General features: G+C 39.7%; 4 protein-coding genes across 8 annotated transcripts; 3 read left to right on the top strand and 1 right to left on the bottom strand.

Moving 5' to 3' along the window:
* Nucleotides 1–6,590: 6,590 nt before the first annotated feature.
* RB195_004747 (uncharacterized protein) lies at nucleotides 6,591–15,597 on the top strand (the record flags this gene model as incomplete). 2 transcript variants are annotated; one of them, XM_064182729.1, is made up of 8 exons in its annotated part: nucleotides 6,591–6,645; nucleotides 6,948–7,017; nucleotides 13,339–13,477; nucleotides 13,540–14,562; nucleotides 14,617–14,824; nucleotides 14,886–14,950; nucleotides 15,022–15,135; nucleotides 15,430–15,597. In XM_064182729.1, the coding sequence occupies 8 exons, from the start codon at nucleotides 6,591–6,593 to the stop codon at nucleotides 15,595–15,597; spliced, it is 1,842 nt and encodes a 613-aa protein (XP_064033996.1). The 2 variants fall into 2 exon arrangements, with proteins under 2 accessions (XP_064033996.1, XP_064033997.1); XM_064182730.1 differs by lacking the exons at nucleotides 6,591–6,645; nucleotides 6,948–7,017 and adding exons at nucleotides 9,511–9,600; nucleotides 9,753–9,859.
* Nucleotides 15,598–16,192: 595 nt separating this feature from the next.
* RB195_004746 (uncharacterized protein) lies at nucleotides 16,193–19,032 on the bottom strand (the record flags this gene model as incomplete). Its single annotated transcript, XM_064182728.1, has 4 exons — nucleotides 16,193–16,288; nucleotides 16,357–16,472; nucleotides 16,534–16,607; nucleotides 18,989–19,032. 4 exons carry the CDS (start codon nucleotides 19,030–19,032, stop codon nucleotides 16,193–16,195), a joined length of 330 nt encoding a protein of 109 aa, XP_064033995.1.
* A 94-nt stretch (nucleotides 19,033–19,126) lies between these two features.
* On the top strand, nucleotides 19,127–23,626 carry RB195_004745 (uncharacterized protein; the record flags this gene model as incomplete). 3 transcript variants are annotated; one of them, XM_013448785.2, is made up of 11 exons in its annotated part: nucleotides 19,127–19,196; nucleotides 19,385–19,485; nucleotides 19,551–19,720; nucleotides 20,165–20,294; nucleotides 21,255–21,368; nucleotides 21,426–21,558; nucleotides 21,623–21,783; nucleotides 22,380–22,427; nucleotides 22,482–22,598; nucleotides 23,140–23,238; nucleotides 23,540–23,626. In XM_013448785.2, the coding sequence occupies 11 exons, from the start codon at nucleotides 19,127–19,129 to the stop codon at nucleotides 23,624–23,626; spliced, it is 1,230 nt and encodes a 409-aa protein (XP_013304239.2). The 3 variants fall into 3 exon arrangements, with proteins under 3 accessions (XP_013304239.2, XP_064033994.1, XP_064033993.1); XM_064182726.1 differs by lacking the exons at nucleotides 19,127–19,196; nucleotides 19,385–19,485; nucleotides 19,551–19,720 and adding an exon at nucleotides 20,002–20,084; XM_064182727.1 differs by lacking the exons at nucleotides 19,127–19,196; nucleotides 20,165–20,294; nucleotides 21,255–21,368; ... (4 more) ...; nucleotides 23,140–23,238; nucleotides 23,540–23,626 and adding an exon at nucleotides 19,881–19,962 and having other exon boundaries at nucleotides 19,366–19,485.
* A 7,644-nt stretch (nucleotides 23,627–31,270) lies between these two features.
* RB195_004744 (uncharacterized protein) lies at nucleotides 31,271–49,871 on the top strand (the record flags this gene model as incomplete). Of its 2 annotated transcripts, XM_064182725.1 has the most annotated exons (54): nucleotides 31,271–31,312; nucleotides 31,396–31,427; nucleotides 32,778–32,896; nucleotides 33,130–33,319; nucleotides 33,933–34,080; nucleotides 34,137–34,220; nucleotides 34,274–34,412; nucleotides 34,823–34,991; nucleotides 35,052–35,237; nucleotides 35,310–35,414; nucleotides 35,944–36,079; nucleotides 36,151–36,282; nucleotides 36,343–36,456; nucleotides 37,003–37,143; nucleotides 37,200–37,355; nucleotides 37,500–37,601; nucleotides 38,157–38,288; nucleotides 38,354–38,492; nucleotides 39,183–39,277; nucleotides 39,513–39,656; nucleotides 39,724–39,888; nucleotides 39,958–40,040; nucleotides 40,163–40,313; nucleotides 40,372–40,512; nucleotides 40,569–40,727; nucleotides 42,290–42,421; nucleotides 42,479–42,642; nucleotides 42,740–42,878; nucleotides 42,968–43,057; nucleotides 43,193–43,381; nucleotides 43,460–43,534; nucleotides 43,630–43,737; nucleotides 43,801–43,970; nucleotides 44,088–44,180; nucleotides 44,534–44,621; nucleotides 44,817–44,948; nucleotides 45,032–45,148; nucleotides 45,213–45,377; nucleotides 45,438–45,537; nucleotides 45,603–45,664; nucleotides 45,726–45,803; nucleotides 45,877–45,961; nucleotides 46,024–46,141; nucleotides 46,202–46,277; nucleotides 46,426–46,654; nucleotides 46,734–46,924; nucleotides 47,288–47,365; nucleotides 47,453–47,594; nucleotides 48,335–48,474; nucleotides 48,538–48,666; nucleotides 49,098–49,190; nucleotides 49,305–49,391; nucleotides 49,468–49,561; nucleotides 49,705–49,871. In XM_064182725.1, the coding sequence occupies 54 exons, from the start codon at nucleotides 31,271–31,273 to the stop codon at nucleotides 49,869–49,871; spliced, it is 6,735 nt and encodes a 2,244-aa protein (XP_064033991.1). The 2 variants fall into 2 exon arrangements, with proteins under 2 accessions (XP_064033991.1, XP_064033992.1); XM_064182724.1 differs by lacking the exons at nucleotides 31,271–31,312; nucleotides 31,396–31,427 and having other exon boundaries at nucleotides 32,797–32,896.
* Between the last annotated feature and the right edge of the window lie 5,030 nt (nucleotides 49,872–54,901).

The following is a 54,901-nucleotide window of genomic DNA, read 5'->3' as shown; positions in this document are numbered from 1 at the left end:
GTGAAACACGATTCGCAGGAAAAGCAGCAGCAAAGCGAAGAATTTCAAAGCAGGAGTTTACTTTTTTTGCATTCTTTTCTTGATTTTTTTCTTCTTCTCTTCTTTCTCGTTAGAAAATTAGAATCTCTGAATTTGAAATAAAATTTTAAAAAGAATAAATTATTTTCAGGATACGTTCCGGTGAGTTTCCCTTCTTCAGATCATCCAAAAGCGAATACAATGTGACTTACACGAATATATCTGAAATGTACCTTAGAGGAACGGGTCTGAGTCCACTCCTGGAGTCACCCACCTAGCCCTGGGAACGACGATACCGTATCTCTGAGCTAGTAGGACTCGTACGACTTCTATGGACTAACTAAGCGATGAGATTGTTAACATAAGAAGAGCGAGAATCTCAAAATGGAGGAGTTCCCGAATAATCACGATTTTTGGCATAAATTCGAGCTGTTCCAAGGGTCCTAAAATGCTAGGAATTCCTGGATAATTACGATTTTTGGCGATTCAAGTTGTGCCAAAGGTCCCAGAGGTCCCACAGATCAATTTGAGTCTTATAGGCCAATTTCGCTTCGTTGACTTCAAAATTCGCATCCCATAGCGATTGAACATCTTTATTGAACCCTCTGACTTGTCAACAGCTAAAGGGAGCCATCAGGGCATGGACATGATTACCGTATTTATTACCCACTTTTTTCCTCACATATTAACTTGAATAGAGTTTTTCTTCCAGAAGATGTTACAAGGAAATGTCATAATTTCTAAAATGTAAGACCCTGCAGTGAAAGTGTGCGATATGCAGAACAACCACTGAATTCTCCAGAAATTCATCCTGGTGTCGATTCCTTAGGAGTGGAATGTGAATGTGGATAATTCCTCGAGTTGAAATTGAGGTCGCTAAGAACTTTTCTACTTTTTACTATAATTTTTTCGAACTTTTCTTTTAAAAAATAGAATATTTTAGCCGTTCATGTGCAGTTCCCTCGAAAAGACTTGCGCAGTCGGATACGAACGTTCCTTTTTAGGTGACCCTTGCTTTATGTTGCGGATATGTGACAATTCGTCCGATCCCAGGTGTTCGAGAGTAATTCCTAGGTTCTCAGGGAAAAATCGTCGAATGACTCGGTAATGATATGCTCTCAACGTTTCGCTCGGGAAAGAAAATCGCGCAGAAATCCGTTCCGACCGATTTCACTCAACAAAACTACAAACTAAGAATTTATGGTATAATGGGCTAGTAATTTGTTATCTATCTTATTATTTTTCCCTTTCATAAATTATTTTACAACTTTTCACTATTGTATACAGGTTTGGAGGAAGATATTTTCAAATTTTCTCTGTAGTGAAAGAGGATGCAGATATTGGATCTATACCCTAACGGATGTATGCGCGTAGGCAATTACAAACTTTCTGGAAGACACAGACTGGAATGGAAATGCGGTTCAACTCCTCTAAGTCCTAGAGGAATGGTCGTAGAGAACTGAAATCATTCAGATCTGGCCATAACCCTAGAGGTTTAACGAAGTCTTTATCGAATTGGAATTTCTATCATGTAAACTTTCTACAGGTCGCACGGTCACATCGATCGATAGTTAGGAAAAATCGACGGGAGCAGATAGTGAAAGAACGTATACGATAACCAAAAACGAACGAAGATAAAAAAAATTGCCGTCGCTCAACTCAAAAGAAGGTCAGCTGATCTTAGCCGCTAGACCCTGCCCAGCAGCTAGCATTGTGAAAAATTCGAAAATAGGAAAAAAAACTAAAAAAAAAAAACTCAAAAAGATAACTTAGGTGCTCTTTGTAGAAAAGTCATTCGAAAAACGTGTTTTGAAATCGAATTTAGCAAGATTTATATCGCCTTCAGACCTATAAGAGGAAAAAAAGCTCAATAAAATTTCGGGGGAAAAAATGAACAGCGAAGATTTTGAAAAAAGCGGTAGTCATCCGCTAGAAGTTGGAAGTTGATCGAGTTGAGATGTCGAATAATATTTAATTTAGAACTAATTTTTTCAAAAAGTTGAATTTTTGAAGGGGATTTTCGAAAGTTTGCTCTTTACGATTTAGTTTAAAAATGCAAACTAGATGAAATTTACAAAACAAAAGCAAATTTTCTGCCACGAATGCCAGAGCAATGAATCCTCTACGCTGTTTGTTCGTAAACAACGTAGCGACACAGCCTACTAGCTTCGCAGTGGCCTCCGGTTTAGGGCTTTCAAAGAAAAAAGAAGAAGAAAAAAAAAAGAAAAGAAAGGAAGGAAAAAAATAAAAGAAAACGCATCAAGAACGCTGAAATCGAAGTTCCCACCATCCGCCAAAGGAGGATAGAGGGGATTTTGTGTTGAATTTGCTAGGATGAGGGAAGATTTTAGCTGTGTCACCTGGCATCATCGTCCTAATACTCCATCACATCAGGCGGCGGGACAGTTTTTTGTTTTTCAAATTAAAAATTTTCTTAGTCGGACTGGGAGAGATAATTGAGAGAATTGGGATATTTTTGAGATAATCACAGAATTGTGAGTAGCTGTGAGTCAAATATTCAAGAAGTCAGGAAAACAAATTCTGGAAACGGTGAAAACTTAGGTTTTCCTAACGCAAGGTCGTTAGAGGTAATCAAAAACTTTGTAATGAGGTAAGATTACGCATCAATTTCAAGTTCATATCTTCTGTAGCCATGATTCTTTGATTTTTTGAATTGATTTTTTTTTAAGTTGAAAGAGAACCAATTCCATTACCGAGAAAACCCAAAAAAAAATCTGTCCCAAACACCAGCGATGGCAAAATACAGTTGAGTGATGGTCAGGAAACAGCGGCGTTGGAATGATTTGTTACAGCACCAATTTCCCGAATCCCGCGAAAAAAAAAAACTAATAGAAATCCTTCAAATCTTCACAACTCTAGAAATCTCATACCTGTGGACTTTCAGAGTTGTAAAAATTTTAAAGGGATTAGGTCAAATAATTGAAAATCGTATTAATCACCTACACAATATTTGATTGTTCGTATTTTTCTTTGAATTTTTTTCTTTGGTTCTTTTCTCTGAATTTTGCTGTCAAAGTATGTAATAAAGACAGATAAGGTGGATCAAGTCTGGTGCCAATTTATCGACCCCGGAGGGATGAAAGGCTTGGTGAGCACTAGGACGGATTCGAACTTCTGATCGATCGTGCAGGAAGCGGAACCTCTATCCCCTGCACTACACCTGCTCCAATAAGGACAGATATATAGATATTTTGTCTTGTAATTCCAAGAACTTTTCCAGAAAGCGACGATCCAAAAGTAGATAAAAAATGGATTCTTTCTCAACATGGGAGTATGTAATTTTATGTTCACTCGAGCGACCGTGACGCGCTCGAAGCAATTCGGGCATTTTCATTCCCGAGCGCTGACGACTGCATCCGTCCTCTGCGCTGCTCTAATCGAGCATGTATCATGTGCGGTCATTTTTGTAAATATAAATACAAGTAGTCGCGCAGTTTTTTTTAAAATTGCTTTTAATAACAAATAGTTAATGCATGATAGTAATTTAATTTCAATAAATTTGATTTTTTAAATTTTTTAAAATTTAATTTTCAATTTTTGTGAATATAAGTGCGAGTACAGGCGCAGTTTTTTTTCATTGCCAGTTTTTTCTTCAAAAATACATTTTCGAATGAATAAAAGAGAGATTATGGTGTGTTGATGAAGCAACTTCAATGCAGCTCCGCCAGGAAAAGAGGACAGTTTGTTGGGGGCGATTATGACGTTCGAACGATTTAATGTTGATCATTCCACTATTGTTCAATGAATCATCCAGATGGACAGCGATTAGCCGCAACGGCGCTTACGGCTAGCCAATTCTATTCTTCGAATTTCTTATCCGATATTCCAATTCTAATGGATAGAAAATAGGATTACAGGATAAAGAAATCAATTCTAGATCATGTTTCAAACTGTAAATCAACCCAATACTTCCAAATGCGAATTTTCTATAATCTTACTCAGCTTAAGGTATGGAGCTAAAAAAAGATTTACGGTATATAGAAGTGTGAACCATTTTCAGCGGTTATAAGTCTATACGGAATTGATGGTGGTTGTGTTTTTTCTGTCATATATTCTGATTTTGCCATTATCCAGACTAAATTCTATTCTATGAACATAGTCACATGTGGTTCTAGCGATCTCAGTGTTTAGCACTTGAATTCCTTCGCAGATTATCCAAGTAGCAATCCCGTCCGGCAATTCCATTAAAATAGGAACCATCTTAAAGCATGTAGCATTCTAAAAGTGCCTCTTCCTGGTAAACGAACGATCGCACGACGATGTGTTCTTCCTAGAGCTGTATGTTTTTCCTATCTATTGAATCCACTAAGAATGGCTTCCCTCATGCAAGATGCTGGCTAATCCCGTTCTAACACTAGTTGCCTTCTCTAAGGATTTGCCGGTTTATAAGCTTCAATCGAGTTTTGAAAAAAAAAGGAAGACGAAAAGCCTATACTCGGGCAAATGTGCGTGTGAAACGGCGAAAACTCGTCCAATCACGGAAACCTATAGCCAGCCATACATTTATGCGAGTACTCAAGAAAAGAGGAGAATGCGAGAGATCATATCAGAACAGGGGCGTCGGCGGTGGTGACGGTGGTGGTGGTGGTGGTAGATGTGTACAATAGATTTGACTCTAGTGGAAGTCAACCGGTGCAATGACCTCGATCAACCATCCGGAATATTATTTGACTTCGACAGGAAATCCGTAACCAATCGTGTGCACTATAGCATGAATTGCCAATGTCCTTCAACTACACCTAAAGGTGTCGTGAAGAGGGGATTTTCATGATTAGCCACTGGTCATGAACCGGTTCAGCTTGTTGTCAAATGTTAGAAAAACGGGACAAATTGCAATGTTCGATGACATTTTGGAAACTGGGCAATTTGGAAGAATTTGAATGATATCTTCTCAGCAAAGCAATGAAAAATCGACTGGAAGTCAAACATAATAGGAAAACAAACGAAAAGAATGTCGTTTCGGAATAATATTTCATTTAACTTTAAAATATGAATGTCGACAAAATTTTGTAATTGCAAATAATTAAAGGAGTGCCTCTTGGAAAAGCGTTGATAAAGCGTCAAGCGAACAAAAATGCAAAAAAAATGTGGAACTGATGTAAGAAATTTATCCAGTATTTCTCAGCTGACCCAAGTCTGCTCTAAGCCGAAAAATCGAAGGGATAAAGTTCTCATTTTTGATGGCTCCACCTTCGTGAGGTCACCGCACACATTTCAGTGAAAATTCCAGCAGCAACATTGCAAACTGTTTCTTGACGGCAAGAAGTTGTGTTCCTACACATTCTTCCAGAAACTAGTCATATAAGTAAGTGATATCGATAATTTAGAGATGATCCTGAAGAAATGTACACTGATCAGTATCGGAGACTCCTCTGAATTAAATCCGTCAAATAAATAGCATAAATGGGTAAATAAACAAATGAATCAATAGATCAATAAATCACAATTTCCAATGTCAAGTTAAAGTGATAGACTAGCAACACCTATGTCTCAGCGCAAAGCTGGTTCAGCTGATCAAAAACGTCGGGATCACTTCGATCTCCTTCCTGAATATGTATGCGGACCCGCAGGAGGCAATATTGGGATACAAATCTTTTAAAAATAAGGTATTCTGGGATTAAAGTGGTTCTGGGTGTATAGAATGGTTCGCACAGTACTGCCAAATTTCAAAAAAATCTCCCCTCCTTTTATAGCTTTCAACGCCTGTTGCTATATTAAGAAAAAACCTTCAAATCTTTAAATTTTGAAAAGGAAGAGGAGTCGCAAAAATCGATAAAAACGCATAGTTTCCAGCGAATTCTCCGGGTTTAAAATGGCAACCATGGCTTCAGAACACGGGTAACCTTAACTCGAACATCAACAACTTTAATTCTGGAAACTTTGGCAGTATGCGGAATTAAATTTACAATGCCAATGGCAACGGAATTTCTGGAGTTTTGCGTCAAAAATCTCCGGAAATTCAAATAGTTACTTGTAGATTTCGGGTACTTATAGGAAAAAATGCGCAAGAATGAATATTGAGAAAAATTAACACAAAGAACCGACCACACATTAGGAGAAACCAATATTCTGCAAGTCTTTGGTTACTCTTAGAAGTAAACAATTGACAAATCGATCCGATACGATCGCCAGGCGATTTTAAATCGTCCAAATCGGAACCGAATTTGTTAACGTTTCCCTTTCGTAAGTGGGGAACGTCGTTTTTTTTTTGAACTCATCTCTTTTCCACCACTGTAAAATACCTCCGTCTGGTATTTTAGAATACATTTCCTTAGTGATCGCCAGGGGATCAGCGGCGGGGATAAATCGTCCTTGATTTAGCTATATATGCCCCGGCTATTATTACCTGTTTGCAACGTCCGTCGACGCGTCCGCTGCAACGTCCGTCGACGCGGACGGCACCTCCACCACCCCGACCGAACCCATTCGACGCCTTCAACAGCCTCGGGTTTTCTCATACATCTCGCGCACACTCTCCAAATGGGCGGAGCTATCCGGGCGGCGCCTAGAAAAGGCTCGCTCCTGCGGCATATCGCCAACACTTCACGGTAATGCGCCTTCTTCTATCGTTACTATTCGCCGTCGGACCCGCGTACGCATGTTTCGGTGTGTGTGTAGTATATTTTTCAATGATTTTAATCATCATCATCAAATAATGTTTTTTCTTGCATTTTACCGAATCTTTTCCTACGACGATCGTAACCGTAATATTGTGGAATATTTATTTAAAAATACGCTAGTTATTCGCGCGTATTCAGTCAGGCATTAATCGATCTTTATTTGATCTTTACGAAATTCCTCAAATAAGATTTTTTTTTCGAAATTTTTATTTTTCCCCATTGAACTACTTAATGTGATGGAAATATTTCATTGTAGCAATATCGCTCCATATTTCTCTATTTTTCCAGGAGGTGGCTCCCAATGCTGTCCTCCATCCCAGCCAAGTTGTGGTGTCGGCCCTCCATGCTCTAGTTCGAGGTTAGTGTGATCTATTTAATGAATATGGTTATTGATTGATTATGATGGATTATTCCTTATCTCATAGTTTGAACGGATTTTCAATTAAATTTCTTAGCACTATGAGCTTCTATTTGAGAGAATTATATCTGGAATATTCTCGAAAACTGTATTATATAGAGGACCAGCGAACAGTTTTCAATACTGGCCAAATCAGTTACGATGAAACAAAAATGAACTAATCATTTTAAGTAGATTGGATCTGTCCTAGAAAAGGTTACCGTAACTGCCGTTTCCTCAAAGGAACCCTTGATAACGTGGGTCCTGCGGGGAATGAAGAGTAGCCGTTGAACGTGACCAGTGAATGTAAAAATAGCTCGGGTTACTGTAACACCTTTTCTTCTCGGTAACATCATGTGATAACGAGGTGATTCGGCAACGCTTCGATAAGCGAGCGCAAGTTATGAGCTGCGTAGAGAATTTCACTCGTTGCGATGGTCCAGTGCAAATCATGCGTATTGATCGCCTAGTACCTATGAAACAATACGAGCTTATGGCGCAATCGTAGTTTCAAGAATAGCAGCAGCGGATAGTGGAAATTTATAAGCGCTAATCCGTAAGCAGCCAGATAAGCGCATATAAAAATCCATAATTTGGTGGAAGGTGGGTCCTTGGGTCCTCAAATCTGGAGAACAATGCTATTGGTCCATTCTTTGGTGTATAACTTTCCGTACTGCTAGATGGGCGCTCAGTATTCCGCGAGGATTAACGTTAGTTGATTTTTGTTAATGTAGTTCTCTGAACGTTTTTCTGGTGTTCATTCCGGAACATACGTTTTCTGCTCCTTATTATATTCTGGTTTCTACGTGGTATTGAAGAAAAAAACCGAAGGCATGAACGATTCTGCACTATGATCGTGAAAATCAAGTCCATAGCAAGTTCGTCATCTATTACGTTTGTTAGTGCATCATGTTTGCGATCGAATCATTTCCGGTATAGGAACGATGCTTTTGTTCCTTGTTCAGATTGAATTTATTGGGAAATAATGGCTTTATGTGTAGCAATCAACGATTGTAAGATGCTCTTCAAAGTGCGTCCCCGACAAAAAAAAACTATGTGGATTTCAACAGTGGGAGGACATACAAACTGGATTTCTACGTCTTAGGATGTGCATTTATGGCGATTTGCTAAGGACTTATTAAGAGACAAAGAATACGTGTAATAAACCCGAGCTGGTTATGCCCGTCTTTAACCGCTATTCAATTCTACCGTAACTCTTGTGTTAGCTTGTCTTCGAATGTAGGAAAGTGCGCTTCACGGATACTATTTGACCTGCTGAGCGCGGTAATCGCTTAGAATCTCTCTGCAATTTTTCTAATATATTCCGATGGTCCACATCGGTTGGACCATCGGAATCAACATTTTATCACATCCACATTTTATTTTAAAAATAAGTACTAATAGGTCCCTATTTTGAAATCGGCTGAGGGTAGATCAAATGATTTCTTTTAGGGAATATTTTTTAGAGCAGTTCTAGATTTGCAGCTCTTGGTCTTAGGACCAAGAGAAGAACTCGAATATCTTTTTAAATTAAGCATTTTCCATGAAATTAGAGCAACTAATCAATAATGTCGACTTTTTATTTTCGTCATACCTAAGCATAAGTTCAGGCTAGACCTCGGACTGGGACAATAAAGTGAGTGAGAAGGACGTATGGCAGTTTTTTTTTTAAACTTTTTCAGACCATTCAAAACTAACCATGATTTTTTTTATATTAATGGTTACTTTTGAATGGTCTAAAAGAGCTTAAAAAATTTTAAAAAATTAAACATGAATTTGATGCTACACTAAACCTTAGGAATTTTAATGTAGCATCGAATTTTGACTCCATATTCGTAGTTGAAGCGTTTTGTACAAATAGGTATTAATTTTTTTAATTTGTGGGACATAAAATTAATTCGGTCGCCAAATTCAAAAATTCCAGCCAAAACTCCGAAAATAATTCATTTTAAGTTCAAATGACTCTAACCACTGTCAATCATCCTTGCGCGTCCATCGTAGAAACGTATAGAAACGTTCACAGACGTGATATCCTGTTTTGTCGATAATTGATTTCCAATGATTTTCTTGTGGAAAAACTTCGAAACGTAAAGGAAAGCCGACATCAAATTCACAGCCGGCGGACGTTAACGGAGTTCGGTACTCACACCGTTGAATAATGTGATTAATCGACAATAGAACAGGTTTTCGATGAGCACGTCATTAGATAGTACTTAACATTAACAAATTATACAGTAAACTGCTAAGATTAGCATATTAATTTGAATGAGACGAGTTTTCCATGGACGCGCGCTACGACGACGAGAATGTCTACTGCAGGAGAAAAGAACACTTATAGCCTTTTTTTTCAACAACAATACTCCAGTTTCGCCGATCCGACATCGTAAAAATGACCTGTGAGCGCGTCCCGGGTCCGTCCTCGGATGTGTGTTGTAACGAACGAAACCGATCACAATGATCGAACAGATTGAATTCACCTCAATTACGGCGTCAAACAATATGTTCCGCATCGTGGAATCAGAGAAACGGCCTAAATTCTTAGTGGTGAGCAGGGAAAAAAATCTCCGAAACAATCCAGCCGAATGATCACTGAAGCATGTTGATGTTACAATAATCTTACGTGTGCCCGACGAAGAAGGAAGAAAAAACCATTCGCAAATCACGTGGGGAGACATGTACTTTCTTTTCTTTCCTAGGTTCCGTCCGGACAGATAATCTTCTTCTCGCTAACCAGATATCGTCGTCGTGGTTGTCGTGGTCGTGGTCGGCTAGTCTCATCTGTCGTCGTAACGTGCGACGACTGGTGTGCGCAAAAATTCTCTGACGCATTCCCCGTGCACAATCACTCGTAATGATTACGCGTACGGCGTACGTACGTTGCAAGTGTTGCGTGAGCTTAGAACATGTTTTCGTGGACATTTGAATAAATGCGTATTGCGGCTGCGGTGGCGGCGGCAAACCTGATCGACGGCGAGTTTAATTAGAAACGCAAAGCGATCCGATACGATTCACCCGTCACCTGGACGCCGACCGTACGTGTTGCTGCTGCATTTGGTGCCGTAGAAGAGAAAAAATATTTAGCGCTCAGTAGAAATGATGATGAATACGTTTGGAAGGAAATCCCCGCACAAATCCCCGTCCAATAGACATCATCCTAATAATTTTTCAGAGGTTTCTTTTAAATCCCATACAGATCTCTCATCAATAATTAATCGATATCAATATAAGTATACTCTTCAAAACATAGTTGTTACCGGTCCCGACGAGAATAAGATAAATCTGTATCCCAATCCAAATCCTTCGTTTTTTGGATACCGTAAGAAAGAAACACTTCATTCCTGGATGTTCGTGATGGAGAGGGGGTTTTATTTTAGATTTTAGTTTGGCTACCACGTTACGTTAATATTTTGGTGGCGCACCAAGTGCGCAAGTAAGTAAACAAGTAAACAAATGTATAAATAAATATGATCGGATACGAAGTATGATTAGCCGTCTGGCTGCGTCAACTATTGACAACAGGACAGACGTATCCGGATAAAACTCCCATGATGCGCTAAGAATCCCATCAACGTCTGGTCAGAGAGACGGTAGCGCCAGGATAGGCGAACGCCAAAGTCCAAGCACCGATGTTTGCTTATCATCGCATCGACGCATTTCTGAATTTCATTTCTCGTAAGATTTAAATCGTAGGATGGGGTGATTTAAATTTTCAATGAAATGCTAATTCAATTCTACAGGATAATTATAATACTATTAACAACCTTAGCACATTGGCATAAGTGTTAACCCTAAGGTTAGCAACAATTAACTCTAAAGTTCTTAGTGTATCCATCTTTTTTTGTCTAACCATTACTTCTCGATAAAATGTACTGAATCAAACAATACATTTTTTTTCCTTCATTCAAACACTTTCTGGGTTTTACTTTTCCTACAAAATAAGTTAAAAATTAAATTAATTCAAAAGGAAATAACTCAAAATTAAATTAACAATTGAGAATTAATTTTAAAAAATCAGAGAATCAAATACTTGTCCTAAATGATGAAATTGATCAATAAGCAATTTTTTCGAGCACTCTTAATACAATGAAATTACTATATTACTAGGTATAACTAACTTCGTCTAATTCTTTAAGAAAGTACCAATGAAAAAATAATCTTCCTGATCTTTCCACGGATTATAGCATTTTGACTATTGCTCGGCCACATATCAATAGCGAATAGTTGAAAATTAATCGCCGGCTCGGGGAATGATCGCTCAGGAGTGATCAATGTATGAATTTTGTAGTAGGTGGACGAGTTTGTTGCCTTCCACAACTCGCGTGCATGTGCATCAATCAATACATGTGCACATGAGCATGTCGTGAAGCGTCCGCGTTCACAAACTCGAAGGTTAATTTGATTGGACGCGTTTCTGCGATGAAATTCAGCGCTTAAATTAAAGGACTTTTTTTAAAGTCCACTTTAAGTGGCGTCTAAGCATAAGATGACCTACTAATTCTACTAAATTCACAATCAATTTAAGAAAATTTTATTCTAAGCGCTAAATTTCGCGTTTTGATGTGGGGAACTCCTAGTAGAACTTTCTGGTAGAAATTACGGTAACGCCTAGAATTACTGTAGTAGAGCAAAAAATAACATTATGTTTCACTTAAACACCACAACGCAGCTCGTCCACTTGTCCAGATTTAAACATGCTTCGTTCGTTCGTTCGGGTTTTTTTTTCTTCCTACGACACGACATGTGAATGCGTTGAAATCCCGTCAATCATCGTGTCGATTCCACTCTTAGCTGAAGCGTTTTGTATATGCGAAAGAGGACAATCGTAAAAGCTAGACTTGCTTCTTCTACGACCTAAATCAGACATTGCGACGACCCGATCTGAATGTGCTGAGGAAAACCGCAAAAAGTTGTATACTAGGATAAATGATCGCTGATTGGAGGGTTGAGGATCGGGAACGGAATCCCCTAATTTTACGCGATGCAAGTGTTCGTAGCGTTTTTCTCCTCTGATCCTGGAAACAGATTCAGGACAGATTTTCTTAAGAAAAGACGTTTCATAACATTTCTCTGGGGAAAAATTTCATTTTCGCCATTTTTTCACTCATTCTCCCTAAAGCTGTCAAACACCTCTAAATAAAGGAAGTACCATTGAATTAGTATCGGTGGCGCGATCAGGCAATTAATCGATCCCGGTTCTGTGCGAATGTCGCCGGCTTCAACGCTTCATTTCAAAAAAGTGCTCTATCCAGCAATAGAATTAATTTTTGAAGATATTTTCCGAGAAAAACAGTGAACAGCAATCCATATTCTTCCTTAGGTGTCCACCTACTGGAATATTTTTGAATTTTCTGCTTGATTTAGTCATTGCTGAGCTCCTTCTTATAAAGAAAAATTAAATTATTTACATTTTCTACATCCCAACCCTTCTTACAGGCTTTCGTACTGTCAGTGGATATAGCAATGACAAAATTATGCCAAGTATTCAGTAGACCCTGCGATTGAGGACCATTTTTCTTTTTATGAGTTAGAAAAATTGTCTCAAACAAGAAAGAAAATCAAAGAAAGTCCTTTGCATTATTTTCTGTGAAATGTAATTTGCTTTACAAAGCTTTTCTGCTGCGAAAAAAAAGCTTTGTAAAGAAACCAAATCGAAAGAAAAGTGGTTGCCAGTTTGTGGATGACGAATAGGGATGAGCGTATAGATTTCTTACAAATTTAAAAAGAATATGTTCTCTTTCATATTAGATTTCGTATATGTTGAGAACAAACACTATTCCTGATATATCTTTGGAACCTCTACAGTAACTAGTCAGGAAAATCACTGCCCTTGCGAAGCGAATCCTCTTCCGAATTATGAAAAGGGCCATTGCTAAGCTGTGTTAGCTGCATCTGCTGATTATCTGTACATCCCAAGGTGAAGAAGTAGAAGAAACGACACAAGTGATTTATCGCTCTCTCCAGGTCTTCCTCTGCGTATAACCCAAGGGTTACTGTAACTATACTCATTACTATAGTACGTAACCCGAGCAGACAACTTTAACATGCTCTTCCGATTTATCCTTATAAACTGTGTTGTAGTGAGCGCGGGTTAACATTTAAAAACAGAATTGTAAACGTCATTCATTTATGTTTTATAATCTGGACTAGCTTTCATTAATATCGTTGCTTCATTTGCCTCATTAATAGAAGAGAAACTACTATTGGAATGAAAACAAAATGAGCAAAAATAATAATAATAATAGAATGGTAAATATGATGCCAAACGAACAGTTAATTTTTCAGTTATGCGGCACCTGCTCCTGTCCCAGCACCAGCTCCATACGCGCCTGCTCCAGCATATGCTGCACCACCACCACCACCACCGCCTCCACCTCCACCACCACCACCACCTCCACCGCCACCATCATACGGTGGTGGCCAGGTAAGTATAATTTTGTAGTTACCATGTGAAGATGCTAGATACATTTTTTACACATTTTCCAGGGTGCCGGTGGCCCATACGCTTCACCTCCCATTGTTGTACCAACAATCGTAATTCCTTCCGGAGGCGCAGGAGGTGGTGTACCAGGAGGTGGACCAGCACTAGGCGGGACATATGCGGGTGCCGGTGGTGGTATCGGAGCCGGCGATGCTGGCCTAGGAGGAGGTGTAGGCGGTGTTGGAGGAGGATCATACCAAGGACCAGCAGTTGGAGGCGGTCCAACCATTGGTGCAGGTGCTTACTCCCAAGGACCAGCAATTGGCGGTGGAGGTGTAGGAGGCGCCACCTATGCACAAGGTCCAGCCGTTGGAGGTGGAGGTATCGGAGGTGGAGGTATCGGAGGTGGAGCCTATCAGCAAGGTCCAGCCATTGGAGGTGACGTTGGAGGCATAGGAGGAGGCATCGGAGGAGGTTCCTACGCACAAGGTGGAGGAGGCGGTGGAGGCATTGGAGGAGGTGCATACGCACAAGGTGGAGGAGGCGGTGGAGGCATTGGAGGAGGTGCATACGCACAAGGTGGAGGAGGCGGTGGAGGCATTGGAGGAGGTGGATACGCACAAGGTGGAGGAGGTGGTGGAGGCATCGGAGGAGGTTCCTACGCACAAGGTGGAGGTGGTGGAGGCATTGGAGGAGGTGCATACGCACAAGGTGGAGGCGGTGGAGGCATTGGAGGAGGTGCATACACACAAGGTGGAGGAGGCGGCGGAGGCATCGGAGGTGGTTCATACACGCAAGGTGGAGGAGTCGGAATTGGAGGTGGAGTAGGGTACCAACCAGGACCATCCACCGGAGGTATCGTAGGCGGAGGTGAAAGCGCGGGACTCGGATCTTATCAAGATTCAGCCGCAGCAGGTGGAAACGGAGGTGCTTACCATGGTCCTTCTGTGGGTGTCGGAGGACAATCAGAAATCGCACCAGCCGCTCCTCTGCCCGGACCAACTTACCAGCAAGGACCTGTTGAAGGCGGCAGCGAACAGATTGAAGTGAAGCCAGAGACGGTTGTCACAGAACCCCAAGAGCCTGAGGTCAGTAAGTTTTATTATTAAAGCCACGCTTTTAAAGTACTTGATCTGTTTCAGGTCACCGTCACAGAAACACACGTTGAACCGGTTGACTCAGGTTCTGAACAAGCGCAAATTGAAACTAAACCTGGTCCTGCTCCAGTTCCGGCGCCAGTGCCAGTACCAGAGCCAGCTCCAGCACCAGCTCCAGTACCAGCTCCTAGCCCAGCTCCGGCTCCGACGATCACTGAAACCGTTCATCAAATAGTTACTGATGCTCCCAAAGGTGTGTCCTCCCACGCAAACGATATTATAGCTATTAAAAAAAAAACAACGAGAGCATTCAGAGGAATCAAGCTACGATGACATTGTTGAAGAGCAGCAAACTGCTGACAACGCTCAACACCCATCTGTGAGTATTGGTAGTAAGAGGACTTGTCTCGTTGATTACTACAAAATTGATTATTGATCAATTCTGTTAAGGGGGCCTCTCCGGCAACCAATGAGGTTGACTACGCAAATGAAGGAGGCGATGAAGGGAACTGTGATGATGCCGAATTGAAGGCTATTGTTGAAGGAGCTCTTGGATCTGAGAGGGTAAGCGAAGTCATCTTAAAGGTGTACTCATCCATTCCCTCCTACTAGATGTATCCACTTCCAAAATTTCATGCAATTTTTGACAGCGGGATGACCAAGTCTGTCGTCAAAAATCTATCAAAAAATTGAATTCTCAATTTCTACCTATCCGTTACTTTCACATTTTTTCAACTATCAGCTTTTGCCGGTTCGTCCGCCTCTTTATTTCTTAAGGACCACTTACCATAATCCATAGTTCTACCAACCATAATCTGTGGGTTTATTCTGCTGTTACAAACGTTGTATCTCTTACAGGACAACCTTGAAGCCGCTCGTAAGATTGAAAGCGACGCGGCAGCAAAGTTCGGTGGTCGATTTAACGCCATAGTTTCGGACGCGGAATTTGCGTACGTGAACTGGTACGGTAAACGAAACTGTCAACTACGTGTCGGAAATCGTCATTCGCTCACCTGGGAGGACTAAGAAGAACATAGACGCGTGCGTAATTATTTGAGAAAAAAAAACCGAAGAGAAAAAGTCCGCACAAGTGCCTAAGCTGTATCGTTTGGTGTCGCTGTCTCTCTGCAACGATCCACCGATTACGCTAGCTCACCTCAGATCTTAATATCGCTCGCTGTTCTTCGTTAAGTTGTTCTCTCTAACTATATAATATATATGTAGTTGCGTAGCGTGTATAGTTTATTTATGTGTCGTTGATATGTTTTGCCTCATACCCTACCCGCTCCGTCTTTCTTCTACCCTCGCTCGTTCCGCCATCGTCAACGCTTCATCCTACTATAGTCTCCGTGCCGGCATCAGAGACTTCCACATGTTCTATTTCGCCAGAAATACCGGTGTCTTTCATCAGATACTATATATGCCTGTACATTTTGTCGTTGAGAGAAGATAAAGATATTTAAATCTTCTAGAAGTTTCTTGTAGTCAATATACAACGATCAACATAGAATCAAAACGTTGCCATATTTTTACTCATAAGTCTATATCCTTGAATATAAAGTGACTTCTAGCACATAAGACACAATCTATAAGATAGAATCCAAGAAGTTACTTTAAGAGCTCATGTCTCGCGCATCCCGATGCACTGCTTTCGTTTGGAGAAAATAGAAGTAGGGAAGATACTCATAAAGATATTTTCATCGCTAATAACTCCCCCCTGATAACTAAAAAAAACTAAAAAAACAATAAATAACTGAAACAGTTGCCATATTCAAAGATACTCACTGTTCCTACGTTGATCGTCGGTTTGTGCAGCTCTAAATATACTACAAGGATGAGGTAGAGACGCAGAGTATGGATACACAATACGACCCAACCTTGCCTGTCTAGGCAGAAGCAATCTGAAAGTAAAAAAAAAAGTTCTCATAAAATTCCCAACTCCAAAAAACTTCACTATCTTACCTGTGCCAAGAAATTCCAACGGAAATGCGGAGTGAAGTAAAGGACGCAGAGAGGCACAGGGAACAGAGGGGTTCCTAAAACGAATGAGCGATTGCATAGTCCGGTCAGAATTTTACGCTATTCCGTTTTGCGTGTCCGTATTAGGCGAGTCTACCGTACATGTACATTCTGTGACCCCTCACTCTCCACTTCTCTGGCCTGAAGCTCACTAAAAACTGTCTAGGTCACATTACATACAACATTCCTTTGCAGAACTCTTGTCTACTGGTAACTACTGTATTCAGGGACTGTATATGATATATGGCGATCAATAATGATTTACAAAACTGGTGAGAATCCTTAAGAATCAATCCATTCAGCAACGATGTCACGATGTTTTATTTATAAATTTGAAAGGGAGTACTTTTAGCGCGAGTGCAGTGAAATTTCTTTTCCATACGGGACCACATCCTAACTATTCATATCAACATTTCTTTCACTAAATATATGCATTGATCTATGATGGTAGTTCAGCACTTCCGTTTCCTCCAACTTCTGATGTTCCGGTGTTTTTAGATTTCAAAGAACACAAAGATATTTTTTATTGGTTCTTGGTTGTCCGTCCGATGACACGGTAAAGAAAGACCAAATAGAACCAGTCTCAGCCGAATGAGTTCTCGATTGGTTATGCACTTGTAACGACTGAATTTATTTCACACATGATTTCACGCAAACAAATTACACTTTCGCGGACGTCACCCCCGGAGGTTGTAGTTCTAGTTTTCCACAAAGTACACACATATAATCGCAGAACACCACCACAAACTGCCAGCACGTCATCGTCGACGACGACGACAACAACAGCGTAACGGCGATTGCTCAGCTTTTTCGGCGGCCAGCTGTATGAGGACTTTTGTTCCGCGATTTAATGGCGACCGGCTTTCGCCATCAAGCGCTTGCCCTAACCCGCCAAGGACATGGTCAAGCATCGGACAAATGGCGCGTCCGAATCGTCACCTTCTTCATCCATTCCTAAGTGGATTTCTGGGGATTTGCGCCCAAATAAACAGAAATTCGAAGTTAAATAATTCTTCGTTGCTTACATAACTGTACATCCCATGCTTTGAGAAAGCACTTCTAACGCTAAAAAGGACAAATTATGCCGTCTTCTGAAGATTTTATGGATTGAATTTCATCTATTTAATGATGGTGAGATCAGAGAACAACGACACAAGAATATGAAAATCCAAAATACGAAATCCGAATATGAAGCATCTCCACACCAGTAGATTCCCACTATTCTGATCTCATGCATGATATTTTCCAAATGGTGATCTGGGAAAAAGTACGAGAGGAGAAAGCGTCAAAAAAATCACTCCTGAAAAACAGTCCGAAAAAAATTCCAAAGCAATTTTTTTCCGAACGTCATTCATCAAGTACACGCACTTTTCCGCTAAACTCTGTCCTTTTTCTTTGTTTGCGTCTTCTTCGATAAATTTGTATGTCTATAGTCGTTTGATACCATTTTCGCATTTACTTTGTATTTCTAATAAACTAAAGAGGGGTTCAAAAGTTTGATTTTTGACTACTATTGTGGTGGTGGTCAGCAGGTCAATGTTCGAAGCACAGAATGAGACAACAGTAGTTGTCAGAGCTTAGATGTATCTGTACAACAAAGGGAGAAGATGCGCTGAGAAGAGAAAAAAGTGAAATCTCTTGGTGGTAAAATCATCGGTAGACAACATCGTCTTCATGGATTAAGGCATCATATCCTAGAAAATGCGGTACACTGACTCGTCAAATGAAAGCAGGGCTGTTGGGCGCAGTTACGTATTTGAAAAGGATAAAGTCGTTAGCGTCGGGAATATCACCAGTGATTCGACTGCACTTTAGAATCGTAGAAGTTTAAAAAAAAACGAAATACGTGCGGCATAAAGTGACTTGCAGGAGCCAGCCGTATATCAGGTCAGTATTTTTCCCTCCCAGACAAGCCTTGTACCAATTTCTCGACCCGGAACGAATTCGAAGACCGAATGGCGGTTTTGAATCATCGACCTCGCAAAAGCTATGGAACCAATTCCCATTGTCGCGCTACACCCGTGTTAAATTTTTGATATCAATAGAAAATGGTTAGACGGTATAGTGAGCGGGTGTGGGTCAGTCGGTAAGGGTCTCCGCTGTGGTGGCACGATCGATTGGAGGTTCGAATCCGCTCTAGTGGCAATCAAGCCTTTCATCATTCCGGGATAAACTGGCATCTAGCCCGTATAGGAGGATGAAAACATTGATTTGTACTGAGCTCCACAAGTCATTGTATAAGCTTATGGGTTTGTAAGCCTCAAAAGAATTCTACATTGAAGTCGAACGCGTAGGCGTAGGTGCGTTCCCATAGGGATTGATCAATGCCGTGTATTTTATCCATTTCCTACGATATACTTTAGCCTGCCCAACGATTTCCTCACGGACTTCGGCTAACCTGCCATGGCTGTAAAATGAGAGCTGATTCGATGATAAAGCCATGCACCGAGCAGAAGAAACGATCATCAGATTGGCTTACGCTGTGTCGTTGAAGGATCCTCCAGGGTTCAATTAATGACGGTATCACCCTTTGAAGATGCGCTTCTGGGACACCATCTACAACGATGGTGTCATTCGGTGTATTGGTGGCGACCGATGTCATTTCGGTAAGTATTGATTACGGACTGGCCACAGCCACTCCAGTTATCAATAAAGATCGAAAATGAAGAAATCCATCGTATAGTGGCACTCAGACTTGCCAATACCGGTAAGATGCTACAAGTTTCATTTCAGTAAGGTTCATTTTTATCCTTAAATCGATTTACTGTGGTGAGAATGTCGATATACTGTGCAGAGTGTCGCTTGGGCATTAAATGCAGCGATGCGGTCCAACTGGTCCCCTGTCTACATGTGATTTGCATAAAATGCCAACAGAAAACGAGAAAAACCAGTAAAGTAAGTAAAATTGTAATATTATAGAAACAGAAGAGATTAGTCATAATTGAAATCGTACAGTTTAGGTTTGCCCAGCAAGACATTGTTACTCTCCATTGGTCCCTCCAATAGACATTCGATGGAATCCATGTGAATACGAACGATGCCTCCGAAAACTCGCGATTGCTGGAGATGTTTACCACACGGCCTGTCAGCACGACCTCTGTGCACAATGTTTCGATGATGCCTATAAAACGTGAGTTCTAACTTACAAACAACTCAGAAATGTAGATCAGGTAAAGGGCACAGTATAAAAGTGACAGCACTTGCTTACATCGTTCATCTTCCGTATTATTTAACTAGGTCTATGTTCAACCCAAGTCCATCATCCAGGTTGTCCACTTTTGTTGCTTCAGGATCATACATACGATAGTCGGAGCCGGTGTTTCTACCAATTTCACTTCTGGACGGTTGGGAAAGGGACCTGTTCACTTTTAGACAGTTGGCAAAGGGATCCCCATCACTTACGCTGACTATATGAGCGAACCTCCCACCCCTGAAGAGGATCCAGCTCTTCCTTATCGCACCAATATTCAAGATAGTCCGCAGACTTCAAAAAAGTACAAATTTCTAAATGCTTCTAAGCCGAGTAAATGATAATTATGAAAACAACAATGGAAATGAATCAGTTCATTTTCAGTAACAATGCTCAGTGCCCAGTTGGTGGATGTGGTGCACCGCTCAACGAAGATGATGAACTGGAACAATGTGAAGGATATTGCCATGCCAGTTATGAAATCGATAAAATGGTTGCACTTCCGTGTTGTCAGGTGAGCGCAAAATTCGTGCTTACAAGTAAATCCCACCTAAAAGGTGAGTTATAGTTGAGTCAAAACGACATGAAGCACAGACAGTTGCGTAAGCGGTTGCGCTCGATGCGGCGTGATGGAGCGTAGCGGTTGGGATCGTGTAAGGGTCCTCGCCTCCGCCATCCATCTCTGCAGTTCGCCACGGTCCCATCTCGATCCCAACCGCTGTCTCCACCGTACCGCTTCGAGCGCAGCCGCTTAAGAAACCGTCCGCTGTTCATGTAGTTTTGATCCGACCATACGATCCATCGTCTCAGTCGACTCTACAACAATTGATAGTATTTGGCAAGTATCCTTTCATGAAATGGCTCAATAAAAGAAGTAATATAAGCTGAAAAATGTTGGATGTATATATTTTATCTACAGCTTTTGATCTCAAACTCATCACTTTCAATTAATCGAAACTCGGCTCATGATGTTCAACTTTATCCGGCGCTTAATTAACTAAAAATAAAAGAAAAGGTGGGGGCACTCAACAGTGCTCTAGTTGGACTGGACTTTTGGGCGCAAAACGTCCATAGAGCACGAAAACCATTTTCAAGTGACACATGAGTTTCCTATTTGAGAAAACGATACTTATACTGCTAGAACTCTCTTTTCTAGCTGCTCCGGAGCTCAATTCACAAAGAGAAATTAAATCCATCCCTAGCCGCTAAGGGTGCAGCTATGTTGTGTCCTGATTGGTGATAACGAACAACATGCGCGAATGTGATTCCGTTTTTGATACGTATTGATTGTGGACGTATTGATCGTAACGATAGCATCCGAGTACATCAGCCACAATCCAATCAATAGATATCGAAAGGGGAGTCGCAAAGGACGGCAGGATTTGTGTGCTACTGAGAAAACAACAATAAATTCAATTGGAAACTGCTGTGAATCATTAAAAGTCAGTTATTTATTTCTAATAATTTCCGTCAGGTCTACATGTGTCAACCGTGTGCAAAGAAATGGACAGAGGGCAAAGGCACCTGCCCACCTGGGAAATGTCTGCAGAAAGGAAGTTCAAGAATGAAAAGGGGAAAGAGAACACCTGTTAGTAATCCAGTATTCTATCTATCTGTACATATCATAAATGTTTTGCGATTGCAGATCAAAACGCCGTGCTCAGGACAACCCGAATGTGAGGGGGAAGTGCTAAGAAATTTCCCGTCAGAAATGGAATGCGAGCATGAGGTCTGCATCAATTGTTTAGCGAAAGCGCTGGAAGAGTGCGAACGCAATAGTAAGTTTTTTTTAGAAACCTATTAACTTCAAATCTCCACCGTTTCCAAAATGGTATCGTTTAGACTCACCACCTGTTTGTCCCAATGAGGCGTGTCGTTTGCCGTATCGCTGCGAAACGGTGCTGGCGCTGAAGGCGCTGTTTCCAGAACGAGCAGCCTACTTCAGTCGCTTTGACCTCGAGTCACATTACTCGATGGAAGCCCTGAGAGATGACACTATTACGGTAAGCGTTGATGGAAAACATAAAATTAAACAGTACAATTGTAACTGTTTTTTTATTATAGTAGTCAGGCCAAAACGAACCAAAGGTCGGTGCAGTTGCGTGAGCGGCTGCTCTTGAAGCGGCGCGGTTGCAAGCGACTCGCACTGGAAAAGTGAGTGGGGGTCCCGCTTCGATCACAACCGCTAGCTTCACCGCGCCGCTTCAAGCGTGGCCACTTACGCATTCGCATCCGCTTCAGGTCGTTTTACACGGCTATCAAAACAAAAAAAAAACAGACAGGCGGGTAAGATTTACGGTCCTTAACAGATTTATTGTCCGGCAAGTTACCGCATAACTTCAACGTAGATGTGATTATGAATATGGAATGGTTACATGCAAGTAGAGCAATCTTATATTTCCGATCCAAAATACTGAACAATAAACCTGGCAAAGACCATAACAAAAATCGAAAAAGATCTTCACACGCCCATTAAAAGTAAAACAATGATTACTGCTCACAACAACATCAATTCATCGGTCATTTCTTCGGGATTTTTTTCTTCTGAAATAGCAACATGAGAAGAGGTTGTTTTAAGTAAAGATACAACTTTTTACAGCCTATATCAATCCAACGAAAGGCAACCTTACAGAAGATTGAACTAAAGGTAAACAGAATTCTTATTCCCACCAAAATTTTAAAATAGAATTCATAAATCAAGGTGTGCTTTTGTGAGGATGAAGAAAATCAAGCGCCTGTGGAGTTTGAGAAAACAGGACCACTAGGGGATCTTCTACGAGAGATTCGTCGAGTGCTGAAAATTATGAACACGGACAAGGTGAGTTGTATTGGTCCGCAAGCCAAAATTGGATCACTAGTGCGCACTTTGTTTGAGAGTTTTGAGACTGACACTTTTGTTTGAAATTACTTTAAGAAGTGCTCTGTTCTGTGCGATTACGCGACAGAATGAAAGGGATAACAAACGAGTTGAAAGAATGTGCATACTGAGAAAATGGAAATAAGAAAATGCATAGAAGCCCCTGTACTTTGTGGCGTGTGTACACGGCTGGCGCGCTCCAATCGGACTCGTTCTAGAAAATAGCGCGCCGGGACGCTCGAAGTCGTATCTTCCGGGCCGTTGTTTACGGCAAGTAGGAAGAAATGGATGGAATTACCCCCCGCCTCCCCCTCCTCTTCTCTACGATCCCGTATACGAATACTCCACCTGAAATCCGTACCACCTCAGATTCGTGGGGATCGCAAACGCGTTGCATTCACTCGAGCACATTATACTCCTAAGCTAGGACATCTAAACGCCGCTACTGCTAACTTAATGACATGAAAAAATGCAATAAAACAAAAAATAGCTCACACTATAGGTTTACGGCTATTTCAAACGTGACGGGGATGAAGAAAAACAACTGGATCTCTGTCCGAAGCTCATTCAAACGCCTGTAGACAAAATCGGTATCAACAAGGTAGGTATATAGTTGGTTCAAAACGATGAGAACCTCGTTGCAGTTGCGGTTGCGCTTGAAGCGGTGCGTTGGAGCGCACCGGTTACGGTCGAGGTGAGACCATCGCGAACAGCAAGTAAGCGAACAGCAAGTGGTGCTAGTAAGGGTCCCACCACGTCTCCAACTGCTCTTTCTACCGCGCCGCTTCGCGTGCAGCTTCTTACGCAACATCACCGAACTTCATTCATCATTTCAGTCATTTCGAACCGACTATAGTATTGTTGCATGTGCATAGTTTCGTCTAGTGATAAGTTCGTTTAAGGACACTCTTATCCTCGTTGATATAACCGGGATCGTGAACAACAAAGCAACAAAGAAAGCCGCCGGTAATCCAGTCGCTAAGAAGTAATGCTCGCATTTGACCGAGTTGAAAAAATGAAGAGTTACGAGAATTTCTACGAACGATACTATTCGTTCTGTACAATTTTTTTAAAATAAAATGAGTTGATATGCGTGTTTTTGAATGGCTCTGTTGAATTAGATTTGAATTCGAATACACGCGAATAAAATTTCTTCAAAGAACGTTGACAAGACGCTTGACGATTTGTAAATGTTTGAGAGTCGAGAGAAAAATGGCAATGACTGCTGACAATTCAAAGAGAATTATGGTTATGATCTGGGAACCAAAACGGTTCTCATCTCTTCGAAATTCTAAAAAAAAGTTATGGACATAAGTGCCGGTACTACTACTGCTGCCACTACTTATGTTTAACCGTGTTGCTGCGATGTGCAATTGAATGGGGTAGAGTGAAGGGATAACAGCAACAAGAAAAGGACCAGGTAGCCGCGATGCGAATGCGGTCGCCCGCGTAAACATACTCCCGCAACTGTACCCCAGAACATTTTCGCCAATAAAACAGTCGGATCGAAACAACTTGAAAACTAGTTTAACCAATTTAGCCGCCTTATTTGATCACATGCAGCTGTGGTACACCAAAAAAAGAAAATGAAAAGAAGAAAAAAGAAAACACATTTCGCTTGAGTCAGAACATTTTTGAAAAAAAATCGCACCTGATCCCTTGTCAGGCGGTTTCGCTCAAGGTGGGTCCTTCGCTATCTCCAGTCGAACCTGCTCAACTCTGCAATTCGATCAATTGGAGTACAGAGATGAGTGCAATTGCACCACGCCTCAGATCGTTTTGACCCGATTGTATCAACGACAGTTGCCATGAACTATTGTATTTCAAAGCTTCGAACAATAACAATATAGATAGTAAAGCGGTCAAAAAGATTTGAACCAGGTTAATCCAAAACCGAAAGTACCCATAAGCATCAAGAAGAACGAAGGAAAGACTGACTGCATTGTTGACCGCTAAAATCCATTTCCGATTGACTACATCGATGGTCACGTGCGGAAGTGTTACGGAGCCGCCCGTCGTGAAACCGTCTCTTTCTCCGCTCTTCTATTTCAGTTGTAATTTCAAATGATGCTTTCTGGATCCTAAAATAGCAACTATTGAGACTAATCTCTCCCTGACAACCTTTCTTGGACTTAGTCTTCAGTAGGTCATATAAGTTTTCTTTTAGGATTTTTTTTTTCAGGAGGGGGGGGGGGGGGAGGGGAAAGATGGGGTTATGTGCTAGTCATTGACTTCGTTCACCTGGATTTCTTCTGAGTCTTTATCAAGTTCTCTTAATTTGATTTCCTTTTAGTCTTCAGCAGATCGCAGAAGTTTTTTTCTTTTTTCTTTTCTTAGGTAGATAAGAATGATAAATAGTCCTCAGCCGGCTTTCCTATAAGTGTAAATTTCTTACTTTCAACGCATATGGCTAACCATATGGCAAATTCCTTTGAGGATGACTCCATATAGTAACTTTTTATGGAATTCACCTCACATTTTATCATTAAATTATGATCAATTTCGCCTTTGCGAAGAACAATTGCGACCTCGGTCGCCTGGTCCGTTTGTACTTTTCTTCTTGCAGCGGATGCTATCACTTCTTTGCAGAAATGCGGCTGTTTGCAGCTGTATGTTTTCTTTTTCGATCAACGTTGGAATCAAAAGTGCTACGTTCAATTCTGTTCGATGATTTTCCCAGATGTTGTAGAGTTTGCAATCGTATTCGGAAATATGATCGAACATCTATTCGCGCTGCAGTTTGCGATGGTCCCACCTCGGTTCGAACTGCAGCCTCGCCGTTTCGGGCGCGTACGCAAATGCACCGTGTTTCATGTCGTTTTGACCCGATTATGCACATCTTCAACCCTTTAGCAGTTTTTATTTGTTATTATTTGAGTTAGTTATTTCTTACTTAAATTCTTCAGGATGGACTATTAAGTTTCTTCAGGGGAAAATGTTGTTTACGGGAGGGGCACTCGATCGCGTCCTTATTTCTGGAACCTCTATCTTCCCTTTTCTTCCTTTTTTCTTTCCGTAATTTTTGCTTACATGTCATAGATCCTCTAAGACTAATTGATCGGTTCTAGGGCCCCGACTGATTTAGTCATTTACTTCCAGAAATAAGTGAAAGGTTGAGTGTTTTCCTCCCACCTCCTCCCCCATCCAACTGCAATTTACCCTTTCTTCGGTAGAAATGGCTAGTATTCAGAAGTTGTAAGTATTTTAGTGGTTTGGAAGATTTCTAATTTTGAAAATTTGAAATCAGAATTAACAATTATAGCCAGTAAGTCTTAAACTTAGGTCTTAAGTTAGTTACGGGGAATATGATAAAACGGTGGTTTTTTTCGGCAATAATCAGTAATTGAAACTGTCAGCTTAGATTAGGAAAAACAGAAAATATATAGTAGGAAAGCAATGGAAATGTGAAGGTAAATTTCCGCTATGAAATTGTGTATAAAACAGAAGTACATTTACGGAATTAGGAGAAGAATCAAAGTTGACGCTCATTGAAGAACTTCAGGTTCATTGAAACACGTATAAACTATATTTGAAGTGTGTGAACTGTATTAGTAGTTTATGTGTGCTTCAGACGAATTTTTACTATTGCGGACATACATACATATAATAGGGTCAAAACAAAATGAAGCATGGTGCATTTGCGTACGCGCTCGAAACGGCACGTTGGAGGCAGTAGTTGGAAGCGCGGTGGGACCATTGCAAACTCCAGCGATGGGTGGTGCCAGCAAAGGTTCCAGTACCGCTACGCTTCACTGCACCGCCTCGAGAGAAGCCGCGTACGCAATTGCACCATGCTTCATTTCGTTTTGACCTCACTACACCTATATTTGGGTTTACACGGAAAGAATACATCTTTTCATGGTTTTACATTATTACTGGTAATCTGAAGAACAGTTTTTTTTTTCGGAAGATCTTTTCCGTTTTCTCAGAAATAGATCTATTTTTATTCATCGTAGAGAATTTTCTTTGATGTAGCCAATTGATTTTTAGAATGTTCGCTTTGTTTTTTTTTTCTTCTCTTTTTCCTCTCAAGTTCAGTCAACGTTCGTCGGCGGCCGCAGCGGCGCTGACCACTGCTTATCGTCCATCAGTTGTTTTTCTTCGGTCAGCGATCTCCCGCTTTTATCCGCCCCCTCACCCCGTCCGAGACTTTTTCATTGTTGCACTGATAGATAACACTGTTCCGTTCGTCGTAGAGTCTCTATTTCGAAAATTTCTCAGAAAACACCTTTCTCTCCCTAGGAAGGTGTATCTCTCACGATTATTTATGATTGTTTCAACTAAAGCAGCAGTATTCGGGAAAAATGTGGTTGTGGAAGGGGGCACTCACTGGCGCCCTTTTTTCTGGAACTAAACAACTAAATCGGTCGGAACCCTAAGACCTAAGCAGTAGTCTTAGAGGCTCTATGACATGTAAGCTAACGTTATTAAGAGAAAAAGGAAAGTTTCCAGAAATAAGATCGTGGTTGAGTGCTCTCCAACTACATTTTCCCCTAGTTTTTCTGGTCTAGCACAAAAATAAAACCAAATATTCATCCTCGTGACCCTTTACGTTTATTTAACGTTAATAAATGTTTTGAGGAACAAATGTACAGTTAACTATAGACATCAATTTGTTCAGCTGTCAGCAGTTGGTGTCTGTGTATACGCTACATCTATTTTTGCATTTTTTTAAACACAAAGATGTTGTTTTATGCCGTTCCACCACAGAATTCTAGTCAAATGTTTCTACTTGAATGATTACGAAGCAAAAACCACAAAATATGCATATTTTTTTATGGGTTGTTCTATTCTTCATAACGCAATTATTCTCGACACGTATCTTATCACAACACACTGAAAAATTATAACTTTACTGTATTTTTATGTCCCAAGTTCAATTTTCGCGCTCTGCTTCGTATGACGCGCTCCTATTGAATTTTTTTGCTTTACCTCCTCGGCTTTTCGGCGAATCCGCCGAGCCTTTAATTGCAATTCGAGTGGAGCAAACATTTTTTTTTTCAAAGTTTCGGATTAAGCGCCTTGTTTTGCTGCTGCGTTTTGTTTTTGCTCTTGGGCGATCGTTTTGCATTTAAGATTTAGGCATTTTGGAGACCATCAACTTGTACCTGACACTGTTTCCGTATATGTTTCATGTGCACTTTTTCTTCCCATTTTTTTTCGATTTTTTAAAAGAACAAAATTGAATAACGAGAACTGAAGACAGTGACGACTACAGTGATTCCGTTGTGTTTCAGAAATATGAGAACTTTATTTCTTTATCATCTATACTTAAAAAAAAATTATCGAAGAAGTCGCCAATGAAATCGAATTTCTTTATCTGAACGTTGACTTGGATTTCAAAAAGCCTTACGCTTACATTTTATGGATTTTTTTCTTGGTTTGAGTGTGCCCGCAACAAATTTTGTGGATGTTTTTATTAATTTTTTTATTGATCACTCGCCATTCACATAGCTGTTTACTTCTACCAGCCGGTTATGCACAGATATGACATCTATCATTTGTTTCCTTCATATTTGTGTTCTTTTTTAGACTGCTCTAAATTTTCATGTTTTTCTATATGTGATATATGTGAATATGTGAATTCGAAGTTACAGTACATTCTTTTTTCTTGGTCGCATTTTCTTGGTCGGTTTAAATTTTTATAAGTGCTTATTGGTTTTAAGGCTGCGTTCCAGTTTTGTTTCGTTCTAATTTGCTAGTTTCACATTACACAAACTTTCGGAATTTTTATTTTTTCTTTCAGTTTTTCCCATCTTTCGAACTAGCTTTGTCTTTTCGAAAGTGCGCTGATGTGTTCTCGTCACCGAGTGGCTCGCGGCGATTGATCGATGGTCCTTAGACTGCACTCTTGCAACGTCCATGTATTTTACACCTATTCGAATTTGATAGTATTGCATACAAAGTAGAAAGAAAAAAGAAAAGAAAAGAAAAATAAATAAAATGGATAAAGAAAAAAGGAAGTTTCTCTTCCAAAACGGCTTACCTCACATCTTAAGAGAAATTTTATCGTCTTATTGTAGCAGGCGTTGCATTTCTACACGTTTAGCGTTTCAATTTCTCAATAAAAGTCAAGTCTATCACTCTTCAACACTTATTTAATTCTTATTTTGTGAAATGTTGGAGTTTAGCGGAAAAATACTGAATATTCTGATGAAGGCATTCAGATCTTCATGACGTTTTGGAGATGCAACTAGCATTGCACGAGATTGCGCATCCTCATTTCCCCACTTCCATATTTTCCTCGTCCTAGCGTCATGCTAGTAATCCATAATTATTTTGTTGTTGTTTTCTTCACGACTTTTTGCTCTTTTTTTTTGACTATTCTCGCTGTTTTCCCATGGTGTGTGAGATCAAAATTTGATTTATTTCTTTAGTTTACTTCTTATTTTCGGGAATATTCTACTCCAGATTTCTAGCTACAGTCAAGGGTGAATTTATTTTAACTAGTTTTGTCCTTTCTGTCTTCAGATTCACTGTATCTACACAGCTAATGAAAATCACAAAATGGCAAATGTAAACCTCGGGTCAAAACAACATGAAACAAGGTGCTCTCGAAGCGGTGCGGTACAGCTAGGGATCTAGGTGGGACCATCGCGAAGTGCGGCGATGAGTGGGGCTAGTAATGGTCCTCTCTTCTCTCTCTAACCGCCGGTCTCCATCGCACCGCTTCGAGCGCTGCAGCTTATGCAGCTATACTGAGCTTCAGTTCGTTTTGACCCGACTACATTTGCCCGGTAGCCGTAGCCAGGGCGGAACTACTCGAACTTGCCGCTATGTTTCGGTCGAACCGCTGTCCGGAGAAAACGATGCCGTGAGAGAAAAATAGCAGGAATTGATAACAAAAAGAATTTATTAGCAGGTAAACAGCGCACAACAAAATTTATGAAATAGATTACTGTGAAAAAACAACCTATCGTTTTCCGCTTTCACCCAATATAAACTTTATACATTCATTTTTCACAATATCTACGAAATGGATGAGAATAAACATATCTTTCCGAAACGTGTTTTGACATTTTTTTTGTAACTATTCATAGTTCGGCCTAATTTTTCATATGTTATTTCTTTCAAAAAAAAAAATCTATTAGTAAGAGTAAGATAAAAGAGTCTAGTATGCTCAATCTTTTGACTTTGTTCCATCTACAGATGACTTAAAGCTTAATCTTCCGTTTTATGTCGAATATGTGACGCAGAGGTGATAAAAACTAAATCCTGTGTGTTAAAGACAGGAAATTGACGTAGTGTTGAAAGCTGATGAAAAACATAGAGTGCAGGGTGTGGATCATGAATAGCATGCTCACGGTCAACTCCTCCTAATCGTTTGGAAAAACAAAGTGGGGACGACGTTTGTTCCTACGAGGCACGTTAGAACGCGCTCCTTGTACACGCTTCGGTCCCCTCAGCAGCCTATTCATAAGTTCTACTTTAATAGGCTAGTGAAGAGACTTCATTGATCTTCGACCGCTTGCTCGTGAATGCTCCGCGTGCACAAACGTGGAGCGTTTTCGCATACTTCATGGGAACAAACACCGTTCCCACGCCGACTCCATTCTCTTTTGGACGGTTGGCGAAGGGATCCTCACCACTTGAACTGCACCCCGTGAACTTGATCACCTTCATTATGAAGAGGTCTGGCTCCTCCCTATTGCACCCATGTGCTCATATTCGTAAGCTACACCCCGAACTCCATGTTTTCCATCGGGTTTCCACACTACGTTAATTTCGTGATATGCCGTCTTTAAAGGCAGCATACCACGAATCTGGGGTGGTACGGATTTCAGGTGGAGTATCCGTATACGGGGTCGTAGATTATGGAGACCTGGGTGGTTCCGCTCATCTCTCCCCGAATCACTGCAAACAGCTGGCCCCTGAATGCTGTTTTGTACGATGCCTTCTGTTGCAGCGCGCCACCCTTGCACACGCGCGTAGCGTCCCTTTCTGCCTATCGGGGCAGTCCGAACTGATTTTCGACGGATCGCACGGCAGAGGCGGCACAAGGGGTGGAGCGTTGCAATAGATGGGGTCGTACAAAAGAGCATTCTGGAAGGAATCCGCACCACCTCAGATTCGTGGTGTGCTGTCTTTAAAATATGTGATTAATTTTTCATCATCACTGTGTTACGTATCGGGAAAATGGGAGAATAAGCTTGAAATCATCCGAAGATGGAAAGGAGGCATAAGATTGAGCGTGATACGGATTCGTTAGGAAGAAAAATGACAGATGAAAAATTTGTAGATAGATAGGATTATGAATAGTTACTCACAAAAATTGTCAGAATACCTTTCAGTAGAATCTGTTTTATCAAGTTTCGAGGATATGGTGAAAAATGTATCTAGGAGAACGTATAAGCGTTATTTACAAAATATGCAGATATTACCAATTAACGTTTCGTTCTCGCGCAAATTATACATTTTACTGTGCACTATTTATCTGCTGTTAAATTCTGCTCGAAAATCCCGGTAATCTTTCTCTTTTCGCATCATTTTTCTCAGAAGCGTAGCGGTTTGCCGCGTCAGGATCCGCCTCCAGACATGTTCACCGAGAAAACAGTAACACAACATCTGATCAGTCAGATCGACTCTTTCCACAGACCATGAATCATATCCATTTCTTCACTCGGTCCGGAAAGATGTCTCGTCGGAGGTTAATAATTGAGAACATTAGTATTAGTGTACGTTTAGGTCACTGCCCGGAGTGTTTGCTCCAGTACTTTTCGATTCACACGAGTGTTCCTTTCTTTTGTATCTCGTCTAGTCGATAAAACGGCTCCACGACACTACTATAAGGTTTGTAAGTATTATTTCATAATTTCATTAGATAATTTGATCCTTTTCTAAAAAAAAAGAAGTTTGCTGTGTAACAAGAAGTGTATCTGTGCACCATTGCAGTTTACGAAAAAGTGATCTCTGATGTTCGCCCATTTGTTTTTCACGTGCTGTTGGTTAAGAACTGATTAGGTATTATGTGTTATAAGGGCAAAAGGTGATCTCGGGAAAAATCAACTTCTCGATTAATACCTTGCCATTTGCTTTTATTTTAGTAATGAAAATCTTTGAAGTAAATAATGAATGCCTTTTGCTTTTCGTTTTTTTTCTTTCTTTATTTGTTTTACGTGGTGTAGAAAGAGTTTGATGCTCATAAGTGATGTGGACATAGCTAACGGTCAGTTTTCGCAGACGGTACTGTTTGCAGAAGATAAAGTGCTTGCACCTTTAATTTATAAATGCATTAGTTTTTTTGGAGAGCATTTTCTTCTCTCACACTTTTCGCGCTTTTTGCACTCTTTGAATCTGGATTAATGCTCCAAATGTGCGAAGGTAAAGAACTATATGAGTACCAATCATGTATATAAATCAGTAAATAGATGTGTAACAGTTATATATGTTATCGGATAGCTCTGATGAGCAATATCTTATTCTACGTTATTGACCCATCTCTCCGTTGACATTAAACATATCATCGTTGGTCATTACAGTAACCTTTATATCTTATCTTTATTCATTGTTTATGTATTAATTCGCCACATCGCTCTGGAAACGTATATAACCTGGAGTCGGCTAGCAGAAAGTCTTCTCGAAAACGCTTATTTTGTTCCCTAATCCGCTTTAAGTTATCACATCAAGTTAGATTTGAATTATTTTGATTATTTTAGTTGTTAGCGTTTCTCCTTGATAAAGATTTTTTTCAATACTAGCAGCAACTGCTACGTTAGTAACTTATTTCTTGAATGTTTTCCTTTATTATCTTTTGTTTTGAAGTGTATTTTGAACATTCAAATTATAATGGATTGCAAGCAATCCTTGAATGGTCTAAAAATCAGTTAATGTTCCTACTATTCACAGGGTTACTACTTTACTCTTGCCAGGTTTGAATCTATTTCTGTATCCTGGCTTTTATTCGTAAGATCATGACCCGGACGTCTCTAACAGAGGCGTAGACGTTGATGCAAGCGTGTAGGGCATCCTTAAGTGATTTATGTTTATGCTCACGGGAATAGAAGTGTTGTAAACATGTGTCTGTGTCATTTTGCTAAAATACAAGCTAAATATCAGGATAGCTATGTAAATATGTTGCTGTAATGACTGCTGAAGTGTCTATTGCTACCGTTTCTTTGCTTAAAAAGAAGTTACTTCCAGGTATACCTTTCACAGCTCGATGAATTGGGAGACAATGAAAGCAACACTTTATCTCGATGATGGTTCATCTTTTGTTGGACAACTTTTTGGTGCCACTAAAAGTGTGGTTGGAGAGATCGGTAAGTTGGAACCGACAAAAATCCTTGTTTGTTCACTTCAAATTTTTGTGAGTCAAGAAATGAATCGATAACGCCGATTAGAATCTGGAATAGAGTGAGCGTCTCATCCAAATTCTGTTCATCTTTTAATCAAGATTAAATGAGAAATTTAGAAATGAAGGAAAGTTCATTTGACCAGAAAGATGACTAAAAGTAATTTTCTTTTTAAATTTCAATCAGTTCGCTTGCTTCAGTGTTTCAAACGGGTATGGTTGGCTACGTAGAATCTTTGACGGATCCCAGTTATGCCAAACAACTTCTCACTCTAACATATCCAATCATTGGAAACTATGGGGTTCCAAGTCTTGAACATATTGACAAACTTGGATTGCCATCACATTTTGAAAGTGACAGGATTTGGCCAGCGGCATTGATCGTGGACAGGTCTGTCTTTTTTTTCGTCTTTTAACCGCTGTAATGTATTTTGTGCATTTTTATGGATGCGAATGAGTTTGTTCAAGGCTAATATTTTGTTCAGCGTTCGATTTTGTCGTTTTCCTTTTTTTGAGCATACTGGTACATAATGATCATACATGTATCTCATTCACATTGACTTATTCCTATTGAACGCTTTCATTTGCAAGAACAATTCTTTGAAGTTATTTAGGAATATTTTTTACGACCTTTTTCTCTGCTGAGACTGAAGAATGCTAACTTCTACGCGTAGGAAGTCGGTGTTCTTCGGATGTTCTTCATTAATTTTGCCCTTTGAGTGTTGTTGCCGTCTATTTGTCAGCTCATTTCGTTCTTCTATGCTGAACAAACTCGAGCACAATGCTTCCAAGTTTTTTTTTTCTGAATAATTGAAATAAAACCTATTTGCTGAGTAGCTGATCCAGAAGTCGTATTTTTTTCGTAGAAAAAACTCAGGTGCATTCTAATGTCCTCAACCCTCGCACTTTAGATTAGTATTGACTTTAATTTTTTATTTAATCGTTTCAATTATTTAATTTCTTTTATTTACGAAAATATCGTGAATGTTATATTTTTGTTAAAGGATTTGTCCCGAAAATGAACACAGTCATTGGGAAGCAATGGAGTCACTCAGTGGATGGTTACAGGCAGCTGGTGTACCGGGGTTGGCTGGTATCGACATCCGAATGCTTACAAAGAAAATTAGAGAGCAAGGAACTATGAAAGCTAAGGTGCAAATTTAGTCGTGGTTTATCTTCAGTATTATTTATTTTATTCATTATTTCAGCTCATAATCGAAAGTGATGACTCATCAAAATATCAATTTTGTGATATCAACGAGCAGAATCTTGTAGCTGTAGTCTCGCGAAAGGTAAATTCACGTAGAAAATGTGTTTATAAACAATTCGAATTTTTGCGTCTTAGGAACCTCAAAACTTCGGTGCTGGCAATCTGACTGTTGTAGCGGTTGACTGTGGTATGAAGAACAATCAGATTCGTTGTCTGGTGGATCGAGGTGTTCAGGTTAAAGTCGTACCATGGGATTATCCGTTTGAGAAAGAAGGTCAGGAGTTCTCAACATAAACATATATTATTTTTTAAAATCTTTTTCATGTCTTGTCTGAAGAAAAAGTTTCTCTTAAGTGTACTGAAACTTCTTTGGACTTATATAGTTCCTTTTGATGACTGCAGTTCAATTATTTTCAAACGGCATATTTCTGAAAGGACTTATTTCTTGATATACCTACTTCATTTGAAAAACCCTTCAAATTGTGCCTATTTCAACGGATGAAGTACCTTGTTAAACAAGAATGACTAATTCGTTCCAGTTGTTCAATTTTGGGCGATTTGCGTTCGTGTTTTTATGTTGAATTGAAATGTTTTATATTTTTTAATGCTTGTTTTGAACGGAGTGACTTTGTTTTCGAGTGGTATTACGATTGATGTGCCCATTCAAATTTGCTATCTTTTAAGTATTTGATGGTCTGTTCCTGTCCAATGGTCCAGGAGATCCAGAAAAATGCTCAATTCTCGTCAACCGCCTGTCATCTTTCCTGCAGACGACTGCCAAACCTGTATTCGGTATTTGCCTTGGTCATCAGGTGCTTGCACGTGCTGCTGGCGCGAAAACCTACAAACTGAAGTATGAATTCTCTTTTTTTCTTGTCAGAGGGATTGTTCGGGATAGGAAACCATTTTTAAGATACGGTAATCGTGGACATAACCAGCCTTGTACTCACCAAGGAACAGGACGGTGCTTCATTACGTCTCAGAACCATGGATTCGCTGTAGATTCCTCCACTTTACCAGCTGGCTGGCGAGCCTTATTCACGAATGAGAACGACGCAACGAATGAGGGTATTATTCATAATCAGAAGCCTTTCTTTAGGTGAGCTTTTTCCATTCTTATCATTTCCTGTGTTTTTCTTCACTATCATTCTCAATAATTTTCCCGTTGTAGCGTCCAGTTTCATCCGGAACATACTGCTGGACCGACTGACTGCGAATTCTTGTTCGACATATTCGTAGACTCGATGAGATTAGTGAAGAACAAGAAGCAGTGTTGGTCAGTTGAAATTTCCAAAATTTCGGAGAAGTGATTACCTAATTTTTTTTGTGCTAGAAAAGAAGTCAAATTACTTATATTAATTTATTCTCTTTTTTTTCGCATTAAAATGTTGATAAATGATCATAATTATTGCTCTATTCCCCATCTGGTTAGCACAATGTCACGGTTTCACTAGGTCCATTAGTAGAATTTTCTGTCACAAAGCTAATTTCGATATCCTTCATATTATAATCCTTAAGAACGCCTAGTTGTATTTTCCAGCTTGATCTATTTTTTGAAATATTTCCAAGTTTTCGGACTGTCGGTGCAGTCTCCTAGGAGATTGGTTTTCCAAGATCAGAATAAATTTTCAGGAAGCTAGACTTTTAATCCCTTTCGGGGCCTTAACGTGAAGTTCGTGTAAGGTTCTTAAAACCTGAGTAGAAAGATCATTTCATCTACAAAGCACACAGCGCTTGTAGATGTTTTTGTCAGCGTTTTCTTGAGGAATTTCCAGAAATTTTCACACTAAAAACGTTGATTACAGCGTCGATGATATGATAACTGCATCCATCCGCTATGACTGTAATTACCATGTGAAACCTCAGAAGAAGGTGTTGGTTCTCGGATCCGGTGGTCTTACGATAGGACAAGCTGGAGAATTTGATTACTCGGGAGCTCAAGTACTGTTTTATGCTAGTAACCATTCGTCGAATAGTCGAATAATGTGATACTGTGATTAAATGGATTTCAGGCCTTAAAAGCACTCAAAGAAGAGGGCATACGAACAGTGTTAATCAATCCTAATGTAGCCACTGTACAAACTTCAAAAGGTTTTGCAGATTTCACTTATTTCCTGCCGATTACTAAGGAGTATGTGATCGATGTAAGTTTTGGAATATGAAATTATTGATTGATTACGAGATCTCGAAAAATTCTCTCCTAGGTGATCAAAAAAGAGCGTCCCACGGGAATTCTGTGCACATTCGGAGGGCAAACTGCACTCAACTGTGCAATTGATTTGTATAAAGATGGAATATTTGAGCAGTTCAATGTACAGGTGAGCTCCAGGGTTCATTCCGCTTGCAAATTTTCAGAGGTTGTCTGCTATATTTGTATTGGCATGTATATTGTATTGTATTGAATTCCCTCGAATTGAGAGTCTCATGAATGAGCTTCTTAGAATCCTCGTTGTTTGGATCTTGGATAAACATAATAAGTAACTTCGCTACGCTCTTCGCTTCACGTTGAACATCATCGTAGGAGCCGTTGTAAAAATCCACAGTATGACGACTTCTAATCACGTACTATTCGCATAATCGGACCGGAAATGCAACACATATTGTCGTGAATCCTTTGGTTTCTTCGGCGCTTGGGGGGAAATTTGAAAGTAGAATTACGTGAGGGTAATTCGGTAGTGGGACGAGGATTTTAAGGAATAATTAACGCTGCAGAGCGTAACGTAGTGGCTGAACGTCCGAAGAACGATGGAAACATTCTGACTTAGGACTAAAATTGTATATTATTTTGTGTTACTATATTTCATATTATCATATATTATCATTATATTATTATATTACATGTAAAATTACTATATATTTTACAGGTCCTTGGCACACCGATACAGACAATCATGAACACCGAGGATCGCGAGAAATTCAGCGAAGAAGTGACAAGTATTGGTGAACAGGTGGCGCCGAGTATGGCAGCCACAACGCTGCAGAGCGCTATAGATGCAGCAGAAATGGTAATAAAATACTTTCGTCCTTCAGCTGATGGAATTGACCTCACTATTTGTTGCAGCTCGGTTATCCAGTTCTTGTAAGGGCAGCATTTGCTTTGGGTGGACTGGGATCTGGTTTTGCCAACAATCGGGCAGAGTTAGTACCAATTGCACAACAAGCACTTGCTCATTCTGATCAAGTGCTGATTGATAAGAGTTTGAAGGGTTGGAAAGAGGTGGGTTTTTTTTAAACAAAGAACAGATTAGCGGTTATTTCTTAATTAATGCTCTCAGTAGTTTTTTTTTTTAAATTAAGATCACAAATTGCTTATTTTTTCTCATGAGTAGCGTATTTGATGCAAGGAAAACAAACAATTCAGATTGAATACGAGGTGGTCCGAGATGCATACGATAATTGCGTTACTGTATGTAATATGGAGAACGTGGATCCGCTTGGAATTCATACTGGAGAGTCCGTTGTGGTGAGGGATGCTTATTGTTTTCATGTATACTTCGGGAAATGAAGCCTAACGTAAGTGCCACATAAGACAAACAATTTGCAAGGCTTAATTTCTCGCATTTTGAGTAACCGTGATGTTGCTTAAAGACCCACGAATCTGGGGTGTGTGGGTTTCAGGTCGGTTCTGTCTATACCTAGTCGTAGATTATGGAGAGAAGGGTGATTCCGTCCATTTTTCCCTGATTACCGTAAAAAATGACCAGAGAGATTCGGCTTGGAGCGTTCCCGGCGCTATTTTCTACAACGAGTTCGATTGGAGCGCTTCAACCACTGCACTTGCCGCATCTTCCGGGCCGTTTTTACGGCAATTAGGAAGCAATGGACGAAATCACCCTCCTCTCCATAATCTACGACCCCGTATAGGAACTCTCTACCTGAAATCCGCACCACCGCAGATTCGTGGGGTGATGCCTTTAACACTGAAGAATTTCGCTGGAAAGAAGCTCATAAGAATTGGTTTCTTTCTTCCATAAATCCAATAGTGAATCTCAGAACTACCGTCCATCCTACCATTCAGGTGGCACCGTCTCAAACTCTTACCGACAAAGAGTACAATATACTAAGGACTTGTGCGATTAAAGTGATTCGACATTTGGGCATAATTGGAGAGTGCAACATACAGTACGCTTTGGATCCACACTCGCATACGGTAATATGATGTTTATGTTGTTTTATTAGAGTCACTGTACGGATCGATAATAATTTTTTTTTCAGTATTACATTATCGAAGTAAACGCTAGACTGTCGAGGTCATCGGCGTTGGCGTCAAAAGCCACAGGATATCCATTGGCATACGTGGCAGCGAAGCTGGCACTTGGCCAAAAATTGCCAGTAATCAGGAATAGTGTGACAGGTGTGTTGCTTTAAAGGTATTTGACAGTCTTGAAATGGATCATTACGGCAAAGTACAATTTCTGTAAAGGCACCGTTTCAAAAAAACTGACGTAGTTGGGAGACTTGTGAGTAGAGGTGTAGGGTGTAGAGTACGAATGTGAGAGTGGCCTCTCACAAAATTCCCGTAATCGTTCTTTGAAAAAACGACATGGAAACCACTTTAGTTCTTACGCGATACCTTAGAACGTGCCTCATATTCGTAATCTTCACTGCGAACTCTGTTTTTCTTCAAATCTCCCCACTACATCAACTCGTGCGATACGCTCTTCCTTTAAAACAGAAGTAAGGTCCCAAGACTAGTGTATAAAGTGTATACACACCAGTGCGATGGGTGGATTTTTCATTTTTCCATGTTTTTTTTTAATGTTTTAATGAAGCTAGTGCAAGCCAAATGATTGCGGAGAATAGCTCAAATGACAATTCTCTGCAAAGTAATTATATCTCTAAAAAAAATAGGAATGACTACTTATCTTCACTTGTTTATTTTTGCTTATTGGTTGATTAATTACTCGAGAAAGCTCATGCAAAAAGAGCTATGGAAGAGAAAAATGAGACAAAGCGAGATGGATAAAACATGGCAAAAACTTCTGAAGAGTTCTCTACACACAAGAAAAACAAGCAAAATGCATCTATACTTTTTTCAATTAAGGTACAACTACTGCTTGCTTTGAGCCATCGTTGGACTACTGTGTGGTGAAAATCCCTCGCTGGGATCTCGGAAAGTTTGCACGTGTCAGTCAACAGGTAAAGTCTGCAGAAATTTATTCGTTAGGAAAAACTGAGGTTTATCTAAGATTTAGATGGGTGGTATGGGATATTATGAGGTATGATTCGAGTTTGACTGTGTTCAAATTTTCTTCATCTAACAAATTTTAATGATTTTGAGTGCATTAATTTTGAAGTTAACTAGCACTGACCTACCGTGACTGTCTTTGATTTTTTTGCTTTGTCTTTTTAAAACAATTAAGAGTGCTCCTAGATTGGAAGTTCCATGAAATCAGTTGGAGAAGTGATGGGAATCGGCCGATCGTTTGAAGAAGCTTTTCAAAAAGCACTAAGGATGGTAAGCGATCATGCAGATGGTTTCTCGCCCTATACGTTCCCAAGGATCCCTAAAGATGAGGTAAAGAAGACTTCTTCTCAGACCTAATGCCTGATATGAATAAATTTTTATTCAAACTTTTTTTCAGGACTTAGAAAAACCTACAGATAAACGTATGTTTGCGCTAGCTAGAGGAATGTACTACGGTGATTTTGATGTGGAAAAGGCATACGCTCTCACCCATATTGACAAGTGGTTCCTGTACAGAATGCATAATATTGTGGATATCTACCATAAACTCGAGAAGGAAACGGTAAGATCCTTTTTAACTTGGAGTTTTCACTTATTATTTTTTATTCCGAAGTATTTTGCTTCTCTGCAGCTGTGGACTCTTTCTGCACAATTGCTTCTAGAGGCAAAGCAAGCGGGATTTTCAGATAGACAAATTGCGAAGAAAGTTGGCAGGTACGGTAATTTTTTTTGGATTGTGAAATTATGATGACGAAGATCAATATAGTATTTAGTAACCTCACAAGGTTTGTGATTTGCAAGGATTTTTGAAACAACATCATGTTTTAATGTTATAGCACCGAATATATGGTTCGTGAACAACGCCTACGCTTGAAAGTAACGCCATGTGTGAAGCAAATTGATACCGTAGCTGGCGAATGGCCTGCACAAACGAATTATCTCTATGTGACGTACAACGGCACTGAAAATGACGTGGAGTTCAACATGGTAGGCTTGAGTCTTCTTACCACAAATTTAGTCTTCAAGCTAAAATGTGTGCTTGCAGAAAAATGCTGTCATCGTCCTTGGCTCAGGCGTATACCGTATCGGATCGTCGGTTGAGTTTGATGCATCGTGTGTGGGATGCGTGCGAGAACTAAAGGCGTTGGGTTATCAGACGATAACTATAAACTGTAACCCGGAAACGGTATGTTGCTCCTAGAAATGTCACTATCACGGATGCTTCAGCATATTGCACTTTAGGTCTCTACGGATTATGACATATGCGATCGTTTATACTTCGAGGAGATCTCATTCGAGACCGTGATCGATATATATCATATGGAAAAGCCGAAAGGTGTCATTCTAGCGTTTGGCGGACAAGCCCCGAACAATATTGCGATGAGCCTTAGCAAGGCGCAGGTAGTTTTTTTTTTATAAATATTGTATTATTACTCTTAGTAATTATTAGTGTTATGTTATTAGTACTATAGAATAGTTTTATGTAGGGAAATCACTTTTTATGACCTTCTTATATAATCCTGTTAACCTCAAAGTTGCTCTGTTCCTTCGAAAAAAGGACCTGGTTTAGTTCTTCTACTATTTTTTCTAATTTTTTTTGTACTCTTTATTACTATTAGGTTGAATCGAAAGTTCTCAGACAAAGTGGTAGTGATGACTTCTAGAGATCATCACTCAGCAAAGAGCTGACAAAAATGGATTTGTTAGCTACCGTTTGATAGAGTATAAAATTCTCTTTAAAGTGTAAGTTAACAATTACACTGAGCTAGTTCCTTTCCTGCCACCATGCCGCGCGATTTCAAGCCGTCGTCACTCCACCTCCGCAACGTCGTAATCTTTCTCCATCTATCAGACCAAGAACCCGCGGATATCGATAGACGTCTGAAGGAAGTTTACAAGGAGCACGCCCCCGCTAGAAGTACAGTCTACAAGTGGCACACGAAGCTCGCGTCGGGCGATTATTCCATCGAAGATGAAGACCGTTCGGGACGCCCAATGAAATTGTATTTGGACTTACTGCGGAGACAGGAGGACGCCGACCCGTATCAAACCACTCGCAAACTGGCAGTCGCTCTTGGGGTGAGTCAAACCACAGTTGTTCACGGATTGAAGTCAATCGGCAAGGTGTGAAAACTAGGTCGATGGGTACCACATGCTCTGACGCAGTATGAGATGGACTGCCGCGCTGATACGGCACTTTCTCTCCTCACGCTCAAGCGCACCCACACCTGGCTTGAGCATTTAGTCACCGGGGTTTAGAAGCGGATTTCCTATTCTAGGATTCACCGGCGTGCCCAATGGGTTGACAAAGGTACGGATGCAGAAGACGTCCCTAAACTCGACGTACACACCAAAAAAGGTTATGCTCTACATCTGGTGGAGCGTACACGACGTCGAATATTGGGAGCTGCTCGCTCAGGGATGTACAGTGACCGCCGACGTCTACGTTGAGCAACTGAGGAATTTGAAGACAAATCTCGAAAATGCACGCCCGCAGCAGCGCGAAGTCTACTTCCAACACGACAACACTCAGTCACACATTGGAAAAATGACCAAGGCTGAACTGAATAAGTTCTTCTGGACCATTTCACCACACCCACCGTATTCCCCAGATCTCGCTTCCTCGGATTACCACCTTTTTCCCTATCTCCAACATCATCTGGATGGTCAAGACTTTCAAACCCGCGACGATATCAAAAAGGCACTCGAGCAGTTCTTCAAGGAACAGTCCCCAGCGTTCTGGAGTAAAGGCATCTACAATCTGCCTAGACGTTGGAAGAAGACCATCGATGCCAATGGGGCATACTTCAAATGATTTACAGTTATCGTTTGAAAATTGCAAAGTAAATAAAAATATTGTCAATTTGTCCGAGAACTTTCGACTCAACCTAATACTTCCTGTTTTGGTGTTATTTTCTCATTTTTTGACCTTTTTGAATTTATTTTTTTCCAAATTTGTTTAGGTTAATATCTTCGGTACATCACCAAACGATATAGACAGCGCTGAGGATCGCTTCAAATTCAGCCGTAAGTTGGAAGGTCTCCAAATAAGTCAACCAATGTGGAAGAAAAGCGACAACGTGGAAGATGCCAAAGTAGGCGTTTACCATCTCACTAAAGCGGTGATTAGTAACAATTTGGCGTATTTCCAGCAATTTTGCGCCAAAGTAGGCTATCCGTGCCTTATTCGGCCATCATACGTGCTTTCCGGAGCGGCTATGAATGTGGCTCACAATGAGGATGATTTGGCAGCCTTCCTAAAACAGGCAGCAGTAGTAGCCAAAGAACATCCGGTAGTTGTGTCAAAGTTTATTAAGTGAGTGGATGTTCGCATGATTGCAAAATATTGAATTATTTAAATAATATTAAAATTACTAGACTCCCTCTATGACGTGATTTATGCGTAGATTTAGTGAGGCTAAAGAAATTGACGTCGATGCGGTGGCTATGGTTGGTGAGGTGTTGGTAATGGCTGTAAGTGAGCACGTGGAAAATGCAGGAATACACTCAGGCGATGCGACATTGGTTACACCTCCTCAGGATTTGAATCAAGTAGGTTTGAAAGACTTGCGCTGATTGTCGTTGATTATTGAGCATATTGATTTTTAACCCACTGCGGCATCCACCATTTCGATATTAAGGTTACTCTGGATCGAATCAAAGAGATTACTCATCAGATTGCTTCTGCTTTCAATGCAAATGGACCGTTCAATATGCAATTGATTGCTAAGGTAACGATTGTCATTATCATGAATCTCACAGGCTATTGGAAAATTTTGCCGAAAATTTATGTTCAGCACCGCTCAGGCTGCATTTAATTACATTTACTACTCAATCACTACAATTTCGCGTTTTTTTTTTCTCAGGATAACGAACTAAGAGTCATTGAGTGCAATCTACGTGTGTCACGTTCATTCCCGTTCGTATCGAAAACATTGGACTTTGACTTTGTTGCGTTAGCGACGCGAGCGATGATGGCTACAGATAATCCGGCTATCGGAAGCTCACTGAAAAAACACTCACTGCTTCGAGGCAAGGGACGAGTTGGTGTGAAGGTGTGATTTCAGCAGAGTTAACCACTTTATATTCCTTCAACTGAAGCGTAAAGTCTTTCAGAAAAAAAGATTTTGTAGGCACCACAGTTCTCGTTCTCAAGACTTGCAGGCGCGGATGTAATGTTAGGTGTGGAGATGGCGTCGACCGGAGAAGTAAGGAAAATTATTTTTTGCCTTTTCTAAATTATTTTCTAGATATTCAATGGCAGCGTTTTTTTTTTCTTCTGAAAAAGCAATTCATATCTTAGGTCGCCTGTTTTGGTAAGGACCGTCAGGAAGCATACCTCAAAGCTCTCCTATCCACAGGATTCATCGTTCCAAAGAAGAATATTTTCCTATCCATAGGAGGATATCATGTATGTGGAACCCGGGAAATTTCTTCATGTTGTAGAATCCCATAATATCCTTTGGAATTTCAGGCCAAGTCTGAAATGTTAAAGAGCGTCCAACTCCTACAAGAATTAGGATTTGAACTGTATGGATCGAAAGGGACAGCTGACTACTTCCAGTCGAATAATATCCATGTAAAAGCTGTCGATTGGCCGTTTGAAGAGGGATCATCAGATGAGAAGACGGCAGCAGGATCAAGGTAAGGGCAGATGAGCTTAGAGTTTCCGGGATTTTAGTGAAGGACCTTATTTAGAGGACTTTGTGAAGATTTACGGTTTATTCATTAATATGTGATAAGTAAATAGTGGTTTTCCAGATCAGTGGCGGAGTTCTTTGAAAACAAGGAGTTCCATCTGGTTATTAACTTGCCAATTCGTGGATCTGGGGCCTATCGTGTGTCAGCTTACAGGTTAGTTATCATCTAGCTTTGTTAAAAACCTCAAATACCATCGAAAAATTGGAGTCTAGTTCTTGGTTTTGATTTCAGTTATATTTCCTCGAAGTTTTGTATCCAACACTTTCGAAACTCATTCAAAAACATAGTATTTTTCGCCATCAAGAGGAAAAATTTGCATTTCTTACTCGTGTGGATGCACGATATATTTTACACTTTTATTGACAGGAAATTGTTGCTGGAGGATTTTAAAATTCTCTTGACCGGGGATAGTAGGTGTTGCTTGATGGATGTCACTTTTGCTCGCCATCCCGTTCACATTTAATGTCATTTCCATGCATTACGATGATGGTTTTTTTTTTGTTCAGAACTCATGGATATAAAACAAGGAGAATGGCGATTGACAATGGAATTCCACTGATCACTGACATCAAGTGCGCAAAACTATTCATTGAGGTAAATTAAGTTCTTGAAGGGTGAATATTTTAGTGTTACTCATAGGTAAATGTTGTTTGAGAAAATCATATTTTTGTTTTCTTCAAAGATTTTTTTTTGAGTACATATGATAAACTCCAACATTTCCTGATAGCTCCCTTATGTTTTGCTAGGTATCCATTTTAATTTCTTACTTTGTATTTGAATGCTTTTTAGGCCCTCTATACGGTAGGTCGTCGTCCTTCGGTAAATTCGCAAATTGACTGTGTGGCTAGTCGAAGTTTGAAGCGTCTGCCTGGATTAGTTGATATTCACGTGCATGTTAGGGAGCCAGGAGCTACTCAGAAGGTGAGCGAGGTGTTAGTGGTTGGGAATTGCTTGGAAATAATGGAGGTGATTTTGTTGTCTGTTAGAATCTGTGTCTTGTTCAGGAAGACTGGCAGACGTGCACACGAGCCGCTTTGGCAGGAGGTGTGACTCAAATTCTGGCCATGCCGAACACAAATCCTCCTCTTATTGATGCTGAGAGTTATCAGCTGATAGACAAGGTTCGTTCGCTTCGTTAACGTTTCTCTCATCTCAAATAGATAAATAAGTAAGATATTTCTTTAGTTGGCATCTAAACAAGCAGTTGTCGACTACGCCCTTTATGTTGGTGCGACACCAGAAAACGCTCGCTGTGCTGCGGAAATAGCCCCTATGGTTGCTGGACTCAAGATGTACCTGAACCAGACATTTTCTACGTTACAAATGGATTCTGTTACAGACTGGGTGAAGGTGAGTCGATTTAGTACCGTACACATATTCTAAAATTGTATCTACGTCACTTTTTTACAGCATTTTGAATCGTTCCCGTCGTCTAGACCAATCGTTTGTCATGCTGAAAAACAAACTCTAGCCGCCGTGCTTTGTGTAGCACAGATGACTGGAAGAGCAGGTTCGAAACGTTGCTTTTTGCTGCGAATATGCGATCGATATAGTTTCTGATTTGATTTCTTGCAGTTCACATTTGCCATGTATCAAATGCTGAAGAGATTCAGTTGGTGAGAGATGCAAAAAGAAAGGTTAGCTCCTTCCATAGCGTTTTACTCCCATTTGGCGATAGCTTATCTGAATTATGTGTAGGGATGGCCTGTGACCTGTGAGGTTTGTCCTCACCATCTATTCTTGACCATCGAAGACTTACCAGAAGGAGTACGAGAGGTATACAGTAGTTTTTTTTTCCTGAGAGCCATGGTTGCAGAATGCTTCATTTGTGCTCTATGAACATTTATAGGTTCGTCCACGACTGGGGACAACCGCTGACAAAAACGCCCTTTGGGAAAATCTTGAATTTATTGATTGCTTCGCAACGGATCATGGTAAAGATTCTGGTTTCTTTGGATTTACATACATTATGTGGTGGTTATTTCTGGCTTTGCAGCTCCACATACGTGGATGGAAAAAAGCGATTCCGAAAAGGTGCCACCCGGTTTCCCTGGCGTTGAATACATGCTGCCTTTGATGTTGACAGCAGTCTCTCAGGGGAAGCTTTCGTTTAGGTACGGTAGCGATCATGGCGAGTTAAGTGATGTTTCAAATTTGTGATCCATAATTTACAGGCAACTTATGGATCGCCTTCATTATAATCCCAAACGAATCTTTGGTTTGCCTGATCAGGAGGATACATATATAGAGGTAAAATCTTGTCTTACTTGATGAAATGAAAAATATTTGATGCATGCTATTAAGCCGCCTTTAAATCTAATAATTAGACGTGCATGTGCTTTGGCCAGTCATCTGTTTTCGAGCTATTCTTAGCTAGCGATGTATATCCTTAATCTAGGTGGACGTCAGCGAGGAATGGGTGATCCCTGATAGCGGTGGCCAAAGCAAATGTGGCTGGAGCCCGTATGCTGGTCTAAAAGTCCGCGGACGTGTCCAGAAAGTAGTGATTCGTGGAGAAGAAGCATACGTTGATGGCGAAGTCTATGCTCGACCAGGATTTGGGAAAAACATGAGAATACTGCAGGCTTCATCGCTTCGGCAAGGAACACGAGGCAGCTCAAGCAACGGTACGAAAACTTTCTTAAAAAGAGATTTTCCTTCCTTCCGTTTCCTTATCCATTTCTTAGCCCTAGGTTATCTTTCTAGAAATGCTTGACCTGGATTCAAGTATACTAAGAGAATTACATGTTGTCACTGAGGAAGGACAAAAACAATTGGGGAAGAGCATAAGCAGCGACGAGAGTCCAGTACCGGTCCCTGTGCCGATGACCCCACGAGAAGTAACAACACTTGTCGGAAGCCATCTGCTGTCTGCGCATGAACTTGATAAGATTACGGTGAGTTCGTATTAAATTTGTTTTTTCTCTCTAACTATAGGATAAATATCGCCCAATATAATCGAACCTACAGAATGGTTTTCTCCTATTTTTTTGACGTTATATTTTCTTAATATCTAATTAAATAGTTGAATTTTAGCATGAATTTAATGAATTTGTCTAATAATTCGTGACAGAGACGTAATTCTTGGTTAGATTTCATTCACACGAAGTTTCGATCACAATACCTACGTCGGAATCCAAAGGGACCTGAACTCTATTATATACTGCACTATTTGATTAATTTCTAATTCTAATTTTAAGGCCATCTTTAATTGATTCATGAGTGTTGCTTCCGCGGCTATTTCAAAATTCATAATTCAGATCAACCGTATTTTCGATGTTGCTGACCGCTTCCGAACTGATGTTGAACGACGGCATACATTGACCCATATTCTTGAGGTATTCGTAGAACTTTGCCTATTAAAACTCCTTTCCGTTGTTTAACGCCCTATCCACCCAAAAATGCTCACACACCCGAATTTTCAGGGTTACGTAATGGCGTCGATGTTCTATGAAGTGTCAACACGAACGGCCAGTTCATTCTCTGCTGCTATGCAACGTTTAGGTGGAGCTGTAGTGCACATGGATAGCGAGTCATCATCTGTTCAAAAAGGCGAGACGCTTGAAGGTGAGCGGATTATTATTGGCGTTATTTGCGCATCAATCTCTTTTAATACGTTGTCTAATACAATATTTATGGTTCACTCTCGAATTTTTCTACTACGATTATGCTGGCTGTAAACAATTTTTATCACTATTTTCTTAAAGGCAGCACACCACAAAAGTGACGTAGTTGGGATCTTTTCACAAATGCGTGTAGACTATGAATATGAACGTTTTCACGCTAAATTCCCCTTAGTCGTGCTGAAAAACGGCGTGGGAAACGGCATTCGTGTTCCAATTTTCCTACGAGACATCTTATAACGGCATTTCGTATGCGCATCGGCTTCCTCAATAGCTTGTTCATTGGTTTGACTAGAATAGGCTGCTGAGGAGACCAGATTTTCAACCCCAGGCGCGGCGCGTGCAAAGAGGTGACGCGTGGAAGGTTTTAAGAGCATTTCCCACGTCGTTTTTCACAAACGATTGAAGTAAATTGAGCGTGAACTGGTTCATCCTCGTAGTCTACACCTCTAACCATACTTTTTTCTCTTGGAAGAATCCCAATGTCGTTAATTCCGCAATATACTGCCGTTGAAAACAGGTCGTTACGATATAGTAATACACGTGCGCAAAGAAAAACCATTTTCTGTTTCTATTAGTTTTCACTTGCTCATTTCTACTTCATTTTATCCAATAGTGAAGAGTAGAACACCACTTTGGCATGAATTCACGCTTTATCATCGTGTTTTTATGAATTCGTTGTAGATTCTGTAACCATCATGTCCAACTATGCTGACATCGTCGTTCTAAGACACAAAGAGACTGGAGCAGCTGCGCGAGCTGCAGCAGTTTCCTCAAGGCCAGTTATCAATGCGGGCGATGGTGCTGGGGAACATCCGTCACAGGTACAGTATGATCGGAAGTTGTTGATTTCGCGAAATGGTCCAGTTCAAAGTAGTCAAATTTAGGCCCTACTGGATGTATACACTATTCGACAAGAAATCGGTACTCTAAATGGAATTACGATAGCTATGGTTGGAGATTTGAAAAATGGACGCACTGTACATTCACTTGCGAAGTTGCTCTGTGTTTATAAGGTAAGAAAAATTCTCTTAAAAGCGTTAATTTTAAATGGAATCAGCGGCAAACTGTTGCAAAAGCTGTATGTTTGCAAATGATTATGGTTGGTATTATTGTAGCTGACCCAAATATAACATTCTCGCTATCGCTTTTTATAGAAATCGCTTTTCCTGCGTGTCTTGAACAATTCTCAACCATTTTAAGCTATTCGCTCAGCTTCCACTACTCCTCTTTGTTTTTTCTTCGGATTTTACTTTTTTTTCTAAACTAAAGGTGTTTTCCAACATTTCTACAAGTTAACGCATACTGCGCCGCTAAAAGGGAAATATATGTAGGAGAATAAACGGAGAAGTTAGGAAATATGTCAGAGATTTGTTTTTTCTTCATTCTTGCAGTTTTTAATTTATTTATTTCCTTTATTGGCAAACAAGTGTATCTGTTGTTTCAGGATATCACCCTTCACTATGTCAGTCCTGTACCGGAACTTGGTATGCCAGAGTCTGTAGTGGATTATGTGAACAAAAAAGCTGGATTTATACAGGTTATTTAATTATTTTTCTTTTAATTGCTTATTTTATTTTATTTTATTTATTTTTGTTATTTTATTTAATAATGCTGCGTTTGTACTTACAGCGATGAAACTCTCTTTCTTCAGAGATTCTACAGTTCCTTGCCGGAAGGAATACAGGATGTAGATGTGATCTATGTTACCAGAATACAGAAGGAACGATTTACGAATGAAGTGGGTAGCTAGAGTTCAGTTCTATTTATAAACTAATTTTTTGTTGACTTTTTCTTATTACCTCATTTTTTTTAAGGAAGATTACAACAGAGTGAAAGGAAGCTATGTGCTAACAGCAAAACTTTTGAATGCCGCTGCACGAGAGCAAGAGTTTGGCGGCAATATTCTAGGTAATTTCTAAGTTTTGAGTTTGTAAACATTTTTTTAAAAATATTTTTACGTTCCTCGCTATTTCTACGTTAACAACACAACGGTTGTAATAAGTCTCCGTTGATGGGTTACAAACCTCCACGGTAATTTCTGCTTATTATAGGACCTAGCCGAAATCTACCGATAGTCTTACATCCACTTCCACGTGTTGATGAAATTAGCACGGAATTAGATCATGATGATCGTGCAGCATATTTCCGTCAAGCAAAAAATGGAATGTTTGTTCGTATGGCCATATTGGCTATGTTGTTAGGAAAAGCACCAATCTAGTAGTTTAGGAACATTGTTACTGCAGAGAATAATCTATTGATTGTTATCGATTTTTATTGTTGACAATTTTCACTTGTTAGCATAACGTTTCACATAGCATTTAGTCTATAGCATCGTTTGCATTTTTTTTTTGCATTTTTTATTTGCTTTTTCACTTCTTGTTCTAGCAATTTATCAAGTTCACTTCGGTTTTTGTTTCATATTTCTTATTGTTGGTAATTCATACGAGTTTATAGTTACATGAAATTTTCATGATTGTTTTTTTTGCCATGAATGCTACAACTAAAAATTCATGGATAGGGATATTTGAGCTACTATAGCAAAATATGTCCAAGAGATCTGGTAATTGTATGATTGGGATACGAAATATGTAAGTTAGCAAGAATAGGTCGAGAGTATACATCTCTTAGTTCTCGGTGATCTCTTTAGCAGTTATCTTTATCCTTTCAGATGCCAACAGAAAAAGAAATGATAACAATTAACTTAAAATATTAGCAGTTATCGTTATCCTTTCAGATGCCAACAGAAAAAGAAATGATACGGTTAGTATACTGTATAGTATGTTAATTACTGAAAAGTTTATGCCGTGCATTTGTCTTGTCCTTTTCACACAGATTTTTGGATTTTTTTTACCATCTCAATGACCGTATTCCTATTGCTGGTTTTGTAGGATTGTCTAGAGGAATATAATAACAGAGGATTGCAACACTCACATAATTTCGTTGCGGAAAAAATAAAAGGTATAGTGGGATCAAAACGAAATCAAACACGGTGCACTTGCGTAAGCGGCTCCGTTCGGCTGCGGTGGAGCGTACGTAGCGGTTAGAATTGAGTGAGGACCCATGCTGGAACCTCTCATCGCTGTAGTTTGCAATGGTTCCACCTCGATTCCAACCGCAAGCTCCACCACGCCGTTTGGAGCGCAGCGGCTTGCGGAACCGGACCGTACTTCATGTCGTTTTGACCCGATTACATAGCTCGGAACTACTCTTGAAGCGATTTGAACAATGCCTTAAAGTTTAGAAATGGACAGAAACAATGAATCTAAATTGATTATAAGCTGGATTTATAAATATAAAGACTTCTGGGTTTTGATATAGAGAGATTGTTCTGAGCAGAACCTTAAGATCGTTAATTTTTAAGGAAAAAAAAACGCTTAGGATTTCCAGTTCAGTTACAACCCTTTCTTGTAACTGAACTGGAAATTTTTAGGACGTAAGACTGATAGCTGTAAATAAAGTTCTCTTGATGTACAGTCCCAACAATCTAATTAAAGCTCAGCTTACTCTACTTTCTCTAAAATTTTATTTTTCTAATTTTCTATTTTTTCCCAGGCTAAGCTGAAAGTGTTCGGGGAGAATAAGCAGCATTTCCCTCGTGGCATTTTCCTCTTCACTGTCATTATTTTTTTAATATAGTAGTTTTATAAAAAGTAATTCAAAACGTTTTGTAATAGTTCTATAAAAATAGTAATTTTGTAAAATAACAGTTTTTATTACAACTTATCACCACCTGTTAATTGGGACTCGTCCCACTCACAAGAAATTCTCGAACAGCGGGAAAAAAAAACAGAAAGTGAACTGCAGAAGAGGTGTAATTTCGAAAATAGAGAAATAAAATAAAATTTCTAGCTATTGTGTAGGAATTCTGCAAAAAAAACACTGTTCACCATTAGTAGATAAGAGCGAGAATGGACGATGATCAATGTGACTTCTCGTTATTGATCGGGGCGCATATTATTGATTGGAACGTTTCTGACCGCACCAAAACGTGCGTGAACCGATTGATCTTCGGTTTTTTTTAGGAAATTAATTTACAACCATGATTGTCGAGTTTATGAGCTGAATGTGTGCATCAATTTATTTGTTTCTTCGAAACACCACTACATTTCTCAGCTACCTACCCGCTTCGCGCACTATCACCGCGTCCCGGTCTCCCCGTGAACTGGTTCCCGTTTTTGTGCGTATATTCTTCATTCATTCCTGAATGATCGCCGTTAGATTAGATATGTTCAGTTCTTCCCGTGATTTACACGTGGCGCACTTTTTTCGCACACATTTCGCATAGGATTTGATTTCGTTTGAAGAATTTTTAGCACTATTTGGACAGGTACGTTCTAGTGTGTGTAGTGTAATTACACACATTGCTTATTTCTAGTATAAATGGCTATTTTCACACGTTTCTAGCGGTTTTGCTTCTATTTGTATATTTTCTTATCGAATATTATGTTTGTTAGCATTAGTAAACAATAATAGCATGTAGAAAGTTTTACATCAATCCGGAATTCATAAGGAACCACCGCGCTCTGCTTGTGTGATGACGTGTTCTGTAAGAATTACTGTATTTATCGATTTTTTTCATCTGCGTCACTTACTCGGAGAAGAGACGATGAGAGTGGTTTCCTTTTTTTTTGCAATTTTTCAATTTGCAAATTTTTCAATTACTTCTCATTATAATTTATCTTTAAAGTAATTAATCCTTCACTTTGCATAATATTTACATTTTCTCATTGTTCGTCCTTATCGTTCGTTTTTTTTAAATTAAATTCTTGAAAAAAATTAGGATTTTTTTTTGAAATTTTCTTGTTTCTAACTCCGTTCTTTCATCATCTCCATCGAAAAAAGAATTTCTAAATTCCCTTGAAATGATCGAAATTTGTCTTTTCTCAAAGACCATGTGGGCTGTTTAGGATTATGAGGAAATTATCGAAAATAACGCATTGCTATGATGTAAGAACAGTTCGAAACTGTTGAACGGAGAAAACAAATTTTTTTCTCAGGAAAAAAAAATTGGCGTGAATATTTTTTGCCAAAACTTGTTCTGGTACCATTTTTTTTGTGTTAGATGAGATTTAAATCGCAATTTTACGTTTTCTCTTACGGGAAGTGCAAATCCGTTTCCGTGGTCCCCTCCAGTTTTTCGTCTTGGCAGATGTCCAGCAACACTAAGTTGTGGTCTGAAGCTTCCTACTATATCTGCACATTTAGCATTTTCAACTTAAGTTTAGCAGGAATTAAAGGCATCACCCCACGAATCTGAGGTGGTGCAGATTTCAGGTGGACTATTCGTATACGGGATCGTATATTATGAAAAGAAGGGTGATTCCGTCCATTCCTTCCTAATTGCCGTAAAAAACGACCCGGAAGATATGGCTTCGAGCGCTGCGGTGCGCTATTTTCTACAGGGAGTTCGATTGGAGCGCGCCAGCCTTGTGCACGCGCCGCATCTTCCGGGCCGTTTTTTACGTCAATTAGGAAGGAATTGACGGAATCACCGTCCTTTCCATAAAATTACTATCCCTTATACGAATACGTCCGCGGAAATCCGTACCACCTCAGATTCGTGCAGTGATGCCTTTAAGTTTAGCCCGAGTTAATGACGATTATTCTATTTTTTTCAGTATATCATTTATAATTTTTATCTATACATTTTATACATTTTTCTTTACATATCATTATTATATATTTTAGTATGGTATAGTTTTCTTTTTTCTAAACGAATTGTTAGCTTGTCGAATCCGGCCTCTCAGCTTGTTTCTTTTTTTCTTTTTTTTTTTTTGCAATTTTAAAGTGAAAATAACTGTAACAATGACAATTTCATTACCCATTCGAAATTCGTAATTCGCTTGATCTTCCGCATAATGATTTCAATCTAAGAAGTCGAGCGAATCAGCTTCAGGTCAACTTTTACCGTATCCTCGTCTTGTAGATCAACGTTCAGTTCAATACTATTTCCAGCTCTAGAAAAAATATTGAGGTTCTAAAGAAAAAAAAATCATGTTCATATTTTACAGCAACACTGATCCCTTCACATACTGCTAGAAGTTCCTAAAAGGTTCAATACCACCACGTAGCCTCGCCAGCTTCAGAGCCAATGTCCAACATGTTTGTCCTCGAGGGGAGGATAAATATAATACGATAAATATGATGTAATGTAAATGGAAATAAATGATAATAAATAAATAGAAATAAAAATATAAATAAATAAATAAAATGAAAAAATAAATAAAAAATAAATATAAATCTGAACGTATAAATATAATATGATAAATATAATGGAAATAAAGCCAAAGTCAACGGCTTTTTCTCGCCAATCGTGCTCTCCAATATAATATGCGTTTGAATAATTTGCTGACGAAAACTCCGGGAATAGAATGAATTCGTCGCAGGACCTAGTTGTTTATTGGTGTAGTTTATATTCGAAATTCCATACATTTTATGCGTTTATGCGACGGTTTTGAAAGGTTCTGAATGGAATGAGAATATCCATAGAAATAAAAAGGAATCATCAAAGTTATTTCCGTACGGAAAGACTGGGAATATTCCTGAACAAAGCGAATAAGTGGAAGAAAGTCAAGAAAATTTTCATTCTTTTTCTAAAAATGCTTTTCATTCTGAAAGTGAGGTGTGAGCGAAAAAAATTCGAATTTTCCTTGAGTTTATTTAAAAGAAGAAAAAAAGTAATTGATATTTGTGACAAATTAGGCTATGAGGCTAGTTTTTTCCCTTTTTTGAACACACACATTTTTCCTGTTCCGCTATTACTGCACTCGTTAAGTTGGAGTTACAGCAACTTCATTAGCAGAGTTCTCAGCTTTCATTGAAAGTCAACGTTTTTTCCTACAACATTTCATTTCCACAGTCGATCAACGAGAACTCGTCCTCGTTGTAATCTAAGTGTATTTTTTCTCGGGGAAAAAACTACTTTCCCTAATATTTTCCATTAATTAATCGTACAAACATCGTTGAACACATCACATCAATACACACGAAACGTGTTCTCTGCTGCGGTTGCACTGGATCAAGGAGAGACGGAGACACGTTTTCTAACGATCGACTTATCGAAACACTGATTGCTACAGATCAATCAATTCGTATGTAATCTCTGGTTGACTGTTGTTTTGGAGCATGTTTTTATATAAAAGTGGGCGGATCCACAATATTCTTCTTCAGTGCTAAGTTCCCAGTACATGTGTGTCTTCTCTTTGATTCTTCGTGAAAGATCTTCATTGTTCCTTATTCCTTAAATTA

Source organism: Necator americanus, chromosome I (genome assembly GCF_031761385.1).
Source record: "Necator americanus strain Aroian chromosome I, whole genome shotgun sequence".
Taxonomy (NCBI): Eukaryota; Metazoa; Nematoda; class Chromadorea; order Rhabditida; family Ancylostomatidae; genus Necator; species Necator americanus.
This window is presented reverse-complemented; position numbering and strand designations above follow the sequence as displayed.